Here is a 72,089-nt window from a genome sequence, read left to right as displayed (position 1 = left end):
CAATTTTGAAGATGGTTAAAGATGTGGCTGGGTGACCTTTAAGAGCAACACTTGATATCCTGCCTGTGTCACAATTATAGATAACTAGCTCGCTAATCTATAGCTACTTCAAGAGTTAGGACAGCAGATGAGTTGGTTTCTCACATATTTTTAAGAAGACATGAATTATGGTTCACCAAAAAATGTTTATATTATCTCTCTTAGGCTTTGTGCTCCCTGAAATTAATTAGATGTTGTAAATATACAAATAAATACACACACGCACACACACATATACACACACACACACACACACACACACACACACACACACACACACACACTTTTCCCTCTCATTTGTAAGCCTACATTACAAATGCTGTCTATTTAATGTTGTACACTGTGAACAATATGCTAGCCTCTTCTGTGACAAAAATTCACAATTCCTTCAACCATTACTACATTTTAATGAGGTAATTTGATTATAATTATATTTATAATTATTAATCAGTGTTCCAAATTGATAGTTTAGAAACTTTATGAGACTGATTTAGGTAAATTGGCTATATTTTTCTCTGTTTTACAGAGTGGTGCCCCTAACGAGCCATGACTTAGAGCAAATCAAGTCATATCATTTATTATAATTAATAATTATGTATTTATTTATGATTGATTGATTGTGATTGAGTTCCACACAAGTGTCGCTCAGGTTCATCCCTCCATATTTGATATCCTTATGGGAGGGAAAGCATTTATGATAACGCCCTTTTATTTACATATTTGACGCCCTGTGCAAGGGATCATTTATTCATAAAAGAGGCATCCTTTATTCTCAACATAGAAGTGAAATAATTGGATCCCAAAGATGTTTTCTGTCATGCCTGGGACTTTAGATTTACTCAGAAACATTAAAAAGGGTTTAAGACGATTAAAAAAACAATGAAATAAAAGGAACATAACTGACGTTTCTTTTCATTTTAACGATTCTGTTTTAACAAACAAGAATTTAATTGATTATTTGACAATTGCCTCTTGTTCACGAAGAAAGGCAAGAGCCTGGAAGAGGCTCAGATTAGGCAGTGCTTAAGTGCCTTGCCATGTTGTGTTTTTGTCAAGGCAACGTGTTAGCTCCATAAAATGCTGTCCCATTCCTATTTATACCATGTTGAGCCCTTGTGGCCTCCTGCACTAAAGCACTAACCAGGTGACGTCTGTTAGGTTTGGAGGGTTTAGACCTTGAGGTCCTTGGGGGACCTGAGACTTGTACCTTTATGCTCACTGTGGATTGGATTAGCGTGAGGAATGGTCTTTGTTACCAAAGCTAAATTATAATAGCTCCATTTGATGTGGCCTAAACCAGAGCACCCAAAGGAAACCCAACCAGATGAAGAGAAAACAGGGACTGGGAAAGCTGTCACTCTCTGTCCACTGAGCTGCCCAATGCAGTTATACCTGATGTTCTTTTTCCTGATAGGTTTGGTTGTGGATAGTAATTTGATGCTATGAAAAGGGGTTTTGATTGACAGCTATCATTGTGGTATGATTGGGTTGGGCTGGCACGACGCTCTAGACACGCCCCTGATGGTGAGAGGGATTTGGTTACTTTAGGGCTCTTTCACGACCCAAATCCATTTGGTTAGTCCGAATCTGAGTGAAATTGATACATTTGGTTGGTTTTGTATTTAGTCTGGTTTGCTTTCACAGTGCAGAAATATAAGTGGACCAAATAAAATAAAAAGATTTGAAGAGGGGCGTCAATGAAGGTGGAGGGCTGGAAATATGCTCTCACGATTATTTCTTATTGGTTGAAAAGTTGCCGGTGAAAAATGTAAACAAAGCAACATGGAACCAAGCACAAACTAAGTACCCTTAATAGTACTGGTCATAATCTGGTGCTCCGACCAAACTAATTTGGAGAGAAACGCTAAGAATGAGCGCCTGTTGAGGCTCCGGGTCGTCAATAATGTGTTGATCCATTACTTACAACATGCAGTGATCAGACAATCAGAGAAGGTGAACCTTGATGCTCCTACCACGATCTGCTTTTAAGCAATATGTCGATAATTCTACAATGACAAATTAGCTTTTTCTCAGAGTTTAACTGAATGACATGAATTTCATCTTTATAATATTATCTGTTGGTGCGCATGCAGGTAGCCCACAATCCAGTGCGTTTTGGGTCGGATTCTGGTCGGATTACGTTCACAGTGGAATTGAACTGCACTAGGGTCTGTTTGGGCCGAGACCCTCACTGGTACGGACCAAAACAACCAGTCCGAGACCACTTGCAGAGTACAATTGGAGCTTTCACAAGCAACCAAACGAACAGTAACAAGAATTTAACCACACCAGAGGTAATTTAAATGGACTAAACTTTAGGTTGTGAAAACACCCTTAGATGACCAAAAGCAGAAAACATAGCAAGCAGCAGCAACAAGGTGTGTCTTTCTGCAATAACTATATATTTCTTTGTCCAAAAAGTGTGCCAATGTGTTTCAGGTGAGAAGAAATTCTTTCTTACAAAGGTCAACATGTCAGGACGGGACTGATTGGCTTTGGGAATTCTCTGGATGCAATTTGTGGCTAAAAGTTAAACTATCCTCAACTTTTGGTTTGGCCGGACTTTTCTGCATCATCAAATGACCACAGCTTTTCAAACACTCTTCACAGGCCTCACTTTGCTGCTTCTTTGTGTGTTCTTGGTGTAAGCGGGGATCCAGCAACTGAATATGTATTAGCAAAGGTTTTACATATACAATCTGTAGGCATGTGGTGTCACGTTACATCAGGAAGTAAAGAAGTATTCCGGTCACACATACATGTGGAAGGTTCAAGGATTACTTCTGGGAATCCTTTAAGTAAACGGGGGAAACTCTCCTGTTCTCATCAGGTTGAGATTGGCAGTTTGGTCTTTTGATGTGACTGGTAATCTTCTCCATGCCTGAGAAGTTGCCTGGTAGCATTAAAGCAAAACAAAGCCACAGTGGCACACAGGGCGCTCGGCTCATGGTGTTACGCAGATTAATTTTCTTTCAAAGTAGAAAAGGGCACAAAGTGTCTGGTTGTATGTAATAGCCTAAGAGAGCAGAGACTACTTGCAGGTACATTTAGTCAGATTAGATGCAGAAAGAATATCCAGGCGAACACAAGCACACTGCAAAAAGTCAGCTCTTAAAAACAAGAGGAAAAAGTACAAAAATTGGGTGTATTTTGCTTAAAAATGGCAAAATTATCTGCCAATGGAACAAGAAAATTTGGCTTGTCAAGACTTTCCAAAACAAGTAAACACATCTAATCTTAATGAACCCACAAATACCTTAGAATTAGTGTATTCTAACTAATAACATAAAGTGCATTTTTCTTGATTCTAATGAAATACATGTGACCTATTTTCTCAATAGGTTGAAAAATATTCTTGAGTTAATAATAAGTAAATGCCAGAGCCATCATCTTGACATAATGATATGCATAGGCATTATATTTCCAGCAAAGTCACATTAAAAACTAGTGAACTTTTCTTGATACAGCTACAAAGATTTTTATCTGTACATAGAATATTTTTCTTAAAATTCTTGAAATAAAAACTATAAACTATCTTATCAGACAAACAATAAGCATATATCCCCTTGATCTAAGATATTTCATCTTACTTAGATTTCAGTTTTTTCAGTGCAGGATAACTGTTTAACTGTATTTTGTATGTTTAAAGTATTATCATATGTCTCGCAATATTCTATGGTGTATTTTCCTCTTGTGAACACCACAATATACCAAAACCAACAATGTATTTTTTTTTTTTAGCAAAAAAGATTACATTTCAGTGTCCAGCTTCTTTAAAAGTTGCTTATTGTATTCGTGACCTGCTTTTTGAAATATTTATATCTCCAGCTGGCACCAGTAGGTTTACCCACAGATGGGCTGGAGGAGAACTTTTTCAAATGGGATATTTGACAATAACACAAATAAAGAATAACACTTGTCTTATCCTTTACAAACATTTATGCTCCAGATTTTTCTTTGTTTTTACTCTCACTCTTTTCTTGATGGAGTCCTGAAAAAAATAGCTTAAAATCCTGCAGAGTAATGCCTGGCAGACTTGGATCTTTGAAGGAGTGATAAAGCTCACAAGGTTAAAGCCACTATGTGCATAATAGGACTTTTAGCTGCATTTCCATTTAATTATCGAGCCAATTTGGAGCAAACTTTTGAATTAAATGTGACTCAAGGCCCCTTTTAACTGATTTGGAGTGAATAAACTATTTAAGCTATTTCAATTCAGCTTTTCTAATGCGATAATTGATTCTACCTCTCAGACAGCAGAATAAAATGCCTAAAGCAACACATGAATGTTCACAGGTGTGTTTCTACATACAAATATGTGTGTTCTGGATATTTCAAAAGAAGCTATAACCACATGAAATCAATATCTTATCTTTACACAAGCATGATGCACATAAGTAGTATAGAAATGAGCTCTGGCTCACTGCATATATTCATGAGTGCATGGTGCAAACACACATACACACCTCTCTTTCACCTGTGGGCATGGAGAAATGTGCTTTATCACATCTGACTGGTCTATAACAGCCACTGTCAGAGAAACAAAGCCAGAGAAGCTATTGCAATTTTGGACTGTGATATGGTTGAGATGCATTAATTTAGCCGGAGCAGATGTGGTGCGCAGATGCACAGAGAGGCTTCTCCATTTTACTGTTGGTTGATGAAAATCAAACAGACTTGGCCAAGTGGAAACACACAAAACAGGCAGCTTGATGATAAATGACTCTAGTCACATAAGGTGCAGGTAAAAACACCCCAACAACAACTCCTAAGCTATCAGTTTTTAAACAGTCGGGTGCAAATATGGTTTAACCCTTAAAAAAAATCTAACAAAATGTTTCTCAGTGGTTTACAGTAGCATCAGATTTACTGAAAAACATGCTAAAAGTTTACCAATTTATGACTCCAAGAAATGCCCCCTTTTCAAAATAGTCAGATCTTTAAATGACCATTAATCCTTTTCGTGAGGAGGCGGAGCTAAATAAAGGGGACACGTCGGACAAAAGCACCAAATTTTTTCCACCTGCACTCTATCACCATAGGTTTCAATCTTTGATAGGAGCCAGTTCAGAATAGAATAGAGTCTTTATTGTCATTGCATAGTAGTATAAAAAATTTGAGGCACAGCTCTCCTGTCAGTGCATAAAAGATAAATAATAAATAAATAACCAACCAAGGCATGCACCCATCAAACAAACAAAGGAAAAAAAGGACATCACACAAATCACAAAAGTAAGGGACTGTAAACAGAGACACATTGTAAAGGAAAAACCTATTGCACATGTCACACAGAGAAAAAGCTTATTGCACAATCAAGATTGTGGATCGGAGATGGCAGCCATATTAAATCTATGAGAACCAATTTATCTTCCAAGCCAGTCAGAAGGTCAATCTTTCTGGGTCAAGGAATCATTGAGAATATCACTAGATGATTATTTGATCAAATAGATTCCATTTTCAACATGTATTTACGTAATTTCCAACTCATTAATATAGGTCATATACAGTGCATATATTCTGAAAAATGAATAACATGCATACACTTAATTGGACTTTATTAGCTTCACTTGTATTATTTATTACATTTACAACCACAAAGATCTGTGCAGTTCCAGTGAAACTTCCTGCATGAGCACCTTGCACCACAGACACTTTACAGTTTCCCTTAATAAAGTAAAGTTAAAATTAAGTAATTGCATATTTCTTCTTTCTCATATGGCTTTGCCAAGTGTTGGAAGCTTCCTGCCCATCTTGAAAATGACACATTTCTAGTGGTCACATTTAGGAAAACTTGTAGTAAGTTATTAAGGACATCTAATACTACAAAAAAAAAAACAGCTGAGAAACATTTTGTTAGTTTTATTGTTTTGTTTTTTTAGGGTTAGGTGTTTTTTTTCTTTCATATATGCACACCCCTAAAAGGGAGACTGAAACTTGGCTGGAATATGAACTTGCAGGCAAATAAAATACGTATAATATTTTCAAGAATACAATGGAGCATAAAAGCCAAGAATAAGGTCAAAATATTGTACAAGGAAAAATATATGTTTACTGTCAATATCTCAATGTCATTTTACATGACAAAGCTGCAGAATTTGAAGGAAAAAATCATCATATTTTGGAAGAAAATTTTTTTGCGAGGAAAAAAATCATGAAGCATGAGGGGTTTACAGGTGCATTTCATTTACATTTGTTTGGACAAATATAATGATACCAACAAAAATAGCTCATAATAGTTTAATTTAAGAGCTGATATCTAGACATTTTCCATGAATAACATGCATACATTTAATTGAACTTTATTAGCTTCACTCGTATTATTTATCACATTTACAACCACAAAGATCTGTGCAGTTCCAGTGAAATTTCCTGCATGAGCACCTTGCACCACAGACACTTTACAATTTCCCTTAATAAAGTAAAGTTAAAATGAACCTTTTTAGTGGTCAGATTTTGGAAAACTTGTAGTAAGTTATTAAGGACATCTAATATTACAAAAAAAAACAACTGAGAAACCTTTTGTTAGTTTTATTATTTTGTTTTTTTTAGGGTTAGGGTTTTTTTTTTCCATATGCATCCGCCTAAAAGGGAGAGTGAAACTTGGCTGTCTGGAATATGAACTTGCAGGCGACTCATGTGAGAAATGTGGAGAGGAACATGGTGTGTAAAGCAGTGTTGAGACTGCATCCCTGTTTTACCCATGGTCAAACACACACATGATGAATTTTGATATATTCAGCATTAATTATGAATCACCTGCCTTGTTGGCTATGCATCAGTAGAGTAGAGGCAAACTAAGACGTACTGTACGGTGAGTGCAAGAAGCCGAGAAAAGAGCGCACACAGCACATGAAAAGTGTGTGTCGCATGATGCATTTGTGTGCAGAAGTGTGGGAGGAGGAGCATGAATTCACTCACATCTTCTTTGACAAATAATAAACCGGTGTGTGTATGTGTGTGTGTGTGGGAGGAATGTTGGGTTCTCATTATTATAGATTGTTTCCCTTGTGATTTTGGCACAAAATCCCCCTATTTGATGCTTGATATGTTGCTTTCTGATTGATTACGTATAGATTTTCAGCTGCAGTAATGCTATTCATAGGTTCTGACACACAGCTGTCACAGTCAACATCATAACAAAAGTCCCCCAAGATTCAGGATATTTAGGATTAATCAAAGAGCATGACCAATGCACCATGAATCTGCTCACACACAGGGTATACATAAATACATAAAATCACACAAACACGCACATTCTGGGCAACGCAGGCCTCTGTGACAGACCACATCAGTCACACCACAGGCATTCATAAATGTTGAGCAGGCCAGCCTAGTAGGTGGCATGACATTATTCCAACTCATTACCATCAACCTGGAATATTGTAACATGACAAGACCCAGTTTGATGCTTGTTAATAATCTATTTTTACCAGGATTATACTGCTACTGTGAATCAGGGCCAGTGAATGCCCAGTGGCATGCCCATCACAAAATGAAAGAGGCTGCAGAACAGACGAAGCTTGTTTCCGAGACGGAGAACAACAGAGATCAGACTGACTGAATGTTGTTGTAGATGTAGTGGACTTGCTTTCAAAGCACAGGACAAATGAAATATGCATACTATTTTAAAGGATACAATGGAGCATAAAAGCCGAGAATAAGGTCAAAATATTGTACAAGGAAAAATAAATGTTTACTGTCAATATCTCAGTGTCATTTTTCCTTCAATTCTGCAGCTTTGTCATGTAAAAGTCATTATATTTTGGAAGAAAATTTAAAAACAGAAACAAATAATGAAGCATGAGGGGTTAACAGGTGCATGTCATTTACCTTTGTTTGGACAAATATAATGATAGCAACAAAAATAGCTCATAAGAGTTTAATTTAAGAGCTGATATCTAGACATTTTCCTTGGTTTTCTTGATGATAACCAAAATTATTATGAAGAAAACCATGGAAAATGTCTAGAAACAATTATATTTGTCCAAACAAATGTATGTTTAGTTGTACCAGGCATTAAAATTATTGAGAAATTTAAGAAAAATAGGGTGGTCCAATAATTTTTTCCATGACTGTAGATGGACATACTTTTCAGAGGCCAACATTTCCATATTAAACATACTTTTAAAAATATTTTGTAATATTACATTTTTTAGACACTTCAGAATTTTAGGTCTTAATTAAATGTAAGCCATAGTCATTATAATTAGAAGAATTTTAATAAATTAAGACATGAAATGTTGCATTCTGTGTGTAATGGATCTATATAATGTGTTATTTCCACTTTTTGAATTGAACTACTGACATAAACTTTTCTAAGATATTCTAATTTATTGAGATGCACCTGTACTCTTTTAGTTAAACCAATCAAATTTAGCCACGATCTCTGAGCCAATCACGTATTTGCAGTAAATATTTAAATCCTCTCTGTTGTCCCCAGCTGTTATTTCACTGTGAATCGTTGCAATATTTACCTTCTTCCACCTCGTTCACCTCCAGTTCATCATTGCTCCTCTTCTTATCCACCAGATCTCAGCAGCCTCCTCATTCATCACCACCAGCAGCAGCAGCAGTGTCCAGGCTCCATTGGTGGGTGTCCTACACTACTAACAGCTTCATACCCACTTTAACCCTCTGGGGTTTGAGCCTATTTACCCTTTATATACCACACAATATTTACTGTACTCATGTTTGGTATTTGGTACTTTCTCAGCACAACTTCAACATGATCTGACGATTATTTTTTCACTTTAACCCACTTTATTAACACATTGAGCCCAATTATAAATACACAAAAATCATGAAATCTGAAATAAAATTTTACTATTTCTGATAATATAAAACACAAATATGCTCAATGAACTGTTTAAGACCTGAAAATGTAAACATAGGTTAAAAATATGAACATATAAAGGTTAGATTCAAATATAATAAAACTATACATAAAAAAATACCATGAAAACATGTTTTTTTTATAGGAACAGTGTTAGATGATTAGACCGACTGCCTCGTCCCATCCTACTTTTAACACTTGAATAAATATTTTTGTACTATCAAATTAAAACGATCATATCTTTGGTTTTACGTGACCTTGGAGCGTCAAACAAAAAACTGGAGAAAGTTTCAAATCTGTAATTTGGAGTGAAGTCGACAGCAGCGCTCCACGTGAGCTCGTTTTTTTTGTTACGGCGCTTCAAAAAAAGCCACCTTATCTGATCACGCCAGCGTGATCATAGACCCCAGAGGATTAAAATATGATGAAGTCATGATGGGGTCTAGTCGTCAAAGATTTCTCTCATTTATCATCTTTATTGTGCACGTGTCAACAAAGAATTGTTCTTATTATGAAGTCTCTCCTGAATTTAATGTTATTATGAGGAGAGAGAGAGAGAGAGATGAAGAGAAAGAAATACAGCACAACGTGAGGGGAGGAAAGGAGGAAAAAACAATGAAAAAAACCTCAGCAACATAAGCACAATATACACTTCACAAACATGAACACATGTATGAGTTATGACATGCCACAGGGGAGACTGAAAAGATGCTGATGAGACTGAAAAGATGCTTCTTGTGCTACTATATCATTATCTTAGTATTTGGTTCTATGATAAGTGTTCAGGTAATAATTAAAAAAAAGAAGAAAAACTGTAACACCATCATGTTTTATACCAGTATTGAGTCATTCATGTATCTAATTTCTAATAACTAATGTTGCCAGTAAACTCAGTTCTTCTTCTAATGAATCACAGTATCAGGGGGAATGTGGATATGTGCTGCTGAGCTAACTGGATCACTGAGTCACTCGAGGCAAAGCGTACCACCATCTGGAAACCTGACTGGAAGTCTTCAAAGTGACACAATATTACTGAAAAATTCAATATTAGAAATATTTTCCTGCTCAAACTTACACATCTGTTCTTCAGAGCACAGTTTAACAGGGATTTCTCGTCATTTTGACTACGAATAGCAGAGCAAAACTTTACTTTTGAGACATCTACCATTCTACTGCTGCTTCCTAAACATGAGGAAATCATTTCAACCTCAGCAGTTATGATAAATCTTGTTCTCAGACATTAGAAGTGCACATGCCTTTCTGGTTTTCGAGTAAAATGGATTATAAACTTTGCTTTCCATGAGGTTTAATTGACATAATTTAACATGAATTGCTTATTTATGTGCAGATGTAGATGCAGTCAGTAAAACGTGATATAAAGCACACTATCCTCTTTTCACTGCTAACATATAAACATGTCTTTTGCTACCTTTTCCTGCAAGCATCGTGTTTGTGAAAAGGAGATTTATCCTTGTTTTTGAAGACCTCAACAGTTTCCCCATTGGACTGCATTTAATCTCCGTGAGAAGCTGCAACACAGCAGTACGTTTATTGAGGTTGTGCTTTGCATGATTTTAAATGATGGGGGGTAAAAAAAAACATTTTAATAAGATCTAGGTTGAAAAACTTTGAAGCTAAGGGATAATTTATGCTAGCAGAGTGCTTAAAACTAAGCATGTTAACTGTGGAAGTGTCACTCTCAGGAATTACAGTAATAGCCCAGAAAGGCATTTACATATTGTGCTTTCATGAAAGAATGGCAAAAGAATCCTGATATATCAACGCTAATGTAAGATCAACGTGAATGTACAGATTTATTACAAACTGGACAATGTAGAGAAATCTTTGTTTTCAGAAGCTGTGACCTGGCGTGAAGTGAAATGCTCGATATTAGAGGATTGTAGTGGATGTTGTGTATGCCTGCTCAGCAAAAAACAGACAGGAGGAAGAAATCGTAACTGCTGATCTGGGAGATCTGCTTCATCCCCTCTGTGGCAAAGGTTATGGTAAACTATAAAAACACTACATGTGCTCATGCTCAGGGTGTTAATAGGGGCGCAGATGGGATTTTTGAACTTGGGGGGACGAAGCTGTCAGCAAATGTGAGTAATTTTTCCACTCCATGCCTTTACCAAATTTTGTTTTATTTAAACATTTTTAAATTCATTGATTGAGAATTTATTTGAACACAAAATAAAAGATGAACAATTAAAAACAAACGAACAACAATAAATACAAGACAACAACACAAAATGAAAGAACAACAAGACTCAACACTTATTTGTGTTCAAAAGGAGTCAAAGCTTATTAAATCCCTTCTCTCTATGTTAATTTACAATAGTCAGCTATATAACAACAATTAATGTATGTATGTATAACACATAGTAAAGTAGTATATAAACATTAACATACATACATAACTTGTTATTAACTTACAAACACACAAGTACACATACACCCATGTAGTCACAATGAACAAACAAACAAAACAACAACACAGAAAAAAAAAATAGTAATAATACATTCAAAAATTAAACGTAAACAATACCCGCCTACTGTCATTTCACACACCCGTTTTCATCCCTATATTGTGTGAAGAAAATGAAACTGTAGTGTAAACAACAACTAACATATTTACATAAATAAAAAGAAGTTTGTACATGAAATCCCCAGTGCAGCAAAATTAATTGACTGACTTGAAGCTGACTCAATGAAGGCCCTAAAAACCTCTCTCCTCCTTTCATTACCCTGAACATACTGCTGGGAAATTTCTTTTCTGTCAGGATTTTCTGAGACGATAATGGGGGGACCCAAACAAAGTAGTAGGGAGAACATTTTTTACCTAAGCACCTAAATTTGGTGCCTCTTGCACATTCTAATGCCACTATTCCATCTTAATCATTGCCTATTTTAATGAATTATTGTAAAGGAGAATAAAGGTTCTTCTGTTTTATTTAAGGCATCTTATTTTGACAGTCTTCTTGCAAATTATGTGGTGGACTCTGCTAACACATCCATGTGCTTTTATTTTGAAAGCTATATGTGTTTGCTTTTATTTTGAAGGCGGGTCTAACACGTTCTTACCGTAACGCCTTATGGTGTGTTTAATTTACACTGAAAGTTGGAACTTGGAGACAACGTCGAAAATTCTGACATTCGTGTAGACCAGGGGTGGTCAACATGTGGCTCCAGACCCTCATGTGGCTCTTTAGGCCGCCTGCAGGGGCTCCCCGTGGCTGAGACAAAAAAATGATATATATACTTTTCCATTAAAAATTTCATTTATCAATGGTGTAGACCAAAAACTATTTGTATTCTTCAATTGTAAAATTGTACAGCATTTTTATAGTATATTAAAAAAGTTTTGACATTTAAATCAACTAAAATGTGCTTCATAGCTTACGAAAGTCTCTGGCCCGGCACCTTAACCTTTAAGTTTTGTCAACTTTGAGTTTAGTTTTGAGTTCCCCTAGATAGACTAGTTTTCAAAATCATATTAATAAATGATCAATATGACTATTAATAATGTTGGTAGGCTAAATTAGACTTATTAGGGTGTTTCATTTTCATTTTAGGCTCAATATAAGGTTTGTGGCTCAATTCCGCGATTTTCTCTCATTTTTTTGGCCAATAGTGGCTCTTTAGTTAGTAAAGGTTGCCCAACCCTGGTGTAGACTTTGAATGCACCATTAACTGCCGGACTAATGGAACAATAATCCTCTGTTTTACCGGTGATGTTTGTCGTCGACATATCCCCCCGTCCCTAGTTTCATCTGTGCACATGGCTGTTAACAACCCATTTCTTCCCAGAAGGACAAAGAACTTCGACTATATGTTTGAGAAACATAATTAATTTTAAGATTAGAAGAGAACAAATGGTCTGAAATAGGTGTGTGATACTTGACCCGCAGAAAATTAAAGTGCAAGCTGTCTGACCAGCTCTTTGAAACTGCTTTGTATGTAGCCTGTAGTGTTACTGAACCAAAGAATGGGTTTTAGTATTCACAGTGAAGGCCGGGTCACCATCAAATGAATCACTCCTCATACTGTAAGTAGAGCTTGTTAATTGGCTTTTTGAAGAGACTCTCCAGTGAATAATAGCAGCATCCTTTATTCTGCAGGCCTGGTTAATTCAAGAATGTGTCATTAGTTTTAGGTCACAGGTTTTGAAGCGTCACTAGGAGCTCTGGAGAAACGAAGCTAAAGTGCACACGCTCGCAGTTCATCTTCAGATTTAATTTTACCTTTGAACAACAACAATCACACACCTGTTGTGTTTCTGGTTGAATTTTAGAGACACGAGTAGGTTTATTTCTGCATGTTGCACTGCATTAGTTGAGGTCAGGGATTGATGTTGGGCAATAAGCTCTGCTAGCAGTCAGTGTTGATACATCCAATGGAAATAACGCTAACCTGCTATCAAAAGGCCAATGATGCACCATAGCAACAGACTTTATAGGCAGAAAAAATCTATTATCCATATAGTATAGTAGGCTCCTTTGACTCTTCCAGGTGCCTTATACTGTAACAGCCTACATATATGTTGTTATAGTGCTGCCTAAGACCAGATAAATAAATAAAATCCTCAAAACAATAAGAAAATATTATAAGTAAGTGACGTTGCTCAACCATCTAGAGGAAAAATACATTCACTTGTTTTTTAAAACCATTTTCTCAAGTTGCAATTATATTTCCTAATGGAAAACAAAGATGGTGGCCACAAATTCTGCATATGCCGATGCCCATATGTCTGACACAAATTATTATTATTTTTTTAACAAATAAAAACATCTTTGGAGAGTTTTTAACCCTCTGCTGACCATTTAGATCTTCTACTTTATTATGAGAGCAATAATTTTAATAATTATTACCACATGCATTTTAATGCATAGAATATTTCAAATCATAGCAAAAATTAATGTCTATTTTTTTTAATTCTGTAAAAAAAATAACTAAAAAATGTCTAGTGTACTTCAAGTAGTCTGTGAATTGTGAATAAAAATATGTAAAAAAAAGAAATACATTTTTTTTTTTTTGCCCCTGGTGTACACTTCACATACCTCAAAATATATTAGATTAGATAAATAAATAAATAAATAAAACATACAGTCAAGGAAAAAAATATTATACCACCCTAGTTGTTCTTCAATTTCTTGTTCATTTTAATGCCTGGTACAACCAAAGGTACATTTGTTTGGACAAATATAATGATAACAACAAAAATAGCTCATAAGAGTTTAATTTAAGAGCTGATATCTAGACATTTAACATGGTTTTCTTGATAATGATTTTGGTTATTATGAAGAAAACAATGGTCTAATATTTTTTTCCATGACTGTATATATAAACACATAGATTTTAACAATAACAACAACTTAATAATAAGCAAATAGATGAGAAACAGATGAAGATAAGAAAAACAGATGAAGAAATAAGATGCAAAGAAAAAAAGAGACTGACGAAGATACAAAAAAACAGATGAAGAAATACAATGCAAAGAAAAAAAGAGAGACAGACAGAGAGACAAAGAGAGAGAGGACCTCCTTCGCTCCATGTGACAGTACGGCTCCGCCGCCTCCTCCTCCTCCTCCTCCTCATGCTGTCTCTCGCTTCCACATCTCTTCATTTCTCCGTCTGCTCAGCTTCTCTGCCTGCTTCTTTTTTTTGTCACATCCCTTAATTCATCTCTCCTCCTCCTCCTCCTGCCTCGTTTTATTTCTAATCTTCATCTTCGACATGCTCCTCACGTGAAGTCCGCCAACTTGCAGAGCTCTGTGGATGCCCAGTTAAAAATAATAAAAAAAGGAGGCAAATGCTCTGCCGGGGAATAAGAGAAGAAACTACGCACGTTTGCATCTTTCATTGAGTGCCTTGGCTTGAACGGAGCAACAGTATGGATCTGTCATTCATGGCTGCGCAGGTGAGACATCTTTCCTCCAATTTATACAAACATCTTTGGCTCGTCCGAACTTTTTTTTTCTACATTAGTCCATTGATTTCATGGGCGTGGCCGGTCAACAAGTTCATATATCGCCTTGAAAAATGGACATTTCTCCACGTTTGAACACCTTTAATCAAGATATACAGCTTAATAATTTCACTTCCCTTGACTGGAAAATTAATATCCATAATATAGCTAATTAGACTTTATGGTACTTACCCTCTTCCTACTGTATGGTAATTTTTTTTTTTTTTAGTTTTTTTTTTTTAATTAAGTAAACAGTCCTTTATAAGTTTATTAGGCTTTAGCTTTGATATAGTTAACGAGGTCGTGTCTGACTTGGACATGTTGTACTTTTGTGTGCCAGAATCTAGACAAAGGACAAAAATATCATTAAAAACTTATTTCATTCATTCTTTTATTCAATTTCTTTAATGGTATTATTGTCGTTAAATGACATCGGTTTTATCGTACCGAGATCTTGGTGGCTATTTGTGTTTTGCATATTAATGCGTGTGAATATGTCAAATAATAGTGGTTTCATAGAGAACATGTGTTATTGCGCCTCTTTTTTTTGGACGTGTGTTTTGTTTTCATTAGGAGCTGATCTGGCAGGCTATTGTTCCCTCCCCTCTCTCTCTGTCTGGCTGCTTATGGTTTGTCTGGTGCCATCTACTTTGCCATTTTCTGTGCAACTGCTATTAAAAGGGTTCAGAGCATTATCTCCGCTGCCAATGGCAGTTCTGCGGGCCAGACTGAGCCAAATGCTCCCAAATCTTGTTAAATCAAGAACCCCTAAATAGAAAAGCATTGGAGCGTGGAGCCATCCGAGAATACATTTTTTGTTCAATATGATTGAACGAGAGGTGGTTTAATAACAGTGGAGAGCCTAAACCTAAATGAAAAACAGTCAGCACTATTCACCATCATCATGCAAACTTTTAGTGAGGGAAGTGTTTAAACTCAATGGTATTATAATTCACATTTTATTGAGAAATGCATGCCTTCAAGGACTTAAATTTGCTCTTGTGTTTCTAGAAACTTTTGTTGGGAAACATTGCACAGGAAGCAGCTTTACAGCAACTGACAGCAGCACAGTGAATGAGGCAGACCACTGTCAGGCTTTTTATGTGAGAAGTCAGTTACTCATATTCACAACTGGGAATGGTTGAGTACCACAGTGTTTGAAAACACTCAGCTGGAGCTGGGGAATTTGGGGCCAATGTAGCATATTTCTTCTACCCTGGCTGTATGAGGATGCATGGTTATGCCGTGAGCGAAACACACTGTCAGTAATGGAGAAAGACAAGGTGCTGCTCTTTGAAGTTTTTTTGCCAACAGGAAGCAATCAACAAATCTAACGTGCATTGCAAATAGGGAAAAAAATACATACTATAAACATGATACCAAATAAATAAGTGGAGAAACATGGAAATCAAATTTACCGAATATATAGTTAAAAAGTTTCACCAGCAAAAGATCAACTCAACATGGCTGCAGGCTGCAGTTCAAGCCACAGGCAAATCATATTTGTTTCCCCATTCAGATCCATAAGCCAGACTGTCTGCAGGGCAGTTTTCAGTCTTAATCCCTGCTAAGAAAATAAAACCAGAGAGACATGGACCCAGAAAATGTTTGCCAGTTTTGCTTGCAAATGACTAATGTGGTTATTTGATGATTTTTGGCTATATATTTTTTCAGTCCGACTGAGTAATCAACCTACCATTGCAGCTCTACACATTAAATTAGAGTTTCTTTTCTTACGCACCAAGCTGTAATTACACCATCACTTCCTGAGAGTCAGCTTGCCAGTTTGGAGACGAGCAACCATGGAAACCCTTGCCAACCTCATATCTACCGACATCTGCAAACCCCTGACCGCAATCATGACTTCATCATGAGTGTTAATATAACGCTTTAATATAACAGCTCGTCTGAGTTAGATAACTTTGCTGAATTCATTACATTTTCTTTACTGTCACGGTAGAGCGGTCATATACTAATCGGAAGTTAATTAAAGCCCTTTGAGTGGTCGCTACAACCAGAATAGCACTATGCAAGTGCAGTAAATTAGCATATATTACCACATTGCATTATGGAATATTTATACTGGTGTTTGCATATTTTAGTGTTTCACTTGAAATAGTATGCAATTCACATACTATTGGTTTCATGTTTGAAATGGTTTCAGACATATTAAAAAAATCAGTTATAGCCATACAATGGACGTAGTCACCGTGACGTCACCCATTGGTTTGTGGCCCGTTTGAGGCATTGAGTTCAGCGTTACACTCGTCGCCATCTTGTTTTCGGAAACGGGGAGCAGACCATATTTGGACTGTGGAGGAACGAGAGGGATCTGATCACTGACTACAGCCTCTCTACACCTCAACCTGACTGAGAGAAGCCACTGCTAATTCATGTTAGCATTAACTGGGATGTTAGATTATTTGGCTAGCAAAAAACGAAAACAAAATGTATCTTTCTTACCTAAGAAAAATGAACAGCGACTCCTTTGAGTGTCTGTTTGTCCAACCAAACACTGAACAAGACATTTTAAATGAACAAAACGTTCAAATAAACTGTCATTAAGTGAAAAAACAGTGTGAAAGGGTCAACGTTATGAGACCAAACCGGTATAGTCCTTTTTTTAAATATATATATATAACTTAATTGACACATTGCCATGGATACGCATTGTTCTGCTTCTCTCCTGATGACGGCTTGCCTTGTTAGTGACCTGTCAATCAAAGGTAGCCACGCCCCAAATCATACGATTCTTTATCTTCTATTTTCTTCTAAATGGGGCCATTACTTAAACTATTAACATTAAATTGTCTTTTCAAAGATTTTTTACTAGCGATTGAGACCATAGTGTTGTACCCCCAAAAATGTCTCATCTTGTATTGAAATGAATGGACCAAAATGCTTCTGCAACCGTCGTCAGCGCCCCCTGGTGGAATTTTCGGTAGAATTCATCTTAAGGCACTTCCTGGTTTGCCTCCCTGCTCAGACCCAGAGGTTGCCGTCTGGTAATAGTGTACTAAAGTTATGTTCGTATGGACTTTCAGGTTCAGCCTGTAACCGCTATGGAACCTTGCCAGAAGTGGTTGCTACTAGCAACAGAATGTCCAACAGAAACCAACTGCTGGTGGCAGAGAAATGTTCCGAGTTATTTTGGAAGGTGACAGCGATTTAGTGCCAGGAGACACAACCAGACTTAAATAAGGCTTCCCTTCCAGTTCCTCATGACCCCATTACATCATACTTATCTCCTGCTGCTCTTCCAGTTCACCTTTCTCCCCCACAGCATCCATATTCCTCCTCCTCAAGAATGCAGACCTATCAGAAAGCTAATGGCTAATTTTGCCGAGGTGAAATTCATTCCAGTGCCCTGAGTCACTCTGTAATGTCGACTGTGAATGAAGTCAGGCAAATGTCCCTGGAGTTTTGAAGATTGACTTCACAATGGAGGATTTTCTGCCCATCCATCTCACCGTAGCCCAGCCGCCTGCAAATCACTGGACCTTCGCCATCACTTTGTCTCTGAAAGATGACGGATGCCGCCATAACTGTTCTCTCCTAAAGACACAGAAAGTTTGTAAAGAAGTCCAACTCAGAAGAGCTGTTTACTGATTTTCTAGCAGAGGATGAAGAATGATTAGTTCGGAGGATGTACTGCTCATTATTGCTGCGGGGTGTTTTTAAAGAGAACACATTAGACTCATTAGTGGGATATATCTTTCAGAATTTAATTTCCTGAAGAAACTAAGCCTCGTATTCAGCAAAAACACATCCTCTAGAGCAATAACATGCATCACGTGTCCATTACACAGAATACCCCTTCAGACTGGTAACATAATTGGCCATTGTTTCACTGTGTTTGTCACTCTCTGTTAAAATGATTCTGTACGATATCACAGAGAGCAACATGCTAAATAGCTCGCTGCAGAACAATGTGTGTCCGCTTTTGTGTTTGGTGAGTGATTTGCATTTGGCAGCGATGCCTCACTGGTTTGAAATGAAAAAGGGCATACTTCATTAGGCTGAAAGTGGTGGCATCCTCAAGCATTGCAAAACAAGGATTAGTAGGTGACAATCACAGTGAAGCCTTTGAATACTAAGCTGAGGGCAATGAGGCCATTTGTTCTCAGTCTTTTCAATTGAGAAATGTCTAAGATAACTTCCCATAGCTCCTTAGATATTAAGATTTATTTTTCACTTGCACTCACTTTCCCAGACCGACTACTGTGACTGTTAATCACACCGTGTTCATCTTTGTACCTTGCGCAGGCTGTCACTGTTGAAATTATTAAAATGGCAGATGTTAAGGCATAAAAAATGAGCCAGTGTGTTCCCCGGTTACTCACTCATGTTGAGGTCAAGTTTGATGTGTTGGAGACAGGCGCCACAGCCATCCTGGGCATTTTGCCAGTCTCAGACTTGCTTCAGCTGACATATCTGCCACACAGGGCAGCAAAACCCTTAAGGCACTGTCTATCCAGCACACAGTGACCCAGTGGCCCTGGCCTTTTACTCATTTTTGCATGGACACACGTGCATGCACGCAAAGACCTTTTTAAAAATGTACTATTGTGTCAACGGTGGATCCCCATGAGTTAGAGAACGGCACAGACAGAATGTTAACACAGAACTCTGCAGCTGTTCTCATTCACTGTTCGTACTTTTACCTCTATAGAAAGTATGCGCTAGAATTCGTACATAACCCAGGAGGCGCGGCTTATAACGGCAGGTATTGACATTTGTTGTGACTGAAGTTATGACAGCAAAGAAGGAAGTGAGGGGATGTAGTATAAGGAGCGACAAAGTCCGCAGAAGGATGGTTTAAAAAAAAGCAAAACAGTACTTTCAGCTGTTCATTTCTATGTGAAGTAGTTATGTACACAAGTAGTTATTTTAACCAAAAATCTGACTTTTTTTCTAAGCTTAACCAAATGGTTAGGTTTTAGACACAAAAACAAAGTATTTCTGTTTAGCAATGTTAACCATGTGTAATCACAATCACACACCTGTTGTGTTTCTGGTTGAATTTAGAGACACGAGTAGGTTTATTTCTGCATGTTGCACTGCATTAGTTGAGGTCAGGGATTGATGTTGGGTAATAAGCTCTGCTAGCAGTCAGTGTTGATACATCCAATGGAAATAACGCTAACCTGCTATCAAAAGGCCAATGATGCACCATAGCAACGGACTTTACCGTCAGAAGAAATCTATTATCCATAAAGTATAGTAGGCTCCTTTGACTCTTCCAGGTTCTTTATACTGTAACTGCCTACCTATATGTCATTATAGTGCTGCCCAAGACCAGATAAATAAATAAAATCCTCAAAACAATTAAGAAAATACTATTAGTGAGCGACCTGTCCCAACCATCTAGAGGAAAAATACATTTATTTATTTTTTTATTAATTAAAAAAAACAACAACATTTTCTCAAGTTGAAATTGTATTTCCTAATGGGAAACAAAGTTGGTAGAAATTACATATGTCGATGCCCTTATGTATGACATAATTATTATTTCATTTTTTTATCAAATAAAAATGTTTGGAATGTTATTTAACCCCCTGTCCATTTAGGTCTTCTAGTTTCAAATGATACCAATAATTCTAATAATTATTACCACATTTTTTTAATGGGTTGAATATTTCTAATCAATAGCAAAAAAAACCTAAAACCTAACCAAGTATTTCTATTTCACAATGTTAACCATGTGTTTAAAACAGAGACTGAGCAACTATTTCACATCGTTAATATAATGGTCATATTTTTGGAAGATACTATACGCTGTATGAGGATACTCTGGAACCGTTTACGTTTAATTCGTTTTCACTGCTTACATGTCTGAACAGTTATTCTCTTAGAGAAGTCATACACGGAAATTTAGAGCATATTAATTGCTTGCACATGGCTCTCAATTAACATGGCTAATGCCACAGCAAACAGTCCTAAAAACGTCAACATTGGGAAACCAGCAGGTGGTTGTTGACTTCATTCTCTGGTCAGAACATCATCACTCCATCATATCTTCACATAGTAAACAGTTGTTTACTGCTATATTATTGTTCTGAATGTAGCATACAACCCTGTTAAATGAGACGTTGGGTCTGTTTCCATTGTCTCACCTCAGATGTTTTGTCTTCTCATGACAGGCCATCAGCATTTCTCATTACTCAATTACTTATTCAGTGAAGCCGTGGCTCTGAGTCATTCTACCTGACAGGATTGTCAATCTCTGCTCGTGTTAGAAAGGACAGACGAGAGTGAAAGGATGAGGATACAGGGAACGGTTTACATCCACAACACAAACAGCCATCTGTATTTACCCACAGCACCAGGTCCAAGAACAGATAGGACTGGCAAATACACTTTTGGCTTACCTCGGTGCCAAATGATAGGACAAAACTCTGATTGCATTGGCTTTCTGGCATTTAGGGTAGATGATTCTATAGTTAGATGTGTTTAACTGAATTGTCCTTATGCACTCAACTGCACAGTCTCTTGCAGGTTACAAACACCATTTAACTGTAGTTTGCAAAATAATTTCCATAACTACTCTGACTATAAGGTCAAAATAAACCGATTGGACCAAATTAACAGGCATAAAAGTGATGTACGATTGTAGAAAGACTTGCTGGAGACGTAGCGAGAAACTTGTTTGTGCACCGCTACCCCCTAATATGAAGCCAGATATGGAAATGCAAGTTGAATAGTTCACAGATGAGATTATTTTCCTATTAAACACACTTTGCGAAATAGCAGCAGCCACAAGGCCTATATCAAGACCATCTTTGTTCTCAATTGCATAAAAAATTCAATTACATAATCATGTTATCTCACTGTGCATTCTTCACGCCCGGACTGTCTCTTTTTAAAGAATAAATCTCCCGGTCTCTATAGTGCAGGCTTATTTGAAGTGTGTAATAATGGCACACCAGCCTTTTCATCTCTAGGAGTTCATTTCCCCCTCTGGTGTTTTGTCTGCTTTTTCAGCAATTGGTTTTATATAAAAGCTGTATTCTTGAGATAGTGAGAACTTGCCCCAATTTTAGGCCTTTTTCCACTTTTATGACCCTGCGGTGTTGTAAACAGGTTGAGAGAACAACAGTCACCTTAAACTAATTAGAAGGAGGCGTATGAACAAGAATAATCAATGCTTTAAATAGATGAAAAGCAGGTGAATCTATCTTCGTTAAGTCTGGTTTCTATTTTTAGCAGCGTTCCCGGGAAGAGTTATTTGAGGACTTGTAGCTTTTTCATTCAGTGTCACTCATGCTTTGTTTTTTTACCTTCACATTTTATCCCTTCATGTCTATAATCTATCATTCAGAAAAATCTAACTAAAATTGTCAGAATGTTAAAAATCCATCCACAGTGAGAGTAAATTAGGTTTTTTGTGTGTCTCTACACAATGTGTGCAATATAAATGGGACTTTTCACAGCCAGCAGTAGCATTCAGAGACATTTTGCCTAAATGTCTCTGAATACTGCTGCTGGCTGTATAGGCTGCAAAGGGTCAGTATGCATGTTAAAAAGTAAACGTACCAAAAGCCTTAACGTGATAAAGATGTAACCCTGCTGCTCTCACTTGGTGGATGTACTGCTTGCAGAGAGAGAACATTGAATACACCAGAGGCAGGAGCATTCAGGACAAACACAATGTGCTGCATTTTGGTTGGAGGTTTTCTTTGGATGACTGATTTTTACATCATCCTCCCCATAATCAAACCAGAGACTCGTTAAAAAATAACGTTTTATGTTTTCTAGCTGTTGCTGCTAGTGGAGAGAGTTGCTGTAGCTGCAGGTGGTCGGGTTAAATTAGCAGCCACAGGTTCAGGCTTTTAAAGTGAGAAATCCTAATGTTCTCATTGGGAACAATTGACTAACCACCAGGAAGCTGCAGGTCTCTATTTTTGGCTCAGATATCTGTTGAAGCAGGCACCAAACAGCCTTGCAAACAAATTGAACATTTGCTAAACCCCTTCCCTGAGCAGCGATTGTCCAATCATAACTTAGCAACTGTAACTAGGCACAGCAGGCCTGTCAAGCTTAGGATTTCTCTAAAGTTGAAGTGGTGTGTATGTGTCGGTATATAAAAAGGTTTGGACCATGGTATAATTCATTAGACAGTATATTTCCCTCTCCAAAACCAAAATCAAAGGAACAAAAATGTGAAAAATTGTACAGAAAAAGAATTTTTCCCCTTTAAAGTAGGGCACAATGGTTAGCATGTTTGGCTAACTATCTAGCTTACTAACTGTATCCCAAGTCGGACACGGTTCGGCTAAGATTCTATAAAAATTTCACATTAACTACTAATATAAATGAGCATGTTATGCTTCCAATTTATTAAATGGTGTGAAACTAAAGTCCAACTTCTTATCTTTCTAAACGTATATCATTTTAACCGAGTACGTTAGCCTCGGGTTTACCAGAGTCGGCTAAAGGACGCTAACGCAAGTAAATTAGCCGTGCGCTAACTGTATCCCAAATCGGACACTTGAATCTCCTCGCTGTAAAACAATAAATCAATGGGGGCTGCTGAGTTTTTCGGGGGAAATTGGATGTTTCTGGGTAAGCCACATAAATAACACCGTTATCAACACACCTGGACCGTACTTACCATACTGTCCTTCACAATAAAATACAGTACAGTAAAAATACAGATGTACTTTTAAGATCGTCCCGAGTGTCGCCTAATCCTTCATACTGCTTTCTCTCATCAGATTTAACTTTTGTATTGTAATTAGACATGTAAATCTCCATGTACATAAATTTAATTTAACATGTAGATTGTTAAATATGTATAAATCAATTATACTTCCACTGGTGGTGGCGATTTTATTCAAAATGACAATGTAAACACCAAAAATGTGACATTGCAGATGTGTCCGTTTTGGGATACAGTAACGAAAGCTGTCAGATTTGGGATACAGTCTCTATACTTCCAAATAGTGGGGCATTTTATACAATATTATTTTGTGCTTTTACAGATTATCAGTGTAGTCTGTTGTTTGTGGATCTGTTCTGCTCTTAATTGAATTTGGGGAAGTTAACACTCCAATCAGCCACTCTCATGTTTGTTTTAATTTGGATAGTCAGCACACCATTCAGTGATCATGATGTAATAATTTGCCTAACGCCTGAATTGCTATTGGGTAGTGTTGCCTAAAATCAAACATGACTGTTGTGCACTTGTCCAAAATGATAATTGCAACATTTCACTGCTTCTTCTTTTTAATGGCAAATTGCAACCGGATAAAGCAATACCAGCAATATTTGACCAAAATATGGTGGCTTGTTTGCTCAATTGACAGTGGTAATAAGCAGAATACAAGTATACAGATAATGATGCGATACAAAATCATGTTCCAAAAATACAAAATTATGTTCACTTTATAGATAGTACTGTGTATACCAGATGGTTAGCTTTCATCCTAAAGTTAGCTTTAGCCTCAATCTTTTAGCCGAGTTTCACATATGTAGCATATTTATGAAGCCTTTACAGGATTCTGATTTTAAAGAGTCAACTGGAAACATTAAAAAGTCATACAGAGACTAATTTTTTTGCACTTAGCATAATTTACCACCGAGCTATTGGTGATGAAATCTGTTGGCATTAGTTGTCATTTCAGCCTCAAAAGTTAACATTTTTGGCCTGATGGAGCCAGATTTTGTCTTCATCTCTTATTATTATACACTTTACAGTGATGACCAGTACATTAACAGACAGTACAGAAATAGAAATTCAAAATACAGATCATGTGTTAACTCTCTGGAGTCTTGGACTATTTTGTCCATTTTTGAATCCTTTTCATGTCTTTTCATGTCTTTTTGTGTCTTTTTTGGTCATTTTGTGTCTGTTGTTGTGTCTTTTTTTAGTTATTTTGTCTCTTTTTTGTCATTTTGTGTCTTCTGTGTCTTTTATCCACATTTTGTGTCTTCTTTTCTAGTCATTTTGTGTCTTTTTTGGTCATTTTTGTGTCTTTTTTTGACGTTTTGACTTTCGTGGACTCCAGAGGGTTAAGGATGGAAGACCAATTAAGGAACGATACTTAAAACAAAAATAACCTTGAAGGGTAAATCTGCCACCATTATCAATGTAAACTGCACAAGTGAGCTTGGCACCTGCAGCAACAGTAACTAAGGACAGGGCTTACCGATATGTCAGTTACTGTTTGGATTGGGGGACAGTGATTGATGAAAATAATCCGCCTCAGCTGCCACATTACCGTACGTAATTTCCCAGTGTCTCGGTGCCATCTTACCTTACAACATGTTTGCACTGTACACAAACATCTCCCAGCTGTTTTGCACCTGAAATGAGTGATTGCATATTGAAAAAAGTCCCGAGGACAATGAAAGGGAGGCTTAATGGACTGTGACAGCCAAGTATGAAGTAATAACATCTTCCCCTCATAGACCTAACCCCCCTAACTGCATGATGCTTTCTATATAACTGTGCCTCTCATATTCAGCAGGTATGAATTATGTATTCCCATATAAATAATCTATAATTCACTCATCCTGAGATAATTTCAAAGCAGCTTTATCCCCTGTATTGATAGGTTTCTTAATAAAACTGAGCTATGATTTGGGGTGAAACTTTGATGAATTTCAACTCAGCATCCTCACCTTTAAGCCCCAGTGGGACTTTTTGCCATAGAAGCCGACATAAAATTAAAATCTAAATTCAGCTCATGAGCAGTTCTTTTGATGGAAAGGAAACACGGGTGGAAATTATGGGATTTAAACAGCGTGTGGCTGCTTTTCTTTTGTGAAGGCTGGCAAAAAGCTGAATGGCAGCAGCTGATTACACACTATCAAGGAGGAAGCAGATATGAATTATGACTGTAGTTAAATATCACCACGGCTGCTGTAATTTACTGAGATCATTATGCATTTTTTAAAAAAAAGCATTAGCATGCTAAACATAAAGTAATAAAACTATATGGTAATGTATTGTAGTACGTCTCCAGCACAAGCTTTTCCCATTTGCTAGGAGATTTCAATTAAAATGTTTTCATCCCTGGGTGCAATTTCAGGAAATTACCCCTTTGAGTACAAACAGGGAGTGTAAGAAGGATTTCTTGTTGGTTTCATCACAAATTCATCAGGCATAGTTTAAAATGGGTTTTTTAGATTGTTTTCCATTTTCGGACAAGAAAATTTCTGGTGCAGCTTTTTCCACAATTTGTCAGTTTTTACCCCGAACTATAAAACCCCAGTGACTTTCAAACAAAGCCTCTTGCCTTTATAATAACACCAACAGAAAAAGCTGCTTTTGATTTGATCTGTTTCACTGGGTCCATACTCTTTGAGTGTGACCTTGGGGTTTGTTCAAAGAAAGCTGCCCTGAAACTAATGACATAGTGTCCAGACAGGCTTTTCTCTCTCCTTCTTTCCCTCTCACTCACCTCTTATTCAATCTGAGGTTATATAGCATATAATGTACCTTCACTCCACAAGAAATACTCTTGCCCTAAGAGAAAAATCTTAAGTTTGGAGTCCAAGGGTAGCTTTTAAGATTTCACAGTCTGTCTTCTTACATACCTCAGGAACAACTTGACTGTTCAGTATCTACACAACATCTCATTATCCTGGATTATGCACCACCATTACTATTAGAACTCAATTACTGTATTTCAGTCTCAAAGCTCATTTGTGTCACATGCATCTGATTATAAGGCTACAAAATGGACTAGTTTCAATTTCCCTGCTGATGAACTCCCTCCAAAGCTCCTCTGTGCTCCAGTACAATGTGTTGCTGCTGTGATTTTACACCATCAGATACACAGAAGCTATTTCTGTCACACAAAACTATCCCTGCTTAATGCTCCGCAGCTCTTATTATTATGTTTTATATGAAGCCAATTTGACTGCGACCTTCTCATTTCGGGGTGCATGCAACTTTAATGGCCAGATGATGAATCAGGCACTTACGGTACAGCCAGTTGTATTACATATGGAAATCATTTGGAATGCCCGCTGGTATGCATGAGTGGTGGAGAAGTACACAAACTTAGATTTTTCTTAAAACGTTGAATTTTTTATGGCTCCTACAAGGAGTTGTGAATCAATTCGCAGCTAGAGCTTCAAGCTATTTTTTACCGATGCTGTGATGTGTTTGAGCTAAATGCCATGATGTTTTCACCACAGTTTCAGTCCTAACAATGCAACAATCTCACGTGGAAGTGCATGTGGATCTATTGTGTCTCTGTTGCTATTTTGTTTCACTCTTCTCCCCCTGAGCTGTTTACACATTACCTTATGAGGGTTGTGGCATGATTCCAGGCCGTTTGCTTTACTTAAAATGACTGAATGAGTATTGAGCTTCTCCATATTGCATCCTGTAGTGCAACACAATACCCTGGTGTGCAGTATGTACGTCACGCACCTATCAGCTACTCTGTAAGCATTACACAGCCCCTACAGGGTTGATGCTGTGTGGGATTACCATTTACCCACCCGTGTGTAAAAAAAAACAACAACATTCAAATACTTGTATCATTTAGAAACAATGATATCATTTATTGCTGCAATTACTAATCAAACACTGTGAACATGTTGTAATTGATTAATTTCACACCTGGAAGTCTTGTTGGCTTTTATGTGATGCTCCCAGTTTACACACACACACACACACACACACACACACACACACACACACACGCAGGGCTCTGCATCCTGACACCTCATTGCCCCCGTGATTGATATCCATCTCCGAGTCTGAAAGACACAGAAATCTATTTATTTATAGCTGTGATTTATGGACAGAGGGGCCAAAGCAATGAATGCAGAGCCTTAAAGAGCAAATGTGTGTTTGTGCATTTAATCAGATGAATTAGGATTTTTTTTTTCTTGTTGTTGCAATGGAATAAATCATATTATTTGGCTGGTGCAGAGACGTGTTTTGTCACATTATCCATAAACTAAAAGAACACGTCTTTCCTTGATGCCTCAAACTTTACATGCACAACTTGGACACATAAAACATATTGCAAACATCATATAAATTCAAGACTCAGGGCATGTAGAGTGAGGAATCACTGCTGGACTGTTACAGTATCTGGAAACACTGTAACTAGGCCAACATGGCACTCGCGTGACAAATTCATAACACCCCCACCCGCCCCCTCCTCCCACGGGGAAAATACATGGAGAAACCATTCATAAATGCTGATGCCAACCTGCAGCTGTACATACACAGGACTGTAGCGGCTACACGTGTACAGGAGCTCAGATGCTAATTTCATTTTACAGCAGTTGTGTTGTTATGCTGATGGCAATTTAGACACTGAAAAAAACAACAAACAGTAGAGGCGATCATGGCTTCAACATAGATACTGGGCCCAAGCAAGAACATTTTCCTCTAATTGAAAAACCCCTTCATCTTTTTTTCCCATGAGGTTTGCTTTAGGAAACTCTTTTATAAGCCTGATAAATGCCACCTGTAGAGGTGTGTTTTCTTTTTTTTTCTTTCAAAACTTAAAGTTTCCAAGTCTTTCTTTTGAAGATCAGCAGTCAATTGCAAAATAATGTGATTGTAAATCAAAGTGTCGTATAGCCTAAAGTAGATGGAGTTACACTGCTGGTGCAACAGAAGATGATACACGACAGCGACTTTCATGAAGACAATGGAGAGAATGTACCTAAAAACTACTGAACACTTTTTTTTTTTGCTTTTAACTTTATTCTATTTTATTGTATTGGTGTTGTACTGCTGCTGGAAGTGCAATTTCCTGAGGGAACCTTCCCGAGGGATTAATAAAGTTCTATCTATCTATCTATCTATCTATCTATCTATCTATCTATCTATCTATCTATCTATCTATCTATCTATCTATCTATCTATCCATCCATCCATCCATCCATCCATCCATCCATCCATCCATCCATCCATCCATCCATCCATCCATCCATCCATCCATCCTTCATCCATCCATCCATCCATCCATCCATCCATCCATCCATCATGCACAACTTTGTGTGTCATTAAAAATGAAAAAAAAAAATCTCCCAGTAAATAAACTGCTGCAGGAATGACTCCGAGGCATTTTTGCACTTCTGGTTCCGGTTTCTTGAAGTCCTTGATTTTTTGAGGGTTTTTTGGTGCTGCTTAAGAAAAAAGGCCATTGTCAACACAAGTTTTATGTTTTGTTCTAAAACATAAAATATGTCAGTAATTACCCTGCTTGTGAATTTTTAAAGTTTTACGTGTTTTAAAAACATCATTGCTAAAAAAGTGACCAAATTAAACTACAGAGATTATCTGAGAGTTCAGATGTCGTCTTCAGCTTAGTCGTGCTGACAGTGAAATCATGCAATTGTGTTGTTTCTTTATAGCCTAATATTAGCATTTTACCTCTGGCAATTGCATGTATAATTCAAAACAAATCATAAAACTGTTCATTTGTGAAGATTATCTTACTGAACAAAACATGTAAACATCATGAAGTTTGGTTTGCCACAGCAAAGCATATATTTGCTATAATCCAGAATGCAATGGAAAAATCCTGTTAGCATCTTTTGGCTGTGATGCTAACTTCTGGGTTGGTCTATAGAAATACCTCAACCCTGCAGCACTCTATTGGCATGTCTTGAACATAATGATATGATTAACATAGTGTCAATTTTGCATCAAATTTATCAATTTCAGAGCAAAGCATTATGGTTTTATGGTTTTGCGGTTTGTTTTATCCTCGGTTAAAGACTTGTTTGACCTCTTGTGAATACAGAAGAATGCAGAGTGAAGGAGCTTTAACATAGTGGCTGAGATAAATTTAAATGGCCAGAGGACTAAACATGACTTAATATGGACTGACAGGTAGCTCACTCACTGGACAGGTTTAGATGGTTTTTAGTATGCATAACTTTTGAACATATTAGATGTGTCCCTTTTTCCATTGTGAACAGAAAATATGGTCTCAAAACCTGCTTGGAATTAGAAGTGGGATCCAGCTTTAACGGAGTGGATAATTAATCATGTTTCTCGATGAGACTGACAGTTTGTAACAGCAGCTAGCAGGCCATTACACAAGAGAGCGACGGAACAAGGGAAAATAATTGTGGTGGTGCTTTTATATGTAAAAATAGAGTTTCAAAAACAAACAATACCAGGATGAAGGCTCTGAGGAATTGAAATGTGTAATACTTAATTTATATTTGACAGGAAGAGTGGGCTTTCAGCGGTATTACCTGAGGGCTGCGGAACAGGTTAATGCACAAGAAACACTGCAGCGTTTGAGTGGCGGATCAGAAAAGTGGTTGAATTTTCATTAATAGAAATATATTCCAGGATTGTAACGGAATAAAGAGAAGTTAGAGTTTGTGGATGAACTAAAAAGGTCTGTTGTGTTTACTTTTCTGGGGGAATTTAAGTAAAAAAGACCACTATCTCCAATAAATAATGTCCCTGAGCAGACAGCAGGCACATAATTATATCTACATACAGTGTGTGTGCATGTTTACTTCAATTCATACTCTGTGTGCAAGTTAGAGTGAGAGAAATGTCTTCCATCTGGCTATCGTTTCTGAATAACTCCTGCTACCTTTCAGTCACATTTCCCAGCGGAGTTATCTTACAGTACTGAAAGACTCAGCACTACTGTGTGAGTCGCTGTGGATGAGAGCATCTGTCAAATGTTATAAATGTAAATGTGAATATTTTATGGTATGTGGGGTCATGCAGATCACTTTAGCTATACAGATATTAATCAGAAAGGATATTAAGGAGAGCACATGAACACTAATTGCCAAGTTAAAAGAAAATATGCAGATGCAGATGCAGAGTGATTTATGATAATTGTAGCACTGTAATCATGCATATTACATGCATGCCATAAGAAGGTGCAAGAGCAAAGTGTAAGGTCTCTTTTAACCACTGTCTTATCAATTATGGCAACATTATTGAGTAAAAAATGATGTATAAAAGCTAAAGAAGGATTGGAGAACAAATAGAGTGAGAGATGATCTTATTCAGAATGGAAAGGGTGACCATAAGGTGTTACACATCTTTGTTTTTTGTGATCTTTGTGATTATTTTTATTGGTTTTTCCATTTAGTTTAAAACAAACAAACAAGCAGGTGTGGCAAGCATCAATTGGGCAATAATAGCAACCGCAACAAAGAAGATAAAATGGTGGTGTAGAATAACAAACAAACAGAAAATAATAACAATTTTCAATTCAATTCAACTTTATTTATAGAGCGCATGTCATGCACAAGGCAGACTCAATGTGCTTCACAATGGATATACATAATTACAGTTAAAAAACAAAACAAAACAACAGAAAACAAACAAACAAAAACAAACAAATTAGAAAAAAATCAATTACAATGGTAATACTACCAACCAAACATATGAAAAATATTGAGTGTTGAAAAATAAGAAAAAGGAAAAAATTCTTAAATAAAATAATAATAATGAAAAATAGACAGACATCCCCCCTCCTACCCCCCAAATTTCAAGGGGGGCGGGAGGGGGGTGTTACACATCTTTTTTTGTGATCAATTTTTATTGGTTTTTCCATTTAGTTTAAAAAAACAACAACAAACAAGCAGGTGTGGCAAGCATCAATTGGGCAATAATAGCAACCACAACAAAGAAGATATAATGGTAGAGTAGCATAACAAACAAACAAACAAAAAATAATAACAATGGCAATACTACCAACCAAACATATCAACAATATTGAGTGTTGAATAATAAAAAAAAGGAAAAAATAAATGAAAATAATAATAATAATAATAAAAATAATGAAAAATAGATAGACAACCCCCCTCCCGCCCCCCAAATTTCAAGGGGGGCGGTAGGGGGTGTTAGACATCTTGAAGAAATGTCTTCGGCCTTTATGAGACGAGGAGTGACTCTGCTGTTCTGAACTCATTGCAGCCTTGACGAGCCAGAAGGGAAACGACTTGAGGCCAGTAATAACAAGGTCAGAGCAGAGAGAGCTAAAAGGTAGATGGTGGTAGACGGAGCGAGGTCTGGCACTCAGGACGGAGCCGTGACCCGGAGGGCTGGAGGAGAGTGGCTCCTCAGTCTGGTCGGGTTTTGGAGTTGGAAAAGTGATATGAAGTGAATTTGGAGGTAGATCGGTTGCCATTCTGTTAATATCCAGGGTTCATACGGCTGCTTGACATCCTTGAAAATGCTTGAATTTAAATGTTGTATTTTCAAGGTTTAAAAAGTGCTTGGATTTTGGATAAAGTGCTTGTAAATGCTTGAAATTCTTACTGTATTTCTCTTGCAATCTGACTATATCCATCTATAAGCTAAAGATAATTACATGTTCAATGTAAAACATAATGAGTAGCCTATCTGAAATGAAGACCGTTCCTCCTAAAAGTGTAACACCATCACTGTTGGTATGGTTCAGTGAAATCTCCCCCTTTTAGTATGCAAGCACTAATCATAAAACATGCAATTTACAACAAGTAAGATACTGGAAAAGCTTGAAAGTCCTTGAAAAATGCTTGAATTTGACCACTGCTAAAGTGTACGAACCCTGAATATCGCTAATAATTAGTGATGGGACGGACTGTGCCGAGGCTTCGGAGCGTGTGTTGAGAAATCCAGGAAGTCTTTTAAGGAAGTGCATATCTAGGCTGGTTTCTTTAAGGGCAAGTGACATCATTGATGACGTTTGAAGCCTCGCTTTTTCAGGCAGTGGTTCGAGTGTTGCCGTGATATATGAACAAAATATAAAGTGCAACTTTGGGATGGTCGTAAAAGTGGCGCGCACGGAAGAACTTCCGGTTCAAACGAGGATAGAGGAGATGAAAATTAAGGGACATGAGACGCAGCCTATGTCTATTTTATACAGTCTGATGAAAGCACAGTGGCCTGTGGCACGACCTGTCAATCACAAGGTAACCACCCCTTAAAGCATATCCTTCTTTGTCAATTTTACTCTATATGGGACCATCATTTTTGATTGCGACCATAAACTCAGAAAAAATTACCTTACTTATCACTTAATTTTTCAACCTTAGTAAACATTTTCCTAGACTTTCATGTGATCATACCATAGACTATATAAACAATGGTCACTGTGACATCACCCATTGGTTTGTGGAGGGTCTTTCTGTTGTCATTTTTGTTGCATAGAACCTGGAGAGACAATATTTAGACTACATCAAGTGAGAAATGGTCTCATTTTGTATTGAGATAGATAGGACCGGACTTCTTTTCGACTGTTGTCGACCCCTGTTGGACTGTTGAAAGATTGCAGGCTTTAGGCTCTTCCATGTTTATGCCTCTGCTCAGACTGGGAGGTTGCTGCCTGGATCATCCTGCTGGAAACAGAAGAATGCAGGTTTAAGGCACGTCTGAACTGACTTCACTTTTCAGGCCCGCAAGTTGCTGTTTTCTTACCACTAAAAGAGCTAAATGTATTGGAACTTTCCAGCAGTACTTTTCTTCTAAAGCAACAAATCAATAAGATGCTGAATAAAGGTTTTAAGAGAAAATGACTATTAAATTATGAAGCATATTGGATATATTCATCCTTTGCTGTTTGACCGTAACATTGGATTAGTCACTACAAGCTGGAAGCATCTGATTTAGATTGCAGATTGAAAAAAAAAGGGAAAAATGATCTTTAATCCACTAATGTTGGCCAATTTGAGCAGTGAACCAGGGTTAGAATGAGAGATTTCATTGAAGGTTGAGCTAAAATGAGAGTTTTAATCTCCCATCTGGGTGTTTCTGCTCTCTGTATATTAAGAGTGGGTGCAAAGCAGGGCCACCCCTGCTGCACCTCACCCATTTTGTGTCTTGTCTTAGTCATTTTGTGTGTTTTTTTTGGTCATTTTGTGTCTTTTCTGGTCATTTTGTGTCTTTTTTGGTCATTTTGTGTCTTTTTTAGAACCTTCAAACAGTACTTTTCTTCTAAAGCAAAGGGCATACAAATCAATAAGATGCTGAATAAAGGTTTTAACAGAAAATGACTATTAAATTATGAAGCATATTGGATATATTCATCCTTTGCTGTTTGACCGTAACATTGGATTAGTCCCTACAAGCTGGAAGCATCTGATTTAGATTGCAGATTGAAAAAAAAAAAAGGGAAAAATGATCTTTAATCCACAAATGTTGGCCAGTGTGAGCAGTGAACCAGAGTTAGAATGATGAAAACGTTGTAGTTTAATAGCGAAAAAGAGATTTCATCGAAGGTTGAGCTAAAATGAGAGCTTTTAATCTCCCATCTGGGTGTTTCTGCTCGCTCTGTATATTAAGAGTGGGTGCAAAGCAGGGCCACCCCTGCTGCACCTCACCCTGAGCAAGTCTTACATGAGTGGAGATTCAATTAAGCTTCCATCTCTATGCCTGAAATTTCTCTGTATTGCACAGTGAATGAGCAGGCACGGATGGAGCCGTAGGGGCGGCTGACGCCAGCAACAAACACACAGACAGTATGGTGATCGTTTCCCCGTACAGACAGCTTTCTTCTTACACAACTTGCAAAAAGCTCCACAGACACACAACCTTCCATTAACCCTCCAGAGTCCATGAAACCACCTGCACATTACTTCTTCATGACGTGAAGGCATAAAAATGAAGCAACATTGAGACTTGACATCAGCTTCCCTCTAAAGTTCTGGCTTTTTTTTGATGATATTCGGCCATGTAAAACCGGAGATAATGTTGAATATATTTAGTATAAAAATATAGAAGATATTATCCTCATTTTACCTGTTATGTTATATTTGCAACCTGTATTCATATTTGCAACATTTAAAATTCTGTGTATTGAAATATAATTTTCAAGATGAGATTTTATGTCTCCTTTGTTTCTTTTGGGTTCAACATTTTTATCAAGCAAGTCAAAGTTAAAAATTAATTATCAGGACATATAGGTGAGGTAATGCTGAATACAGATTGTTTAAAGGACATAATAGCCCAAGATTTCAGAGTGTTAACCATGCTCTTGTCATTTCCAATGCATGGCAACAAGTTGTACAACACATACAGGTACATCTCAAAAAAGAATATCCTGAAAAAAATTTTTTAGGACAACACTATGGTCTCAATCACTAGTAAAAAATCTTCAAGACAATTTGATGTCAATAGTTATAATGAGGGCCTTATTTAGAAGAAAATAGAAGACAAAGGATCGTATGATTTGGGGCGTGGCTACCTTTGATTGACAGGTCACTAACAAGGCGAGCCGTCATCAGGAGAGAAGCAGAACAATGCGTATCCACTGCAACGTGTCAATAAAGATATATATAACGTTATATAGATATAAAAAAGGAGGTTTACCAGTTTAGTCTCATAACTCTGACCCTTTCACTGTATTTTCACTTAATGACAGTATACGGTTGCAAGACAGACAAGAGGCCATCAAAAATAGTTATGTGAAATGACAATAGTTTTGACCAGCAGGGGGGTTTTTGTGCACATGAAGCCTTGAGAAATTAACCTTTTTTTGAACCAATTGGCTGAAAAGCTTCAAGGCTTCATGGGGTTTCATCTGACTTTGATCCCTGACCGTGGCAGCCTACATGTTAAAGTATCTTTTGGCAAGACACTGAACCCTAAATTGCGGTCATTGGTGTATGAATGCATGCCTGATAGTGGCAGGTGGCACCATTTAGGGTAACCTTGGCCACCAGTATGAATGTGTGTGAATGAGTGCCATCTGTAGTGCTTTGAGTAATTGCAAAAACTAGAAAAGCGTTATACAAGTGCAGTCCATTCACCATTTAAAAAGGAGAAATCACACTTTTATCCTCTACAGAAAAGTCCATGACACTGTCTGTTGGCACTGGTTCATATGGTTTTTATGCAGCCAGATTTTTAAATCCAACACATTGTGCCAAAACTTAGCTTAAGGTAGGACAAAGAGCTAAAGCCATTGATGCACAACACATAAACACCTTATAATGGCCAAAATGGGTCAAAAATTACCCACATTCATTTCCCATGTTATTTCATGCTGGCTGTGTGTTTGAATATCTTTTTATTTATTACAACAGATCATTATATCCATTTTTGCTTTCATACTTTATGAAGAAAAATAGTTTTTGTATTATTACATCAAGTTTACACACATGGGTCAATAATGACCTTGTGCATTAGAAGCGTATTGATACAAAAAGTGATACACTAAATTAACAATTTGAGTTTATGTGTAACTATGTCTCATTTTGAAGGTTTAACTTTAAAAGAGTTAGAACCACCAGATTACATTGGAAAATCACATATTTTAACATTTGAGACTTATTAGAGCCACCAAATAATAATTTCCATTGGAAAAACACCAATTTAACAAAATAGGAAAGTTTATATTTGTGTCTTCTTTGTCAGGTTTTAAATTGGTGACAACATATAAACACCTTCTAATGCATAACATGGGTCAAAAATGACCTTGTGCAACAGAAGCGTAGTGATTAAAAAAAAGGGGGTTTTATTCAAAAAGTAAGAAATGAAAACAAAAAATTAGGATGTACGATGATCAAAAACAAGTTATTTTAGGAAAACCTGGAATACTGAATGATGAAATTAATTAATTGCAAAGATATAGAATATAAAAACTGAGTCTGGTCACTTAAGACCCATGTGGTGCATCAAAGGGTTAAGAAAATAATTTTAAGTTTTGTTTTTGAGTCTGCTCAACTCTGAATTCTGATTTTTGTCAACTCAACTGTAAGTTGTACTAACTAACTAACTACATTGTAATAACTTTTATTCCTTACTTCTGCTAACTTCTGCAATGTGCTGAATTGGCACGATTGTAACGCCGCTATGAAATGTCAGCTAATGTTGCGACCACAATTTTGAGTTAGCATTGATACGCTAATGGCTACTCTTGTAGCTATAACAAGCAGCGCCGCTAGCATCAGTTAGCCGCTACCATCAGTTAGCCGCTAGCTTTCGCTAATGAATTTCACTGCTTTCCCGCATTTCACAACAAAGAAATAAGAGTTAGCAGAACTAGTGTTCCTTGTTTTGAACCCCAACTTAAAGATATAAGTAACAACAACTCACAAACGTGTTTTTGAGCATACAACTGGCTTCCTTTGTTGTGCTAACTTACATTAGTGCCCTAGATGTCAATAATTTATATTTCCAAGTTTTACCAACTTAAATCACTGTTTTAGGCAAAAAATACAAGTTGGCTTTTATAGTGTTCTGTGTTTGCAGGACAGGTGAGCTGAATCTTTATGACAAGTACCAGCTCCACCCTGAGGCTCCTGCATGGGGAGGCTCTCCACATAGTGGAGGTGCATACCAATTATCTTAATTGCATCCACATTTCGCACCCATGCTGAATGCAAAAGCCATTTCTACTAGCAGGATGCGTTTTAATTTATTTTTGCCTGCATTTATGAATATTCTGTTTGCAAAAAAAGGTTATAATTGGATTGCTTTATATATTTAAAAGTAATGATTTATACGCCCAGATGTTTCAGGGAGAGTGGAAATTATGTTAATATCTCACAAACTTGTTTCTAAATTATGCTCATGGATTTTCAGCCTCATGTGACTTGATGAAAACAACAATAAATGATTAAAATGTCCTTATTGCTGAAAGATAACAGGCTCTGCTCATCTCCCTAACTATCATATTATTCATGATACAGATTGAAATAAGAAATTGCCCAGAAAAAAAATTGAATGAAGGCTGCAATCAATCATAGTTTCATTATTTTCAACTAGATGGTGAATCAAAAAAACATGAAATCTAAAAGCTACTTGAGTTGGTTTTGCTATTAGTCTGTCCACTTTGACGTAAAACTGCAGTGATGTTGTGATGTAGTATCACATCAGCTAACAGATTCTTCCATAAATCAAGTGTGTTTGCTTACCAGACATGAACATGCACGACCTAACATGTGACTCCACTGGGTGTGTTTTAATTGAAACTGCACAATGTAAAATACATGAACTCTGCAAGGAGATTTTGAAGTGGTGTGCGACGTTTCACTGTGAGAAACCTCTGTTGCTAAAGCATGACGTGTTCTTTGGTGTAAACTGTACCATAAAACATATGCTGCATATAATTCAGTTAATGCATATTTAAAATATCTGCTCCGATAAATAATTAATGGCCCGGAGGGTTTGGCGAAAAAGCATTTTTTTCTGTAGATTCTGAAAAGTATCTCAAAAAGAAAAAGTGTGAATAGTTAATGAATCAAGTTTATACATGCCAAAATGAAACCTGGATGTATTTTAGTGCAGGGTTTTGGCAGTGCAAGAGCAGCGTTTTTGTGATTAATTGCCCTGTAAGTTGAGTTATTCACAGTAGTTTCTTTTAAAAATAAAAACGGCACCGTTAAATGTGTTATGTATCACATTTCTGACACTTTGGTAATGTATGTACCTGTATTAAGTCGGTAACCTTATGTTAAAAAGCCTGAATGATTTCCCCCCATTTCTTTATAGCACTCTGAGAAAGTGCTACTAAACATAAGTCAGTGTCCTTTGGTTTTAGCCTTGTTGAACTCTTCGTCTGTTGGAACAAACACGGTGGCACAGACAACAAGAAAAGACTGTGATTCCCCATCTGATTCAGTCTGATCCACCAGATTTCCAGAAGAGAATCAGAAATTTAAGAATTTTTTTAAGACTTGATATTTGACCGTCTGGGGTCTAAGCCTATTTGCCCTTTATATACCACATAATATTTACTATACTCACGTTTGGTATTTGGTATTTTCTCAGCACAACTTCAACATGATCCCACTATTATTTTTTCACTTTAACCCACTTTATTAACATATTGAAAAATTATACTATTTATGACAATAAAAACCACAAATATGCTCAATGAACTGTTTAAGACCTGAAAAATGTAAACATAGGTTGCAAAATTCGTCTTTTCATTATCTCTAAGCCAGAATCATCAAAATTACAAGAAAAACAGGCTTGAAATATTTCACTCTATGTGTAATGAATCAATATAATATCCGAGTTTCACTTTCTGAGATAATTGACAAAAAATATTGAACTTTTTCACGATATTGTATATTTTTTTTTATGTACCTGTACAAGAGCAGTTTAGTGGCTCTGATTGCTCAGGTCACTAATTAATCCAATCCAATCCCCTTTATTTGTATAGCACATTTAAACAACACAAACGTCTCCAAAGTGCTGTACATAAAATCAACAATAAAACAAACAATTCCATATACCAATCAGCAATAAATAATAAGTGTATAAATCTAAAATGATGCCATAAATAAAACAATACAATCAAACAGATAAACATAGTAAAATAAAATAAAAGACGCAGTTAAAAGTAGTAAAATAAATAAAATAAATAAAAGACACAGAGGACCACAAAACTCACGCAGTGTTAAAAAGCCAAGGAATAAAAATGGGTCTTGAGACGAGACTTAAAACATTCCACTGTGGGGGCTTTTCGGACATGGAGGGGGAGGGCGTTCCAGAGTCTGGGGCCCACCACAGAGAAAGTCCTGTCCCCCCTTGTTTTAAGTCTTGCTCTAGGGACCACGAGCTGGAGCTGGCCCTCGGACCTCAATTCACGCGCTGGAGTATAAATTTGGATGAGGTCCTTGATGTACTGTGGGGCCAGTCCATTCAAAGCTTTAAAAACAAACAATAAAATCTTAAAATCAATCCGAAAATTAACAGGAAGCCAGTGCAAAGAAGCAAGGATCGGGGTAATGTGTTCCCGCTTTTTGGCCCCTGTTAATTATCATATTATTGGCCCTTGTAATTAGTACACACACTCAAACACAGGTGCACGTGCATGCACACACACACATTTCTACACTTTTGTTTTATTTGAATTTTAATATTTGATATTATTATAATTTTGTTTTATTTTTATGGTGATTATTATTTCAGTTTCATAGTTACTTGTTTTTAATGTAACTTGTGAATGTTAATATAGGTAAAGATTATATTAGATTAGATTAGATTAGATTAGATTAGATTAGATTAGATTAGATTAGATTAGATTAGATTAGATTTGACTTTATTTATCCCACAGCGGGGAAATTTCTTTGTTACAGCCGACCACAAAAATTGCACAGAAAATTATTTCCCTTTTAGATAAAGATAAAAAAAAAAACAATCTAATATAAAAAGACATTTGGCAAGATACAATATACGATATACAACATAGTGCAAATTAAGTTAAGAATGTGGAGAGTGCAAATTATGTGCAAAATGTGCAGAAAAGAAAGAAAGAAAACTGTATATGCCCTTTTGGGTTTCTTGCCACTTATTTGCACCTTTCTTTTGTTGTTATTTCTTTGTCTTTTTCTTCTTGTCTTATTATTGTGCAAAATAAAAAACTTCAACCTTAAAAAAACAAAAAACTTAATTAGAGTAGAATTCCAACAGTGTAATCTTGAAGCCGAGAGGTATTCACCACAATAATCATCTGAATAATGAAACAGAATACTTCCATGGTGACAGTTTGAGACCAGAGTCGTATCGTCTGTGATCTGAGCTCCTTAATTCCTTGTTTTGAGGAGATAATGTTTGTGCTTCTCCTGCATGATTAAAGATGAAATCTTGACTCGTCAAAGTATGAAAGTCTTTTTACTTTTCCAGCTCCACTTGTTTCTCCTGCTTTCTGTTTGTTGTGTTTGTTGTGTTTTGGATGCTGCTGACAGTTGTCATGTTTGGTTTGAGGATTTCTTTCTTTATTCCTGAGAGAACTGAGTCTTTGCAGCCTGGAGCTTCACGGACCAGCCAACCGTACTTTTACACATGTCAAGAGTCAGACACTAGTTCAATAGAAACTTCAGCTTTGCAGATATGTCAAATACACATTCATGCACACATACATTCTTGTCCTTCTGTCTTTGTAAGGACCGGTTGTTCATATAATGCATTCTGTGACCCCCAGTTCACTTTAACTCTATGGAGTCTTGGGCTATTTTGTACATTTTTGAATCATTTTCATCCTGCCTGTATACACCACTTAAAATGTTTTTAAATGCCATGTTGGTATATTTTTTTTCAGCACAACCTCACCTATATGACCTAATAATAATTGATTTTTTATTCTGACTTACTGGATCAACATTTTGAACCAAAAAAAACAAAGAAAAACCAACATAAATGTGATCTTGTGAATGTGTGTGATCCAACTCTTTGTGTCTTTAATAGTTATTTTGTGTCTTTTTTTTTGGTCATTTTGTGTCTTTTTTGGTCATTTTGTGTCTTTTTAGTCCTTTAGTCCAAAATAAAATGTGATTTTGAATCTTTTTTTGCAAATGTGAACAGAGGTTGCAAATATAACATAAGAGGGTTACATCCAGTTCTATAATTTTATGCTAAATATATTTGAGCTCGTCTCCAGTTTTACTTGGTATATCATCATCAAACTGAAACTGGCCTCATGGAGTTTACAGCCAGAACTTTAGAGGTAAACCTAATTTTAACCTTAACTCTTAAAACAAAGTCTGAAATCTCAAAAAACCTTTTAAAGAAGTGAGGACCGGCCAAAATGTCCTCACTTTGCAAAAAAGTCCTCACTCTGTTGATTAAAAACGTGTTCCGGTCCTCATTATGCAGGAAGTACAAGAACACACACACACACACACACACACACACACACACAGTATTTGTCTGTGTCACGGCTGTCTGTCCTTGTTTAAAATTGTTTGGAGATCCTCAGATTTGACTTGTTCAACTCCTGTTTGTTGAAGTTTTCCATCCATGCCTGAAAAGTAAAACGCCAGCATGCATATAATACACAAACCCATAGAAACTCACTGGACCAGCTGTGTGTTTGTTTTTGCTATTCTTTTTCCTCTTTTCCATCCAAAATTGAAACAACAGGCTCTGTAAAGTCTTTCCTGTAATTTTACATGCAAGTTATATTTATCCATATTTCCTACATACCAGTGTGTTTTGCAAATGGACTGGGACCTAATTCAGCTTAATTGGTGCTCACCTGTTGCCAGAAAACTCAAAGTGAACCAGCCCTGTCTCTCTTCATTTTCTGGCTCATGATAAAGATGAAAAGTTCCCTTGTTTGAAGGCATCTCGCCTCATTTAAATACAACAGAGCAAGGAGTTTCTAAATTCTTATACATCCCCTTTTACTCCCATTTTGAGGTCATTTTCGAAATCAACTGTTTGACCTGTTAACTGTTTAATTTGGATTTGTTAGATCAGTTTGCCATGGAAAGTCAGGATGCTTTTCATCTGTACATAGTTTAATTGATTTGGTCCGGACCAAGGGAAAAATATTTATGTAATTCGTTCTGGTCTGGTATCTTTTTTTCAGAGCACTCTAACTTTTTTTACTGCAAACCAACCACATTTATAACTAACAGGTAATGACTGGATGAAAAGGAGGCTACAGCACAGTAACGATTAGAGGTTTATTACTTTTGATTTCTAAAATGTAAAAGTACACAGACTCTGACAGCTTTTGACCTATTAACCCTCTGGAGTCGAGCCCTGTTGTCAACTTCCCTCTAAAGTAATGGCTTGAGACTTTACTACAGTTTTTGTTTGATGATGATTGTCCGAGTAAAACCAGAGATATGGTCAAATTTATTTAGTATAGAAATATAGAACCAGATGGTATCCTCATTTTACCTCTCATATGTTATATGCAACCTGTATTCACATTAACTACATTTAAAATTCTCCAGTGAGCATGAGTGTGTTTTTAAAGTAAAAAAACACAATTTTCATACTCTAATTATCAGGTCATATAGGTGAGGTTATGCTAAAAAAAATGATACCAACATGGCATGACAAATATTGCATTTAAGTGGTTTATAGAGGTGGAATGAGAAGGATTCAAAAATAAAATAGCTCAAAACTACAAAGGGTTAAAATTTGTAATTTGTAATTTATTTATTTCAAAACAGGGACAGCACACAATAAGACATTAATCTTGTACAACAAGAGAATATGCATTGTGCCAGGTTCTAGCAGATTGCTATTTTCCACCTGAAGTCCCTTCAAACTTCAAGATAAAACTGAATATATGCTAAAAAATATTCAGTCTTCTTACTGGAGTCATATCTGTGATTCTGAGGTTTAATCAGGGACAATAACAGTAATGTACGGTAGGTAGATTTTACACTTTTGAGATGACACTAAAATCACAAATCTGCTTTTTTAAAATCACATTAATTGGTTCATTTGCATTCACATCACAAAGAACCTTCACCAGTCCACTTGAAAGCAGTTATAGAGCCACTTCTTCAGGTCTTTTTCCTTTTCAGGTCACCATTACACTGTTGCATGTTGTTGCATTGGGCTCCCTCATCATTTAAAATTCTTGCCCGTGTGATCATCTGGCAGTGTTTCTCTGTTCTCATCTGGCAGGAATAAGACATCAGTCTTTGTTGGCGGTGGCTTTTAATGTTTCATAGCTGATGAGTTTAGTTTCAACTCAAATCTCAAGTCATCACGCAACTGCTAATTAGCAGCATATATCATCGAGTAACAACTCCAGATGTGAACATGCATTATTCCCCACACTCATGTTTTAAAGAAAGGTTGTTTTTTTTTCAAACCCTAATTCAATATTCGAGTTTTGTACTACTATGAGTGCATATAATGCAGGAAAATCCATCACACTGAGGTGGAGAAAAGAAACAGGAGGGTGATACATTTATCATTCATAATATCAAAGTAGTATAATAAACTTTCCCCTGTGCTGCACATTCCCACGGAGGGTGTCAGGCCAGGATCACTTGGGCTACACTTGTTCTACTGAATTATAAGATTTATAGAGAAATGCTTGTGGGCTGCTGAGACGGGGAAAATCAATGAACGCACAGCTGTAAATCTGACCAGCAGGAACCAGGCCTGAAACTAGAGGTCTCACCACTTCTACGCGGGTGAACAAGCCTCCTTAAAACCTCTGTAAATCTCCCAACAGATTTATGACACTGGGCCTATAGTATGGTACAGACACAATCTATTGTTTGCACTAAGTGCCTGCTATTCTATAGGAGCGGCTACTTTTTCTGCAGGCTCTTTCCCTTACATGGAGAATTTAATCCTCTGATTTTTTTCAATACTGTCATCCTCTGAAACGAGGCGTCCTAAATTGTTTGTGCAGTATTATAGATAACACCAGCTGTCAAAAAAAATGTTGGTAACACTTTACAATAACCAACTAAGTGATGTTGTTGTTAGAAAAATGTTAAAATCCAAGCTATTTTTGGTACAAAAATGTTGAAAAATCCCATCTATTTGGGGTACAAAAAATGTTGGAATCTGGCCTATTTGTGTTGGAAAAATGATGAAATCCAACCTATTTGTGGTAAAAAAAAAAAAAAAAAAAAAGGTGAAATCCAACCTATTCATGGTTTTAAAAAAAAAAGGTGAAATCCAACCCATTTTTGGTACAAAATGTTGAAATCCAACCTATTTGTGGTAGAAAAATGTTGGAATCCAACTTATTTATGGTACAAAAATTTGAAAATATTGAAATACAACCCATTTGTGGTACAACAATGTTGAAATCCAACCTATTTTTGCTACAGAAATGTTAAAATCCAAGCTATTTGTGGTAGAAAAATGTTGAAATTCAACCTATTTGTTGCTTGCTGCAATATAAAATGCAAACATTCATTCTAGTGATAAAAATTCACAAAATACCTTTCATTTAGGTGATTGATAGTATTCACTACATGAATTATATAAGTCTGAATAGACATGGATGTAAACTGTAATAATTGGTGGAAGCTGTGGTTGTGCCTAAAAACACAGCTTATTTTATATATAGGGCCAAATATTTTCTTTAAGCCATTAAATATGAGTCATTCTAATGATTCATATGTGTCCAAAAGCTCAATTTATTGTAACTACAGGGTAAACTACTGAGTGTCTATTATATAAGGATAATGTAGGGTAATTAGGGAAACACCAGACAGCCATAAAGGCATCAACTATTCATTCTTTTCTTTTTTTTTAAAGCAGTTTTCTAACTCCCAAGTCCACACATGAATTAAACATCAGATACTTTGTTCAGTGATTCTCTTACAACACCACTGTGGTATCATCTTCTGAAGGGCTCATTGTAACGCTGGAATATGGTCGAAAAAATATAAAATGCAAGTCTCCTTTAAAAAAAAAACCAATCCAAGTCACACTGTAGGGTTTGTGTAAAATAAAGATAAAATAAAAATTCAGTTTATATGGTTTCTTCCAACAAACACGTGTGCCTGGTAAACACTCGGACACTTTCTGATTGACATATTATTCAATTATTTTTTTTGGATCAAATAAGTAAAATATGTTTCAATATGCATTAACACGGCAACTTTAATTTGATGTTTTAATCTACAAGGTGATGCTGTACACACCTGTGACAGCAGCAGGGTGGTGATGAGCGCTGAGGCAGTGAGAGGCTCATCAGGAACAACAAGTCACATCTGTGCAATTACGTACGTGTGTGTGTGTGTGTGTGTGTGTGTGTGTGTGTGTGTGTGTGTTCTTGTACTTCCTACATTGTGAGGACCGGAACACATTTTTTTAACCAACAGAGTGAGGACTTTTTTGCAAAGTGAGGACATTTTGGCCGGTCCTCACTTCTTTAAAGGCTTTTTTGAGATTTCACACTTTATTTTCAGGGTTAAAGGTTACAATCAGGTTTATGTTAGGGTTAGGGTTGGGCATTTAGTTGTGATGGTGAAGGTTAGGGTAAGGGTTAGGGTAAGGGGCTATAGGGAACAAGGTTATGATAGTTAACGAAAAGGAAACAAAATAACGAAAACTAGAATTGAAAAAACATTTTCGTTAACTGAAATAAAAATGGGAGTTTAAAAAAATGATAATTAACAAATTATAGTGAAAATGTCCTTCGTTTTCGTCTTTGTCAACTTTTTTCATACATAATGAAGATGGATAAGACAAATAAAGGCAAAATTTACTGTGACCTCTTTTAATCTCCCACCAAACAAATACCTCATTACAAAAACTAAAACTAATACAAACTAAACTAAAACTAAAGCATTTAAAAAAAAGAAGATACTATACTAAAACTAGCAAACTCAATCTAAAAATTAATTAAAACTAACTGAATTTGAAAACAAAAATTCACAACCCAATTAAAACTAAAACTAATGAAAAATTCAAAACTATTGTAACCTTGCTAGGGAATTCACTGTTCCAATGAGGGTGTGTGTGTGTGTGTGTGTGTGTGTGTGCTGGCTGATAAAAGCCTTGTTTGGACAGGTTTGGCCCCTTTTTTTCCCACAAAAGACATTTTGAGATGTCCCAGTAGGAAAGCACAGGTCCAAATAATAAACTTACTGATGGCTGAATTCCATTTAGCTGCTGTATTTCCAGGCCCTGGTACTGTGCATGCTGTCACACTGTCATGGTTTACTGGGACACTTGAATAGAGCAGCGCCATCATTATTGTTTCCTGCTTAGACAGGTCAAAATGTCTGAACAGGTCTATTAATTTTTGAGGGAGATGTGTGTAGCCTAATAAAATATTTGAATGGCTCCTTAGGGGACTTAATCATTGCATTTAGCCTCAAAGACCAGCACAATTATCATAGAAATGTACTGTCTTTGTAAGTTTATTTTATGAAACTATATCTGGGACTATGTTAATATGCATTGGTGGATTATAAGACAATGGGCCCCTGGACACAGAAATGCAAAATGCCCCATCAATTCTAGTAAATAGGAGCAAGATACACAGTTTTTAGTTGTTTAGCCTCTTTTTGTTGTTATTTTTTGTCTCTTTGTGGTGCATCTCTCTGTGGTTTTGTCTCACTTTGTATCTGTTTTGGTGTTTTCTTGTTATTTTTTGGTGGTTTGTGGTTGTATTTGCTCCTTTTTGTAGTTGTTACATGACTCTTTGAGGTCATTTTGAGTCTCTTCTTAGTTGCTTTGTTGTATCTTTGTGGTCACTTTTTAGTCAAAATGTTAAAATCCAACCTATTTATGGTATAAAATGTTGAAATCTAATCTAATTATGGTGCAAAAATGTTGAAATCCAACCTATTTGTGGTACACCAACTCTCCTAAATAGGAGCAAGATACACAGTTTTTAGTTCTTTAGCCTCTTTTTGTTGTTATTTTTTTCTCTTTGTGGTGCATCTCTCTGTGGTTTTGTGTCACTTTGTATCTGTTTTGGTGTTTTCTTGTTATTTTTTGGTGGTTTGTGGTTGTATTTGCTCCTTTTTTTGTAGTTGTTACATGTCTCTTTGAGGTCATTTTGAGTCTCTTCTTAGTTGCTTTGTGTCTCTATAGTGATTTTGTGTCTTGTGTTTTGGTCTTTTTTTCAAAGTCTTATCTTTATGGTCACTTTTTAGTCTTCTTTCGTCTTTTTGTGGTCATTTTGAATGTCCTTCTGTTTGGTTTGTGTCCTTTTGAGTGACATTTCCTAGCTGACACTTTGGACCTCTGGGCCTGAGCCTGTTAGGCTGTTATTAATCCATTTATGGCGTTATGCCATCATCATGCCAATGCAGTATATGACACAGAAAGTGCAGTTTTGAGCTTTAACATGCATGCAAATAAAGATGGCTTCACACAGAAAAAAATATTAGACCACCCTTGTTTTCTTCTTTTTCTTGTTAATTTTAATGCCTGGTACGACTAAAGGTACATTTGTTTGGACAAATATAATGATAACAACAAAAATAGCTGAGTTTAATTTAACCCATTTAAGCCGAGAAAGCATTACCGCATTTCTACCATTAAAGCCGGGGGCGCTGTTGCGTTATTCTACCATTAAAGCTGGGAAATCGGTTACGTCGTTTTGTAGTATTTGTAGTTTTTTCCACCTATTTTCAGTCTCTTGGCCAATGAAATGCATCAGAATACATGTGGGAGTGTTGCAATGCAACATGGGACTTTTCCAGAACTTTGAAATCATCGCCAAAAAAAGACACAAAATGACCAAAAAAAGACACAAAATGACCAAAAAAAGACACAAAATGACAAAAAAAAAAAGACACAAAATGACTAAAAAGACACAAAATGAGAATACATGCGGGAGTGTCGCAATGCATCATGGGACTTTTCCAGAACTGAAATCATGGCGGAAGACGACTATAGCGGAGGGAGCTCAGATATAACAGCTATAAGCTGTCAAATACTTTTTGAATTTAATTTCTATTTGAAAAATCTATTATTTAGTAGGAAGCGTTGACACTTCTGTGGAATTTCCAGAAAAACTTCAGGTTTTAGGGGGTTATTTTAAAATCGCCCAGAGGTTTTACAGGCATTTTTTACAGCCATTTTAGGCCTAAATGGGTCCATAGTGATTTTGGTTATTATCAATAAAACCATGGAAAATGTCTAGATATCAGCCCTTAAATTAAACACTTATGAACTATATTTGTTGTTTTTATTATTATATTTGTCCAAATAAATGTACCTTTAGTCGTACCAGGTATTAATATGAACACGAACTTGCAGAAAACAATGATCTAATATTTTTTCCATGACTGTATATCACTTTTTTTTTAATAACTTAGTTTTTAAAACCATTCTTTAGTTTAGAAAGTTTGCTAAAAGCCCAAGTGATATACAACTTTTTCAAAGCTCTACAGCAGTGCTTAAAAATGTTTTCCAACATGCATGAGCCACAGTTAATTTCTCCGTCTGTGAGATCTTTGCACAGGGGAGTCTGGGTGGCACAGACGATGAAACAGATACTGACAAACTTACAGCATTGATACCGCCATGTAGTGCTGCAGGATTAAAACGCCTCTCTGAACAGGGAAAGTTTCTCTTTAAAAAGATTTTCTTTCATATAAAGCAACAATAGGAAACTATTTTTTTTTTTAGCTCTGGGGTTTGTCTTTCAAATCAGAACCCTTTGCAGTAGCTACACCACTCTCTCTTAAAGTGCAATCTTTTGTCCTGAAGTAATCTGTTCTAACATAGCGGCTGAAGTGTGATTTTCAAAATAAAAGCCGGTTAAAAGAGCATCGTATGAAGATGAAGGCCACAATAACATCTGTCCAAGAAGCACTGTACACTGGGAAAAAAGATTATATTCGGCCCTGTAATTATTTTTTTAATCATCTTTATAAATTCTACAAAGAAATATGAGTTCAGTGCTTTTACTTTAAAATAGCAGTTTTTCATGTAGTGCATTACTTAGTGATTGGTGTTTTCTTGTTATTTTTTTGTTTGTGGTTGTATTTGCTCATTTTTTGTAGTTGTTCCATGTCACATGGTATTACATGGTACCAAAATTTCATTTCATTTCATTTCATTTATCCTTTATTTATTTCTCAAGGAATCATTGAGAGCAACCCCTCATTTACAATGATGTTGAGAGTACAGAGAAAACACAAAACAGAGTACAGAAAAAACAAATGCAAAAACATTAAAAACAGTTACAGTGAAAGGCAGAGTTATTGGTTATCATAGTTTTAAACTGGCAGTTTTAAAATGTTAAAATCCACCCTATTTGTGGTAGAAAATTGTTGAAATCTAATCTAATTGTGGAACAAAAATGTTAAAATCCAACCCATTTGTGGTACAAAAATGTTGAAATTTAATCTAATTGTGGTACAAAAATGTTGAAATCCAACCTGTTTGTGGTACATCAACTCTCCTAAATAGGAGCAAGATACACAGATTTTAGTTGTTTAGCCTCTTTTTGTTGTTATTGTTTGTCTCTTTGTCATGCATCTCTCTGTGGTTTCACTGTTTTGGTCTTTTCTTGTTATTTTTTGGTGGTTTTAGCTTTTTTTAAGTAAATGTCACTCCAATTTTTTTCAGTCGATAGATGCGAGATGGTTGTGTCAGTTGGGGAATACAGCTGTGTGTTTTCATTGATTGTGAGTGTGATGTCAAACACTAAGTCCATTCTCTGCACAGCAGCTCCGCCTCTGTCTTCTCCCATGCCGTTTGTTCTCTCGAGTGCACCTTGAAGTTTGTTTTCCACAAGGACACAAGTATCGACTTTTTGATTTGACCTCATATTATCCCTGAGTGCAGAAAGCCGACTCGTTGTCTCTGATTTCGTCCTAACAGCCAGCCATCGCTTGAGTGCTTCTGCGGTTAGCTATATGTCTTGGTTTCCTCACTACCCAAAGACATTTATTTGGGTTTTGCTTGTTTGTTCCAAAACCATTTCACCGAGCACTTACTGGTGGCGACATCCCACAGGAGGCAATTACAGTCCATTCTATTTCACAATTACTGTGATCACCCGTGTAGGATGGCACAGCTCGAGGAACAGCTGGGACGAATAAATCAAAGCTGTGAGAGCAGAGCAGGTGGAATCTTCTCTGTAGCGTCTAGCGTAGATTGGGGTTTTCCTGAGTGGAGCGCTGCACAGGTGGAGGCATCACTCAGAGCCAAGGAGGTGTGAAATATGCAAGTCAGGAGATTTCTCTGCTGTTGGTTAATGGAGAAACATTATTTTCCACATGATATCACACAATTAAATGAAACAGTTACATTTAAGCCTATTTATTTCACCGATCATCTAACATGTCAAATCTAAATTGTAAAACGTTTAATTGTACACTGTGAAACTTTTTACTGTAAAATTACTGGCAGCAGTTTCGCCAGTAAGTTACTGTAAAATTTACAGTACCTCTACTGTATTATAGGAATACAGGTCTGTTTACTGACAAACTGTCTTGTAACGAAGAAAAAAAATAGTGTGAAGTTTAAATGTTTATGTCTGAATTATGTTACAACTAATCCATTTAAACTTGATTACTGGAAAAACAACCCACTGTGATTATTTCAGCCCAGACAAATAAATAAATAAATAAATAATGGCTCTATTTTGCCGACATGCTCAGCTTAAAACTTTTAACCATTGGAATGCCTGAGCAATCATGATAACTCCCAAAATGCATTGTTTTCACAGCAATATACTGTACAATCATAATACAGCAAGTTACTGTTAGAATTTGACTGTAAATTTACAGCAAAGTCTTAAAGTCTTAGTCTTCAGCGATTTTAAAATAACCCCCTAAAACCTGAAGTTTTTCTGGAAATTCAACAGAAGTGTCAACACTTCTACTAAATAATAGATTTTTCAGCCTCTGTAGCAGATAGAAATGAAATTCAAAAAGTATTTGAGAGCTTATAGCTGTTATATCTGAGCTCCCTCGCTATAGTCGTCTTCCACCATGATTTCAGTTCTGGAAAAGTCCCATGATGCATTGTGACACTCCCACATGTATTCTGATGCATTTCATTGGCCAAGAGACCGAAAATAGGTTGAAAAAAACTCCAAATACTACAAAACAACGTATCTGCTTTCCCGGCTTTAATGGTAGAATAACGCAACATGGGTTAAATCAAGGGTTCACTTACTTTTTTCTATCAGCATTATGAATGTTTCATGGACCTATTCAATAAAGACATGATATATTATTATGATTGCGTGATATTAGGTTAGGCATGTTGTATTTGTCTATACTTGGGACTTAGAGGCAGATCAAATCACATTTTATGACAAATTAATGCAGAAACCTAGGTTATTTCAAAGGGTTCACATACTTTTTCTTGCAACTATACTTCCAAGGGGTCACCAGAGAAATGGGGAATAGTTTATTTAATGCATATTTAATTTACTATAGAAGTGAGCTCAATGTGTGTAAGAGCTATCAGAGTTACTATACTGGCCATAGGTTTCACCTCCTTTACTGTTATCTCCTCAACTGTAGAATTCTGCTCTAAATCATTTCTAACAAGAGGTGCTTGACACAAAATAGGTTGAAAAACGCTGCTTTAAACCGCCTCAGGTGCTGCTTTAAAATGTCACAGTTGTAAGTAAACTGCTAAAGTGAAAAAATCATGCTTTTTCTCTTGTTTTTTAGCAGTTGCCAAACAGCTTCGGGTGCATAACAGCCACCCGCTAGACTGGAGTAGGGCCAAGCCTGATTTGCATGTTCTCTGGGAAAACCAAGACAGATTGCAATAAGCTCTGTGATCTGGCCAACAGAGACTCTTATATATGGCTAAGTGTAAATGAAAGTGCATTAAATCTAATCGGGACTTTAGCAGGATATGAGACACTTGAAGTGTTAAGTGTAAATGGGCCTCTATGGCATCCCTCCATCATTAGTCATTATGGTTGATGATCATAATTAGATACAGCGATTAATAACAAGAAGTACGTATGGTGTGTTTTCAAATAGGGCCCTACATCTTTAGATTTTTCAATTTAAAGATGTAGTTTCATGACGTTCAACTCGTCATTAAGTGAAAAAAACAGTGTGAAAGTTATATATATATATATATATATAACTTTATTGACACGTTGCCGTGGATACGCATTGCTCTGCTTCTCTCCTGATGACGACTCGCCTTGTTAGTGACCTGTCAATCAAAGGTAGCCACGCCCCAAATCTTACGATTCTTTATCTTCTATTTTCTTCAAAATGGGGCCATTATTTACACAATTAACATTAAATTGTCTTTAAGAAATTTTTTTTACTAGCGATTGAGACTATAGTTTCGTCCCCCATAAAATGCCTGTGGTAATAAATAAACTGTCATGAAGTGAAAATATAGTGAAAGGGTCAAAGTTATGAGACCAAACCTCTAAATGTCCATTTGTTAGCCCTGTCCAATAATTACTATATCGACTTATCGTTCAATATATAAAAATGGACATGGTAGTTTTGTTCTGGACTCAATATATTGACTTTTTTGGTGCTTTTTTTGTGTTGTGTTTAAAGTAAAGCTGCAAATTTCCATGCCCACTTTGTGTCAGTAGCAAATATGTTAGTTTGGTGAGTGTTGGTCTTAAATTGAGATCTTGTTTTCGGTCATAAGCTGTTAAATGGAGTTGTTGGTGGCACAAAGGGTTGGGAGAAGGCGGAGTCAGAAAACAATGTAAGAGGCAATATGTTGGTTTAACTAGCCAACGTAGGGTTGGACATACCCCAAATTAGAACTTTGCGATTAATCCTGATTTATTTTTGGTTTTGCCTTTCAGCTATTATGAAAACAAAAAAACCAAGATAAAATAATTATTGTGCTGCATTCTACTTCACAATCAGATCCCATAAAGGAAAAAGATGCACTGGATTCAAACACAAAACAAAATGAGAGCATCATTGTGAAATGGAATGCAGCACAATCATCGTTTTAGATTTATTTTTATTTTTAAAATCAAGCTATACCCAGCATACCTTTTTCCTTTACAACACCATGCTTTTGGAGATAAATGTGAGGAAATATAAAATGTTATTTCTTGGAGTTGGCCCAATGCAACTTTCTTCAGGAGTTTGGAACTGGAGCAGAGTTTAAATATTAAATATAAACATTTGTTCCGAACAGCTTCCCAGCCCACATCAAGACAAACAAGACACTAAAAAGTGTGAAAACCGAAAATCAAGATAAAAATGATTATTGTGCTGCATTCAGTTCCACAATGATGCTCTCAGATTGTCTTGTGTTTTAAACTCACTCTCTAAATGCCGCTGTTGAAAATCACGATGTTGTAGTCCATAATCCATTAATGAGTGGTAAGTGGCCAGACACTGCAACTTTTTAAGGAAATTCCTGAGTGGGGATAGCCAACAGCAGATAGCTTTAGGCTAGCCCTAAACCCTCTCAGTTCAGTTATATTTAAAGGGTTGGTACGGGTGCTTGAAATCCTTGAAAATGCTTGAATTTTAATGTTGAATTACAAGGTTTGAAAAGTGCTTGGATTTTGGATTAAGTGCTTGTAAATGCTTGAAATTCTAACTGTATTTCTCTTGTAATCTGACTAGATAACAGCATTTTCAATGGAAAAATATATATAAACTGAATAGCCTATAATCTGAAATGAAGACCGCTCCGCCTGCGTCTTCTTGTTTCTGAGATGTTTCTTGTTGCTCTACCCTGTATCTTCTTGCTGAAGGGAGTTTTTCTAATCCCTAGTGGATGTGAGGGGTCCTGAAGTAGCCTATTTTGGGTCTTTCCTCCTAGTTTGGGTCATGTTTAGTTCCACCAGCTGTCGGTTGATGATTTTTGTGAGCTTACTTTTGCTCCTAGCCCCTAGATTCCCATACCAGTATGTTTTATGAGATTAGCAAACTACTTTTAGTTGTTAAAAGTGTAATACCATTGCTGGTGGTATGGTTGAGTGAAATTACCCCTTTTAGTATCAAAGTACTCATCTAAAACATGCCATTTACAACCGTTAAAAAGGTCTTGCAAAAACGTAAAAATGGACCTTGACAGTCCTTGAAAAGTGCTTGAATTTGACCACTGAAAGAGTGTACGAACCCTGTATTAAAAAATCAGGGAAAAAATCCAAAAGGGGACACTTGTTGAGTGTTTCTGTGTATCAGGAAGCTCAACTATTAACACATATCCTGTAATTTTGTACCTATTTTCTGTGTGTTTGTGTTTGTTAAAGCTATTCAGTGTCTGGTTATGCTGGAGAAGTGAATGTTTATACAACTGACCAAAATTTCCTGGAAACTGTAATTACTGGAGTCATCCATGTATGTCAACAAGCATGGGTTTGAGTGTTTCTGTGTATGAGGAAGCTCAACTATTAACACATATCCTGTAATTTTATTTTTTATTTATCTAGGATATTTTAATATTTCTTTTCCACATTTCAATTCCAATGTTTAATATTCTTGAAATTTAAAGGATGAACTTATTATGCTCTAATATCATTATAAAACTAAAATAATATCGATACAACGAAACTGTCGTTTATCGTGATCGTTTCTGGGAAAATATATCGTCCTAAAAAATGTGTTATGGTGACAGGCCTATACTTTATATATATAACTTTTTTGACACGTTGCCGTGGATACGCATTGCTTTTCTTCTCTTCTGATGACGGCTCGTTTACTAGTGATTGAAACCATAGTGTTGTCCTAAAAAAAAAAACTGAGGTAATAAATCAAGTGAGAAGTTTTTTCATTTTGTATTGAAATCAGCTCATCTAAAACATGCCATTTACAACCGTTGAAAGGTCCTGGAAAAGCTTGATAATGGACATTGAAAGTCCTTGAAAAGTGCTTGATTTTGACCACTGAAAGGGTGTACGAACCTTGTATTTAAAATCAGGAAAAAAAATCCAAAAGGGGACACTTGTTGAGTGTTTCTGTGTATCAGGAAGCTCAAATATTAACACATATCCTGTAATTTTATTTTTTATTTATCTAGGATATTTTAATATTTCTTTTCCACATTTCAATTCCAATGTTTAATATTCTTGAAATTTAAAGGATTAATTATTTATGCTCTAATATCATTATAAAACGAAAATAATATCGATACAACGATACTATCATTTATCGTGATCGTTTCTGGGAAAATATATCGTCCTAAAAAATTTGTCATTGTGATAGGCCTACTTTACATATATATAACTTTATTGACACGTTGCCGTGGATACGCATTGCTTTTCTTCTCTTCTGATGACGGTTCTTGATTTTGACCACTGAAAGAGTGTACGAACCCTGTATTTAAAATCAGGAAAAAAATCCAAAAGGGGACACTTGTTGAGTGTTTCTGTGTATCAGGAAGCTCAACTATTAACACATATCCTGTCATTTTATTTGTTATTTTTATTTATCTAGGATATTTTAATATTTTTTTTCCACATTTCAATTCCAATGTTAAATATTCTTGAAATTTAAAGGATGAACTTATTATTGCTCTTATATTATTATAAAACTAAAATAATATCGATACAACAATACTATCGTTATCGTGATTGTTTCTGGGAAAATATATCGTCCTAAAAAATGTGTTATCGTGACAGGCCTACTTTACATACAACTTTTTTGACACGTTGCCATGGATACGCATTGCTTTTCTTCTCTTCTGATGACGGCTCGTTTACTAGTGATTGAGACCATAGTAAAAAAACTGAGGTAATAAATCAAGTGAGAAATTTTTTCATTTTGTATTGAAATCATCTCATCTAAAACATGCCATTTACAACTGTTAAAAAAGGTCTTGGAAAAACGTAAAAATGGACCTTCACAGTCCTTGAAAAGTGCTTGAATTTGACCGCTGAAAGAGTGTACGAACCCTGTATTTAAAATTCAGGAAAAAATCCAAAAGGGGACACTTGTTGAGTGTTTCTGTGTATCAGGAAGCTCAAATATTAACACATATCCTGTCTTTTTTTTTTTACACATTTTCTGTGTTTTTTTGTTTGTGTTTAGCTATTCAGTGAGTGGTTATGCTGGAGAAGTGAATGTTTATACAACTGACCAAAATTTCCTGGAAACTGTAATTACTGGAGTCATCCATGTATGTCAACAAGCATGGGTTTCCTGGCAGTAATGCGTAGGTTATGACCTCCGTTGGCCGTATAAGTGCTCAGATGCTTTGGGATGCTTCTTCTCCACGTCTCCATTTCCTTCTTTTCCATTAGCGCCTCACCGCCTGCTGTGCTCACCTCATGTATATATGAGCCACAGGGATGAATAGATAGAGCAGGGAGTCCCTTGAAAAATAATATATACTACTGACATGTAATTGAAACACCATCTCCATGTTCTGTGTGTAGATAGACACACCATCTCTGCCAAAAATAGTGAGCAATCAAATATTTAGATTTGGGCGTACGACTGGTATATTTTTGCACACACTCCCAGTATCCACTTCATTTTATTCGGTACACTTCCCCGTTTATGCAAACAGCTCACTGCTGTGGACAATGAGTTACTTATAAATAAAACATAAATATAAAGAATGCAGACAGGGTTGAGAGCTTCAGTTATCATCTGACTGAAAGTTGGATTAAGCTAGATGCAGCTTTGAATACATGATAAGGTTTTCAACATTGTGGTGTCTGGAGATTACAGTGTGGTGTGATTTAAAGAAAAAAAAAGGAAGAAGAAGAAATCAAATAAGAAGCATATTGATGAGAGAAGTCCTTTGACTTCAAACTTGAGTTTTTAACTATTTAAATGATCATGCAGATCAATGTGAGGAAATATAAAATGTTGTTTCTGTTAACTCTGGAGTTGGCCCAATGCAACTTTCTTCAGGAGTTTTGGAACTGGAGCAGAGTTTAAATATTAAATATAAACATTTGTTCCAAACAGGTTCCCAGCCCACATCAAGACAAACAAGACACTAAAAAGTGGAGCCTTTGAATTATATAATCATATCTGAGCAACACAGCATCCGTCAACATCAAACACGTCTGGAAGACAAAGACGTTTTAACATATAAACAGACACATATGTAGGTTGTGAACCTTTCAACATTTAAAACTTAAACTTTTACATTTTTAAACCTAAACAATTTATCATGTTATAGTCATGGAATAAATGATTAGATCACCCTTGTTTTCTTCAATTTCTTGTTCATTTTAATGCCTGGTACAACTAAAGGTACATTTGTTTGGACAAATATAATGATAACAACAAAAACAACTCATAAGAGTTTAATTTAGGAGCTGATATTTAGATATTTTTCATGGTTTTCTTGATATTGATTTTGGTTATTATCATAAATGTCTAGATATCAGCCCTTAAATTAAAAAACATATTTCATGGCCAGTGGTGGAAGAAGTATTCAGATCCTTTACTTAAGTAAAAGTACTAATACTACAATGTGAGATTACTCCACTGTAAATTAGGATTAGGGTTAAGTGCATTTAACACTTACTGAAGTAAAAGTACAAAAGTATCAGCATCAAAATGTACTTAAAGTATCAAAAGTAAAAGTACTCGTTATGCAGAATGGACCCACTCAGATTGTTATTTATATTCCAGATATATTATAACATTATTATTATTGATGCATTTATGTAAGCAGCATTTTACTGCTGTCAATGTAGGACTCATTTTAACTATTTAATATACTATTAAGTGGTTTAAGTATAAACATGCATAATCACTTAAAACTGATCATGTTTTTTTTTTGTTAAATCTCCTGAAAAGTAACTAAAGCGGTCAGCTAAATGTAGTGGAGTAAAAAGTACAATAATTGCCCTTCAAATGTAGTGAAGTAGAAGTATAAAGTTACATATGTGGAAATACTCAAATAAAATTGTACTTTAGTACAGTACGTGAGTATATGTACTGTAGTTACATTACACCACTGTGTGTGTTCATGGTCCTGTAAATAAGGGAAACGGCTATCAACATGTTGTTTAAACGTTCTGAGCAATAAAATACAGCACTTTCTCTTTGGAGCATCCAGTTGTTGCCACATTAAAACTTAAAGCTCATGAACACACTGAAGTGAGAAGAACAACTTCCTAATTGAAATGGGACTTTCTGAGGAGCATTTGAATGCATCACTGGTTTGACGGACATCTGCGATCTTTTTTTAGCTGTTTATCACACTGGGGAGGTCAGATACTATCATATAAAGCCAAGAAACACGGATGTGATGACCATTTTCAATCATACAGATATATATTGTCAGTTTCAATAAATGCGATTTTGATATCGTGCTCATCTATCTATAAAAGCAAGAAGGGTCTGTGTGTGTGTGTGTGTGTCTGTGTGTGTGTGTGTGTGTGTGTGTGTCTGTGTGTGTGTGTGTGTGTGTGTGTGTGTATCTAGGGCATATCTCTCTGACCGTTAGTCAGACTGACCTCAGATTTCATATGTGTCTTGCGCATGGCACAAAGGTGTTTTCAAAATATCATTATTTACGTAGGACGTGTTGCAGCATTGCACTGTTTCTAATCAGACGCCTTTTAGGGGAGCTCCGCCCCATTGTGTGATAGGCCTAAACCTGTTTTTGTGTCTTTTTGTGTCTTTTTTTTGTCATTTGGTGTCTTTTTTTAGTCATTTTGTATGTTTTTGTGTGCTTTTATGGTTTTTTTTGGTCATTTTGTGTATTTTATAGTTATGTTGTGTCTTTTTGTGTTTTTTTTGTCATTTTGTGTCTTTTACTAGTCATGTTTTGTCTTTTTGTGTCTTTTTTTAGTCATTTTGTGTGGTTTTGTGTGCTTTCATGTCTTTTTTTGGTCATTTTGAGTATTTTATAGTCATGTTGTGTCTTTTTGTGTTTTTTTTGTCATTTTGTGTCTTTTTAGTCATTTTGTGTCTTTTATTAGTCATGTTTTGTCTTTTTGTGTCTTTTTTTGGTCATTTTGTGGTGATGATTTCAAAGTTCTTGAAAAGTCCCTTGTTGCACTGCGACACTCCCACATGTATTCTGATGCATTTCATTGGCCAAGAGACCGAAAATAGGTGGAAAAAACTACAAATACTACAAAACGACGTATCCGCTTTCCCGGCTTTAATGGGTTAACACTATGCATTAAGAGTATTACACCTCATTGTACATCCCACTTTCACACACAGCCTCATTTGGCCATAATTGAAAAATCTACTTAATCTCCCACTATATGAATACATACTTCCTACGGGCACTGCACTAGAAATAGAAAAACTAAATGTTAAACGGGTGTATAGATGTTGCAGCAGGAGGAATCAGCGGTTGCAGGATGGGGGGCAGGGACCCAGGTTACTGGACTTCATGCATGCCTGTCTGCCTCCATCATGCTCATGTGAACAGCAGGCGCTCAACAGGATGTGTCATGTCATTATTTACCACCAGGGGCCAATGAGCGGAGAGCAGCAGAATGCTTTCTAAACAGTGTTTTCCCCAGTGTGAGGGAAGACCTCAAGTATGTGTGTGTTAACGTCTTTGTGCATTAGCCTGTGTGTACATGAGAGAGAGAGAGTGTGTGTGTGAGAGGGAGTGAAGGTGAGCAAATGAGCAAGCAAGAGAGAATTTCTGTGTATGCCAGTGCTCAACGTTCCTCCGAGGTATTTTTAGCATTGTTTTCCAACATCTTCAGCAAAGTCTGTTTTCCAGTCCGAGCGTGGTACGGGGCTCTCATGCATTTCTCCTTCTTATTCCTCATGTGCTTCGGAGACACACACATGTAAAATACTCCCACACATGAAAGCATTTGCTTCTGCTTTAATGGCTAACCTTCACAGGGGCTCCGATTGTCCCAACCAATAAATCATTTTCACTTGCCACATCTGAAATATTCATCCCAAGGTAATCAAGCACTGCTTCCTAAACACACACACTCATGCAAAGAGACACACAAACACACTGAGCAGTGTGTGAGATAAAGTAGGACCCTGCATGCTTGTGTGGGAAACCTTGGTACCATTTACTAATGATGTCGTGATGCAGCTACCGCTCATTTCTCTTAATATAGCACTCAGACTTGTTAATGCATGACCAAAAGGGGGGAAAAAATATCTGGCGTGCTATGATTGTCAGGGAAAGGCGAGATTTTACAGACCTGCCCTCGGACTGTGAAGTAGTTTGTTTTTAATCAAGTTTGAATGATTGCTCCTGTTTAAGTGAACCAGCACGGTAAAAAAATGTTAAATTACTGGAAACATTATCACCATGCAAGCAGGAAAGTAGTTAGTTATAATAGTTCAAAATAATGGATACATGGCTGAAAGATAAACTAAAAGTCATGAATATGCAGTTGAAATAGTGAAATGAAAAGGCTAAACGTCAAGCTTTGCGAATAGTACAAATGCAAACATGACCAAACTAACCTAAACACTGAGTTTAATCGTATGATAAAATACTGTAACAATAATGAAAAATATTGTAAAAATGCTTCGAAAAATATTATGATTATTGTTGATTACTATCCAGTTAATAATATATGAAAATGTGCACATTTTCAGGAACTTCAGCATGCTAACATGTTGATGTTTTGCAGGTGTGATGTTCATGATGTTCCATATTGTCATTATTATTTTTAAGTCATAATAGAAAGTATTGGAAACATTTTGAATTGGACCAGTTTCAAAGCCATCCGTACAGCCAGGATAAAATCCTGACAAATCCTTTTTTTGTGTGAGATTTGTCTTTTTTTTAAAAATTATTCTAAAGCAGGGCTGAGTCCTATATAAGTAATGAGAAATGCTCACAGCCTGTATTCAGAAACTGCCTATAAACGAACTTCTTTAAGGTTGTGATGTCACACCTAAACTATATACAGGTGAAACGTTCCTTCTACATAGCTGTTACAGTCATTCCCCGGCTGTAATGACAGTGCAGAGACGCTAAGAACAAAGATGCAGAAGACCTGAATAAAACAAAAAACAATCAGAATAGACTGGCCTTTTTTTGAGGGAGGGGGAGAAGAGAGACGGAGGGTGAATGAAGGGATATGAAAACAGTATTACAAAAATGTGTTTTAAGTTCTTTGGGACATTGAAGCATGGAAACATGGAAACCTAATACAAATGCATGAACCTAAAAAATATAGATATACTGCAAAAATATAGATAAATACAGAAGACATGACCTCGGTGTCCTCGGTGGTAGCTGCTGCCCTAAACACCTGGTTTAACTGTCACAGATCTTTCCTCTCTTCTCCACATGCAGCTTGACTAGAAGCGCCCAAATTGAAACATGTTCTAACATTTCTCTCCTCTACTCTCAGATCCCAGTGATGACGGGAGCCTTCATGGACTCTTCGCCCAACGACGACTACAGCGGCGAGCACTCGCTCTTCAACTCCTCCGCCAGCGTCCACGCCGCTGCCTCCGCCGCCTCGGTCCACGGCCAGCCGGACGAGCCGCAGTCCATGTCCAGCGACGCCATCTGGCTCTGGATCGCCATCATCGCCACCATCGGGAACATCGTGGTGGTCGGCGTCGTCTACGCCTGCACTTTCTGATGAACGGACGCTTAGAAAGACAAAACACCAAAACACACTTCCTGCTTTTTCCGGATACCTGGACGCTTTCTAGCCCCACTCTCTCTCTCTCTCTACGTCTCTCTCTGTTTCTCCCTCACTCACTGCTTTGGGATCCCTCAGGGTGTGGAAGTGGTGACACCAGACAATGACATATAGACTACTATATTTCTTCATCAGAGGGGAAGACTGGGACTTGGCTGCATTCGTTGGCACCGAGCGGTTTTTGGATGCTATAACTGGAAGTTTGAAAAAGAAGCTTTTGTGTTTGACTCTTTAGTTAAAAACAGAAACATCAGACCTGTGCTCCCAACTCAAAGAATCAAAGGAACAATTTTTTTTTTTTCAGCTTAAGTTTGTTTCCGTGTTTCTCTTCAGACAACAGCCTCACTTGTTATGCAGAGTCGAGAATGGAGATTAAATGGGGCTTAAGATCCAGGTTGATCCAGGCCATCTTAAACTTCCACCAGATAGTTGCTTAGCAATTTAGAGCAGTGCTGTTTAATTATGCGGTTGAACAGAGATGGTAAAACATTTAGAAAGTGCTGGGATTGTTTTCATGCCAGGCAGCCCTGAGGATCAGGACATTAGAGCTCATTTAAGGACTAATTTGTGGACGGTGTGTGGACACTGATCATCAGTGTATATAGTATCTAAACAATTTTACTGACAGGAAGCAAAAGACAAACGTAGTTAAAATCTCATTAAAATGGATTGTGCATTGTTAACTGAATTATACAAGATAAATGATGACTTTATGATTAAATGAGTAGTGTAAAACTAAGTCAAGCCCTTTGAAATGAATGGTCTTATTGTCAATACTTACAGTAATATTCACCAGCGATTATTAGAAAATCGAATTGTATTGTTATGGTCCGTTCAGTCATGTTTAGATATTATCTACAGATGTTAACATAATACAGTTAAAAGCACAAATTTAATCACAAGATGACGTAATCAACTGCACCTGATTATATTTTGAAGTAGATTTTTTTTCTTTACGTACAGCTTGTAAAAGTATTTATCATCACTCTGAATTCAACCAAGCAGGGCTGATGTAGTATTTGGTAAATGCATGTGTTCAGAAGTATTTTCAACACTGACCGGATCTGTGGTGAACTTTGTGTTAAATGTATGCTAATGTGAGTCTGGAAAGGATGCCTCGTTTTGAAATGAAATGTTGTCATACATCAAGCTGTCCCCGCTCGGTAAATTGTGTTACTGTGGAATCAGGAGGCAGCCGTCTCCATGGCAACTAATCCTCATCCTAATTGGGAACAACAACTTTCCTCTGAGACTCAAAGCATCAACCTGCAAACACAGAGACGAAACGTATGCTTTTAATTCTGAGCATTTAGTAGCAACTAATTATAGGGTAACACTTTACAATAACCATCATTGATAAATGGTAAACAGATTATTAATGTTTAATCATCATTTATAAACTGTTTATAGGCCCTTTAGAATGGTAAATACATAATTTTTAACTAACTAAATCATTTATAAATGGCAAATAGATGCTATATTAATGTAAGTTTATAGTTATTTTACCATTAACAAACAATTAAATTATAATTGATAGTTAATTAATAGTTTTAGTTGCACTTATTATAACATTTTTAACACCATATTAAGTTTGTTAATGATTTTGATATTATATAGGCTATCATATATAATATATTATATTATATATTATATAATGATTCATATACCTTTAAGAAATTGGTTGAAAACATTTAAAGATTAAATGTTATAGCACTTTGTAAATGGTTAATAATTGGTCTATAAACCATCTATAAACATCACTTAGTTGGTTATTGTAAAGTGTTACCAATTACAGGAATCATTGCACTGCATTTACACAAATATTGCATTTGGTATTTAATTTTTTATAAACTCTGCTAATTATCTGTGCTTTGCTCACACTGTTTTATACCCATTGTTTAAGGAAGCAAGCGAGAACTGATGATGAAAATGTTAATAATTAAATTTTTCTGAATGTGAAGTCAAAGTCAGTGGGTAGTTTTATTTTTTATTGACAAACTGACTGATCTATATATTTAGAGAGAGAAATAGACAGAGAGTACTCTTTTTTTTTCCTTCAGTAAACGTATATCTCTTCTGGGATTTAGGAGATAATCTCAATCTGCTTTAGGTTTAAAAATATGAACCAGTCTTGTAAACACCATATTGTACATGTTCAAATGTTCATACACTGCTGCCTATTACAATACTAGCTTACTGTATCAACTGTACCCATGTAAGGAGGGATTTAGACACACTCTGTTATTATGAGTATACTTCTACAATGTTCAAAGATAAAGGACTTTTCAAGCCTGTTATTTTTAAATAAATGGTTGATGAAGAACATTTTGGATTTGGACATGTTTTTACCCACATACCGACACGTTTCCAGCAGAAAAACAAACTAGCAGATCACATGAGCTCATGATTAAGGGCCTGTTTACACAACAACGCTCTCAGGTGAAAACAATAAAATATTTTATCAGTTGTGCCTTTCAGTTAAGCAGAATTATCACAGATAATATGACAGAGCAGAGAAGGCGCATTAATTATCTAGGGCAGGGGTCTCAAACTCAAATTACCTGGGGGCCGCTGGAGGCAGTATCAAAACGAGCAAAAAAAGACACAAAATTACTAAAAATGACACAAAATTACAAAAAAAAGACACAAAATTACTAAAAAAATAGACAGAGAATTACCAAAAAAGACACACAATTATTAAAAAAGACACAAAATTATTTTAAAAAGACAAAATTTGAAAAAAAAAAGGACACAAAATTAGCAAAAAAAGTAATTAAAGGGACCTTCCACACACAACACGGTAAAGTGCCATTCATATAAAACATTAAACTTTCATATCAAGGTGGGGGCCACAAAATGGCCCGCGGGCCAAGAGTTTGAGACCCCTGACCTATGGCAATTTTTTGATGCACCAATTCGGCAGAGCAAAACAGACAGCTTTGAACAAGACCCGGGAGACTGTAGGCTTTTTTTTTTTTTTTTTAACTGTAGGCTTTTTATTTTAAAAAATGTCAAATCACTCGAAATTAATCAATTTTTTGGGGTTAAATCTTGACCTGAGAAGTAATTAAAGCTGTCAGCTAAATGTAGTGGAGTAAAAAGTACAAAAGTAGCCTCAAAATGTAGTGGAGTAGAAGAATAAAGTTACAAAAATTGAAAATACTCAAGTAAAGTACAAGTTCCTCAGAATTTTACTTAAATACAGTTACAAAGTTAATGTACTTACTTACATTCCACCACTGGAAAGCATCTATGCACTTAGTCACTCGCCTGACTAAAGAGGCCTAGAAACAGTTCATCTGCACCTTAAGGGGAAGAATGATTCACTGGAAACATTGTTGGCTAAATGAGAACGTTTGTCTTTGTGCACAGTGTTTGATCATGCGAGAAGGTGTTTTAGCTCCATCTTTTCTCCGCCTGGATCACCTGGCGTTGTTCCTGTTGAAGCCGACCCACTGACAGACAGCACCAGTCGCTGCTGAGCCATCAGGTGAGATTGATGCTAAGCTTAGAAGGCGCCATCTGTCATTGTGACACAGGCACAGGTTGTTTAGAAACCACCTGGATTCTCTCCTCTGTGGACCCCTGCACCCCCCGTCTCTCTCTGTCTTCATGCTTGTTTTGCTGAACCAACAGACTGTGCAGGAAGTAAAGACACTTTCAAAACATACAACATAAAGTGATGCAATGTGGTCTTGCCTGTATCAAAGAACGCAGGTTATCTACATAAAAAATGCCTCAGGGCTTCAGGTATGTGGTCATATTTTATGATTATGTGGTTATATTTTTGACTTGGTGGTGGCACGAGATGAGAAATTGAGGGATCACGAAAGTTGTCACAATTTATCCTGGAAGAATGTCTGTGGCAATCCATTCAATCGTTTTTGAGACACTTCACTATAAAGTAAAAATGTCAACCTGCCAGGGAGAAGGGGACGGACGGGATCATTAGGATTCATTATCTGGGGCCCATGATTGCATGGATTGATTACTGAACGGGCCAACTGGGCTCAGGCTCAGGGCCCAAATCATTAGGAGCCCCCTTGGTGTTTATTAACAAAATAATGTCACTCAAAGAGACATGAAGCAGCCAGGAAGAGACTCAGTAGCCCCTTTCATAGTACCGTCCTGGCCCACAAATGTCCCGCTATATTGCCGGAAAGATCTGTGCCAGCTTTTTGCCTTAGAGCATTCATCGTGATCCTGTTAAGGCGTGATATTCTGACCTATATGACATGCGACAGAGCAGCAGTAGCACAGTGCTAACAGGCTAGCAGTTAGCTCCGTAGCAGTACAGTGTGTATGTGCTGCAGCAGCATGTGTTCAGTCCGTGGCCTAGAGGTTAGGAATCGGGCTTGTAACTGGAGAGTCGCTGGTTCGAATCCCGGTACTGACAGGTCTAGGACTGAAGTGCCCTTGAGCAAGGCACCTAACCCCCCTGCACAGCTCCCCAGGCGCAGTAATGTGCTGCCCACTGCTCCTTGCATGGTGTGTTCACTTGTGTGTAAAAAGGATGGGTTAAATGCAGAGGTTGAATTTCCCCATTGTGTTAATAAAGCATTCTTCTTCTTCTTCAGTTAGCGACCTCCATTTGTTTATAATCGATATATGTGTGTGTGTGTGTGTGTGTGTGTGAGAGAGAAAAAGAGAGAGAGAGATCACAAGAAAATAGTCCAAATGAGAAAAAAAAGTCGAAGTCACGAAAAAAAAGTCAAAACGAGAAAAAAAGTCAAAATGAGAAAAAAAAAGCCGAAGTCACGGAAATAAAAGTCAAAATAAGGAAAAAAAAAGTTGAACAATAAGTCAAAACAATGAGAAAAGTCAAAATAACGACAAAATAGTCAAAATAACGACAAAATAGTCAAAATAACGAAAAAAAGTCAAAGTCAAATTTTTCTCTCCCTCTCCACTCTAAGGATGATGTCATTCACTCTAGCCTCTCCATAGGGTGACATGGGGGGATTTTTTGGTGTGTTTTTGCCCAATAATTTGAAAACCGTTTGCAGAAACCCTTCGAAAAGTCATAGCACACAGGCCGAGCAGGTGGATTTGATACCTTTTTAGTGTATGTGCTTATTTTAAGTGTTCAACATGCTTATTTCTAGATTTAAGAATCTTAATTCAAGAAATATTGTCAAGTGAAAATATCTGTCCATGCAGCAAGATAATGTCCCTCATATTTAATTTTCGTATCTTGTTTTTAGACACACCTTTTTTGCAGTGCAACAATCATATCCAGAATGTCAGAATAGCTTTTTCCCTGAAGTCAGTGGTTGCAAATCCCTCTCACCCCGGGGAGTGAAGTGATGTCAAAAACATTCAGAGATCACATTCATAATTCCATGAAAGTGTACTGCTCAACCTTTACGCCACCTTACAGACTGAATCAGTCCTTTCCACAGTGAAAAGGCAGCTTGGTTTCATAATACGTGGATCAGCTCCCTTCAAATTCGCCACGGGCCTTTCTGATCCCCCTCAGCAGAGCCGATAGAGCTGGAAGTGAAGTCGACTGCACACCATCTTTGAACAACCTTCACATTGCTTTCCCTGCTTGTTGTGCTTTTCCTCTTTATCCGATCAAGCGACTCAATTGTGGTAAGAAATGAAAACCTCCCAGCGGGGCTCGCCACAGCTGCAGACTCCTCCAGGCAGGGGAGTTTTTTAAAAAATGCCTCAGAAAGAGCAAGATGAAATGGATAACCACTGACCTTGCCTGGGCTAATCTATGCTAATGCATGGTAATTATTAGACTTTCAGGTGATGGTTAGGGAGAAATCCACAGTGGCTAGACTTCATTGATATGGTCCGTGCGAGACGAGGCTGGCGCTGCCTGTGAATAATAGATAATGTCGTTAATTTATAGCCAGAATGAGATTAATCGGTCTGAAAGTATGAGGAGAGGAGATGAAAGGAGAGGAAAGGATGCAGAGCAGGGGGATGTTAGGAGAGGTTGCCGTTCCACTCAGCTGTTGCCCTCCAGTCTCACAGGATGTAACACTTCAGCCCAACTGCTGTCCAGTCGAGAGTGACAGCCTGGTGATGAGGTGCTGGGTATGCTAATATATGCCAAGCCGCTTAGACACATCTTGTCAAACTGTCACTTCAGAGACACATGAGGATGTACAGTATGGGGCTATATCGATCCAGCGCCTTAACAAAAGGCTGTGCATCATCTATATCATATGTTGCATCGATATGGCCATAAGAGCAAAGTGTTATTTGTGGCAAAGCATTGCAACAGCGAGAGGAAAGAGAAGAGCATGTCTGTTACAGCATGTGAGTGTCTGAGCTCACAGCATGTGGGCGAGTGAGTAATACTGGAGCTCTTCACTGTCATCAGGAGCCGCCATGGAGCTGCAACATACATGTTTCCGTCAGTGAGGACAGGATCATGCAGGAATAAAATAATACACAAATATATATGACAGTATTTTATAACTAGATTTCTAAAGAAATTTTGAGTGTGCTTGCCTCTGGACAGGGATTCTCACCCATAAATTAAAAATTATTAGGTTACATTTTGAACGGTTTTCAAAATGGAAAAGAGAAAGAAGTCATGTAAGATGATGAAGTAAGTGTGTGTGTGTGTGTGTGTGTGTGTGAGAGAGAGAGAGAGAGAGAGAGAAAGAGATAACATAAAATAAAAAGGAGAAAAAAAAGTAAAAGTCACAGAAAAGAAGTCAAAATGAGAAAAAAAAAGCCGAAGTCACAAAAAACAAGTCAAAATGAGAAAAAAATTCGAAGTCACGAGAAACAAGTCAAAATAACCCCAAAATAGTCAAAATAATGACAAAATAGTCAAAATAATGGGGGGAAAAAGTCAAAATCACGGGAAACAAGTCAAAATAATGAGAAAATATTCAAAATAATGACAAAATAGTCAAAATAACGGAAAAAAAGTCGAAGTCAAGAGAAAATAGTCAAAATAACGACAAAATAGCCAAAATAACGGGAAAAAAGTCAATGTCACGAGAAACAAGTCAAAATAATGAGAAAATATTCTAAATAACAACAAAATAGTCAAAATAATGAAAAAAAAGAGTCAAAGTCACGAGACTGAAATAAGGAGGAAGTCAGTTTCCAAATGTATTTTTTTAAGGATGATGTCATTCACTCTAGCCTCTCCATAGGGTGACATTGGGGGGATTTTTTGGCGTGTTTTTGCCCAAATATTTGAAAACTGTTTGCAGAAACCCTTAGAAAAGTCATAGCACACTTGTAAGGCTGAGCCAGTCGATTAGATACCTTTTTAGTGTATGTGCAACAGGGAAGAAACGGAAGAATAATAATAAGCCCAGTGAATAACATATAGTGTGCTTTTGCAAGCACACTCAATTATTTTTCACTGATCACAATATAATTAGCCCCATTTGTGCCTGAAGCTAGAAGATTTTTTATCATCTGCTATATCTATTCTTCGAGCACATAGGCCTCATGTTTTCCCTGCAAAATAATCCATTTCAATATAAGAAAAAACAGTAGTATTTTAATTTGCCCAAAGACTAACTACAGGTGCATCTCAATAATTTAGAATATGATGAAAAGTCCATTTCCAGTAGTTCAAGTCAAACAGCCCCAACCAAGTATTGAGTCATATAGATGGACATACTATTCAGAGACCAACATTTCCATATTAAACATACTTTTTAAAATTGGTCTTTTGTAATATTCAACATTTGTTGAATTGAATTACTGACATAAATAAACTTTTATATGATATTCTAATTTATTGAGATGCACCTGTATAGTATGATAAGAAATGTACTGAATCTCAGAAACTACAAGCAGCAATCAAGTGCTCAATCAAGTATTTGATATATAAATTCAACAAGTTGAATATTAGGATATGCACACATATGCAGTATAAATTATTATATATGAAAAACATTTATAAACACACTGTGGTTTACTTGACTTTGACTACTGTGAAAGTGTGATTTTTTGTGTGATCTAAAAGTTTTTACTTTAGAACATTTAGAATAAATGTGTAAAGGCTTTTGTCCTTTATTATGTTAAATATAGTCCTTGGGCACAAATGGGTTGGACCAACTTTTGGGACAATTAATCACTCAACTATCTCCTGAGAGGACTGGCAGCTCATCATTATTCATTAGAAATCACAAAATTAGACCTTATAGCAGTTCTATTTCTGGAGGATTGGGTACATTCAAATGGATATTTAATATTCAATACTGTGTATAAAAAACAGTCTGTGTATGCGGAACAAACAATTACACAATATTTGTTAACCTTCCTGTTATATTGTGGGTCAAATTGACCGATTTCAAAGTTTAAAAATAAATACAAAATATTAAACATGCCCTGGGTCAAATTGACCCAAACATTATTGCTGTTCCTGAGAAACGAACATAACAGGAGGGTTAACTGTTACTGTTCTGAATGATATATATGATATATTTATGCTGATAACATGCAGTTTAAGGCAAAAACCACATAGTTTTTCTCATGTAGCACAAATTTGCCATATCCGCCTACTGTGTGTGAATATTTGTGCACACTGAGGTCCCTAAACAGGCTTTGAATGACGAAGGAAATCTGAGACTCTTGTGGATTCAGTGAGTCCAGTTCTCTTCATGTGGGATGATGTTAGTCATCAGTAGTAGCCACTTCATTGAAGTGAGGGCATTTCTTAAGTCTGGGCCTCAGTGTATAAAATGAGCTGCTGTGACCTCTAGGATAATCACAGCCTTCTGAAACTTTACAACCATAAACTAGAGACCTAGAGCATTCAGAGGATGTGCCGCTTTCCTAGGTTTATTGACAATAAGAGGGTTTCTCAGCAGTTTGTAGAACAGAAGTGCTCGTCATCCAATCGCTGAAAATACAGAAATCTCCAAAATGACCAAAGTTTTTGAACCCAAATCACAGCATGGATTCTTATATTTTGTTCCAAAGTTCTTGGCATATTGATGTTATATTCTAGAGGGTTTTTCGACCATTTTTATCCGTTCTCGATATGAATGAAATTGCATTATTGAGCACCAAATGTGTGTAGCAAATGGTATCAACCCAAAAATTACTGCATCAACTTATGGGACACAGTTGAACCTGGACTGGACTTTAGAAAGCAAATCCTAATGTTATGACCCTTTATACACCATAATAGTCAAGTCAATTTTATTTATACAGCCCAAAATCACAAATCACAGATTTGCCTCAATGGGCTTTACAGACTGTACATTGTACAACACCCTCTGTCCTTAGACCCTCACATTGGCCAGGGAAAACTCCTCAAAAAACAGGCTTCAGTAAAAAAATAATTAGTTCATTAAGTCATTTTAATTAGATATTTTTGACCAGAACAAATTGACACACAGTGCTGAGCTCTGTGTGAGCACTAAAAAGGTATCAAATCGACCGGCTCGGCCTTACAACTGCGCTATGACTTTTCTAAGGGTTTCTGCAAACGGTCTTCAAATTATTGGGCAAAAACACGCCAAAAAATCCCCCCAATGTCACCTATGGAGAGGCTAGAGTGAATGACATCATCCTTAGAGTGGAGAGGGAGAGAAAAGCTCATCTCAAATTAATCTTCAGGTTCACAGCTTTCAGATGATGTTCACCACTTCTATGTGGCATTTATTGTTGACCTGCTATCTCCCCCTAAACATCCACTGCTCACAACCACCAAAAAGATCTTTGAAACCATTTCATAACCACCTCTTATTGTTCAATTTAATGCTAATGCTCCTATATGACTTTCAGGCAAACATTCTGAAAGAATAATAAGAATATAATGGTGCAAACAGGTCAGATTCCCGTAAAATCAGAAGAAATCATTCAAGTTTACCAGAAGCTCCTTCAGCTCAGACTCAGTGGAGCCAGAGTGTCTGGAAGGAGCCGCTGCTGTCCCCGCTGACCCCGATGGGACCAACATGAGACACGGTTGTGGTCAGAAGGATCTTTGACGTGGTTTAGAACGACTTGAACAGCAACTTCAGTGGCAAGTTCCACTTTGTGTGTCAGCAGCAGCAGCAGCAGCAGCAGCCGGCGGCGGCCAGCTGACAGATGATGGAGAGGAGCTGCAGCGGGGCAGCAGGATCCATCTGTGGTAGAGAATGAAGATCACCACCTGTTTCCTGGAAACCAACACTGCCACCATCCTGCTGGTGGCGTGTGCTGTGTTTCTGGGCCCGCTGGAGGGAAAGAGGCACAGGAAAACACAGCTGAGTACAGACACCTGCAGTAAAATGAGAGGTTTTATCATTATGAAGGGAGTCTGGTAGCTGCAGATCTTTCGTAAGTAAGTAAATCAGTAAGTTAGTAAGTACAGTACAGGCCAAAAGTTTGGACACACCTTCTCATTCAATGCGTTTCCTTTATTTTCATGACTATTTACATTGTAGATTCATCAAAACTATTAATGAACACATGTGGAATTATGTACTTAACAAAAAAGTGTGAAATAACTGAAAACATGTCTTATATTCTAGTAAGCAAAGGGTGGTTACTTTGAAGAATCTAAAATACAAGACATGTTTTCAGTTATTTCACACTTTTTTTGTCAAGTACATAATTCCATATGTGTTCATTCATAGTTTTGATGCCTTCAGTGAGAATCTACAATGTAAATAGTCATGAAAATAAAGAAAAACGCATTGAATGAGAAGGTGTGTCCAAACTTTTGGCCTGTACTGTAAGCAAGTACACTGTA

General features: G+C 36.7%; 1 protein-coding gene across 1 annotated transcript; it reads left to right on the top strand.

Annotated features, from left to right (window-relative positions):
* Positions 1-14,494: 14,494 nt before the first annotated feature.
* LOC131988647 (uncharacterized protein C14orf132) lies at positions 14,495-63,737 on the top strand. The gene is made up of 2 exons (XM_059353811.1): positions 14,495-14,792; positions 61,115-63,737. Exons 1-2 carry the CDS (start codon positions 14,766-14,768, stop codon positions 61,349-61,351), a joined length of 264 nt encoding a protein of 87 aa, XP_059209794.1. The 5' UTR covers positions 14,495-14,765; the 3' UTR covers positions 61,352-63,737.
* Positions 63,738-72,089: the final 8,352 nt, after the last annotated feature.

This window comes from Centropristis striata, chromosome 16, assembly GCF_030273125.1.
Source record: "Centropristis striata isolate RG_2023a ecotype Rhode Island chromosome 16, C.striata_1.0, whole genome shotgun sequence".
Taxonomy (NCBI): Eukaryota; Metazoa; Chordata; class Actinopteri; order Perciformes; family Serranidae; genus Centropristis; species Centropristis striata.
The sequence above is the reverse complement of the archived record's forward strand: the minus strand, read 5'-3'. Positions and strand labels throughout refer to the sequence as shown.

Excerpts from the sequence above, each read along its gene's own strand:
- LOC131988647 (XM_059353811.1), top strand. The coding sequence starts at position 14,766 with ATGGATCTGTCATTCATGGCTGCGCAG. Across the intron at positions 14,793-61,114 it reads TGTCATTCATGGCTGCGCAG|ATCCCAGTGATGACGGGAGC; the intron begins GTGAGACATCTT and ends CTCTACTCTCAG.